The 60,948-nt window shown below is 39.4% G+C and overlaps 2 protein-coding genes, 3 long non-coding RNA genes and 1 pseudogene across 5 annotated transcripts; 2 read left to right on the plus strand and 4 right to left on the minus strand.

Moving 5' to 3' along the window:
* Positions 1 to 17,667: 17,667 nt before the first annotated feature.
* LOC122040099 (CBS domain-containing protein CBSX3, mitochondrial-like) lies at positions 17,668 to 19,289 on the minus strand. The gene is made up of 4 exons (XM_042599461.1): positions 19,260 to 19,289; positions 19,136 to 19,168; positions 17,994 to 18,253; positions 17,668 to 17,906 (listed from the first exon to the last, which is right to left on the minus strand). Exons 3-4 carry the CDS (start codon positions 18,246 to 18,248, stop codon positions 17,727 to 17,729), a joined length of 435 nt encoding a protein of 144 aa, XP_042455395.1. The 5' UTR covers positions 18,249 to 18,253; positions 19,136 to 19,168; positions 19,260 to 19,289; the 3' UTR covers positions 17,668 to 17,726.
* A 2,511-nt stretch (positions 19,290 to 21,800) lies between these two features.
* LOC122044048 lies at positions 21,801 to 24,330 on the plus strand (annotated as a pseudogene).
* Positions 24,331 to 25,098: 768 nt separating this feature from the next.
* Positions 25,099 to 27,049, minus strand: LOC122044049 (RNA polymerase II C-terminal domain phosphatase-like 3). Its single transcript, XM_042604594.1, has 5 exons — positions 26,834 to 27,049; positions 26,578 to 26,724; positions 25,497 to 25,753; positions 25,298 to 25,400; positions 25,099 to 25,194 (listed from the first exon to the last, which is right to left on the minus strand). Exons 1-5 carry the CDS (start codon positions 27,047 to 27,049, stop codon positions 25,099 to 25,101), a joined length of 819 nt encoding a protein of 272 aa, XP_042460528.1.
* An 11,050-nt stretch (positions 27,050 to 38,099) lies between these two features.
* LOC122042471 lies at positions 38,100 to 44,611 on the minus strand. The gene is made up of 4 exons (XR_006129259.1): positions 44,266 to 44,611; positions 39,415 to 39,483; positions 39,213 to 39,340; positions 38,100 to 38,411 (listed from the first exon to the last, which is right to left on the minus strand). It is a non-coding gene; the product is annotated as an uncharacterized LOC122042471 (long non-coding RNA).
* Positions 44,612 to 44,916: 305 nt separating this feature from the next.
* On the plus strand, positions 44,917 to 46,789 carry LOC122042473. Its single transcript, XR_006129260.1, has 2 exons — positions 44,917 to 45,167; positions 46,007 to 46,789. It is a non-coding gene; the product is annotated as an uncharacterized LOC122042473 (long non-coding RNA).
* An 841-nt stretch (positions 46,790 to 47,630) lies between these two features.
* LOC122042474 lies at positions 47,631 to 50,128 on the minus strand. Its single transcript, XR_006129261.1, has 2 exons — positions 49,623 to 50,128; positions 47,631 to 48,608 (listed from the first exon to the last, which is right to left on the minus strand). It is a non-coding gene; the product is annotated as an uncharacterized LOC122042474 (long non-coding RNA).
* Positions 50,129 to 60,948: the final 10,820 nt, after the last annotated feature.

The raw sequence follows: 60,948 nt of genomic DNA on the forward strand, positions 1-60,948 counted from the left end.
AGGGGTTCCAGGAAACCCGACGACTAACTGAAGGAGAGATTACCGTTTACATGGGCAATGCTACTAAGGTGGCAGCTATTGTAGTGGGAGACGTCTACTTATCTTTTAATAGGAATAGAAATTTGGTTTTAAGAAATTGTCTTTATGTACCCAGTTTTAGAAAGAATTTAATTTCAGTTTCTAAGCTGTTTTTGGATGAATATTCAGTTTCCTTTAGTAATGATGTGGTTATTAAGAGAAATAAAGTGATTATCTGTTCTAGTGCATTGGTTGACAATTTATATACTTTAAATCCAATTTCTCCCACAAAGTAAAATATGGAAATTAATAACACATCTTCTAACTCAAATAAGAGAAAAGAACCTTCGGAAATGAACCAAGCATATCTTTGGCATCTAAGGCTTGGTCATATTAACTTAAGTAGGATTCAAAGGCTTATAGCCGATGGACTCTTGGGTTCATTAGAGTTGGAAAATTTTTCAACCTGTGAATCTTGCTTGGAAGGTAAAATGACCAAGAGACTTTTTAAGGCCAAGGGGTATAGAGCCAAAGAAGTGTTAGAATTGGTTCATTCTGATTTGTGTGGTCCTATGTCTATCCAGGCGAGAGGTGGTTTTGAATATTTTGTCTCTTTTATAGATGATTATTCAAGATACGGATACATTTACCTAATGTGCCGCAAGTCCGAGTGCTTTGATAAGTTCAAAGAGTACAAGGCTGATGTGGAGAAACGACTAGGTAAAAGTATCAAGACACTACGGTCTGATCGTGGTGGCGAATACCTCTTAGGAGAGTTTAGGAATTACTTATCAGAGGTCGGGATTCAATCCTAATTGTCTGCACCTGGTACACCCCAACAGAATGGTGTGACAGAACGAAGGAATAGGACTCTTATGGAGATGGTTAGATCGATGATGAGTTATTCAGAATTACCAAATTCATTTTGGGGATACGCTCTGGAAACGACAACGCACATTCTGAACTTAGTACCTTCTAAATCAGTTTCTTCTACTCCCACAGAATTGTGGAATGGGCGAAAACCCAGTCTAAGACATATTCAGATTTGGGGTAGTCCAGCACATGTGCTGAAACCAGATGCTGATAAGTTATAATCTCGTACAGAAGTTCGCGTGTTTGTGGGTTATCCCAGAGGAACGAAAGGTGGTTTATTTTATAGTCCTAAAGACCAGAAGGTCATTGTTAGCACCAATGCCCAGTTTTTAGAAAAAGACTATATAATGGATCACAAGCCCAGTAGCAAAGTTGTTTTAGAAGAACTTAGAGAGGACACATCTACTTTAGTACCAACAATACAAGATGAAGTACCACAAGAGACTGCAACACGTGTTACACCTGATACACAACCACAGACGGTGCCTCGTCGTAGTGGGAGAGTTGTGAGGGAACCTGAGAGATTCATGTGTTTTGGGAGAGTCTTCGGACTTGATCCCGGGTAAACATGAACCTGATCCCCGAACATATGACGAAGCACTCCAAGATATAGATGCAGCATCTTGGCAAAAGGCAATGAATTCTGAAATAGAGTCTATGTACTATAATAAGGTCTAGGAGCTTGTAGAACCACTCGATGGTGTAAAAGCCGTTGGATGCAAGTGGATCTACAAAAGGAAAAGAGGGACAGACGGGAAGGTAGAAACCTTCAAAGCTAGGCTTGTTGCGAAAGGGTACACTCAGAAAGAGGGAATCGATTATAAGGAGACCTTTTCACCAGTAGCCATGCTTCAGTCTATCCGGATACTCTTATCCATTGCTACTCATATAGATTATGAGATTTGGCAAATGGATGTCAAGACAGCTTTCCTTAATGGAAGTCTTGAAGAGAACATCCATATAAAGCAACTAGAAGGGTTCATTGAAAAAGTCAAAGAGCATCTAGTGTGCAAGCTCAATCGGTCCATTTATGGACTGAAGCAAGCTTCAAGGTCTTGGAACATCCGGTTTAATGAAGTAATCCAGTCATATGGATTTATTCAGTGTCTGGATGAGTCTTGTGTATACAAGAAGTGTAACGGAAACGTGGTGGTATTTCTTGTACTATACGTAGATGATATTTTGTTAATTGGCAACAATGTCAAGGTATTATCGGACGTAAGGGTATGGTTGTCCAAACAATTTGATATGAAGGATTTAGGAGATTGTGCACACATTATTTGGATCAAAGTTATAAGGGATCGCAAGAAAAGAATGTTGTGTCTGTCCCAAGCTTCATATATAGATACAATTCTTGCTCATTTTAGCATGCAAGATTCCAAGAAAGGTTTCTTACCTTTTAGGCATGGAGTAGCTCTATCTAAAGAGATGTCTCCGAAGACATCAAAAGAGATAGAGGACATGAAAGCAGTTCCTTATGCCTCGGTTGTAGGAAGCCTTATGTATGCAATGCTGTGTATGAGACCTAATATCTGTTTTGTCGTGGGCATGGTTAGCAGATATCAGTGTAACCCTGGACAAGGACATTGGACTGCAGTAAAGCATATATTAAAGTACCTGAGAAAGACTAGAGATTATATGCTAGTTTACCAAGCAGACAATTTGCTCCCTGTGTATTACACGGATTCAGATTTCCAATCAGATAGGGACAACAGTAAGTCTACATCAGGCTATGTGTTTACTTTAGGAGGTGGAGCCATTGCATGGAGGAGTGTTAAGCAGAAATGCATTTCGGACTCAACCATGGAAGCTGAGTATGTAGCAGCCTCTGAGGCAGCTAAAGAAGCAGTATGGCTCAGGAACTTTCTAATGGACTTAGATGTGATTCCTGGTTTGCCCAAAATCATCACAATTTATTGTGATAATAGTGTTGGTCCCTTTGGAGGCCGGCAAGAGGGGAGGGGTGAATTGCCCTACAAATTAAAACACGAACCTTTCTCGGATTTCAACTATATAATGAACACTTGTAATAAATAAATAAAAGAGACTAAGTAAAGAAAAACAGACACCAGAGTTTTACTTGGTTTGCAATCAGGGGATTGCTAATCCAAGGAATGTAAGCGCACTATCTGATTCTCCTCTGAGCGGAGTAGCCTCTTACAGCGTTGAACGTACAAGAAGAAAAGTAAAGCACACAGAAGTTGATTACAAGTTCGTCGTTCTGATTAATTGATTTTCTTCTGGACCAAGGCTATATTTATAGCCTTGGTCGGGGCGCCTGGAAGGGTTCCGGGCGCCCTGGGGGGATAAAACTTTATCCCCAACGCTTGGACCGAGGCTATATTTATAGCCTTGGTCGGGGGGTCTGGATGCGTTCTCGGCGCCTAGAAGGGGATAAAACTTTATCCCTTTCGCATATATCGTGTTTGATTGCGATCTGGATAAAATCCAGGTCCGGGCCCTCTGCTCCGGTTCAGCTCGCCTCGGTCCGGGTCTTCCGCTCCGGCTCCACTAGCTTGGGTGATCTCGGCCATCCGGAATAGGGCTCACTCGAACCCATGTTCCGGTCTTCTCGAGCAACCTTCTCTTCCGACTTCTCGTCCCTCGAACGTCGCGCACGTTCTTCTCGTCCACCGGTGTACTCTTCCGCGGACACCTCGTCCCTCGGACGCACCGAGCCCGTCGGCTCTCTCCCGTGCCGTCCTTCTTGCTAGCCGCGTCTTCCGCTCGAGTTCCTGTGTTCCTAAGTTCCTGCACACTTAGACACAAGGGTTAAACAACGCAGGACCTAACTTAACTTGTTTGATCACATCAAAACACCTCGGGGTTCCAACAATCTCCCCCTTTTTGATGTGAGCAACTCAAGTTAAGCTAGGGAAAAACAGATGCAATAAAAACAATTTATTTGTAATTAAGTCCAAAGATATTTCATAAAAAAAGTTTATATACCTCCCCCTAGACTTAACATTCTTCTCCCCCTTTGATCACATTAAAAATAGGGGCTCTTTGAACAAGTCTAAAAAAAAATTTAAGTGAATTTTCATAAAACTTTCTAAGGCAATTAATATTAATTTCTAAGGTAATGTTTCAAAAGAGAATATTTAGTAAAAAAAATTCTAAGTCAATATTCAGAAAATTTTAACGTGAATTTTTATAAAATATTTCTAAGGCAATTTTCAAAGGAAAATGTCTAAGACAGTATTCATAGAAAAATTCCTAAGTTAAAAAAAAATATCTAAGTTAATTTAAAAAGATTTAAGTCAATTTCCAAAAAGAATTTCTAAGTCAATTTTCAGAAAATTTCTAAGTCAATAATTTTCAGAAATTTTCTAAGTCAATTAAAAAAATTTAATTTCAAAAAAAATTATTATAAATTATATAAATTGAATAACTCTTTTAAAGCATTAGGTAAATTAAATTAATGCTTTTTCAGTTAGTCAATTAAACTTTTCATTTCGATACTTGGCTTCCAGGTCGTGGCGAGGCACTAGGCCTTCTTGGTTATTGGAGCAACAACCACTTCCTTAGACAAAGCCTCATAATGAAATTAGTCGTTTAATTTCCTTGCTGAAAATGCTAAGTTAAATTAAACAGGTTTTTGGAACCCAGTAGAGGTTCCTACCTACAGGGTTAACCAAGTATTTCCTAGGTACATAGATTTTTGATATATTTCTAATTTGACTTTGATGAAATCTATAATACCAATTTAAACCTCTATAATTTCTAAAAGTAGAAATATTTGAACTTTTATATTTTTTCAATCTTTCTATTTCTTCTTTTAGTTTTTCATTGTGAATTTTCAATTTATCAAAATCCTCTATTAGACATGATTTTGCTAAAATTCCTTTTGTTTCCAAAATTTCATTTTTTAATTTGGCATTTTCTTTTTCTAATTTATACATGGATTTAGTCATTGCCTTAATGCCAGAGTAAAGTTGATCAGGGGGTAAGAGGCATACCTCACTTACCATGTCAGACTTAAAGCCTGAATCTCCCCCTGCTTCGCTGCCTTCATCCGAGGTCGCTCCCTCTTCATCGTTGCTCGATTCTGATATACTTTGTCCATCGTAGCTTGCCATCAGTGCTATCCCGGCGTATTCTTGAGCTTCTGATTCAGATGAAGAAGTGTCATCCCAAGTTGCTTTTAGGTTGTGTTTCTTGGGAGACTTCCTTTTGTCCTTTTTGAGTTCTGGGCAGTCTTCTCTTATGTGTCCCTCCTTCTGACACTGGTAGCATCGCACCTTTCTTCCTCCTTTTTGATTCTTTTTATTCTGCATTTTAAATTTATTAGACCTAAAGAATTTTTTAAAATTTCTTACCATGTGCGCTTCTTGATCGTCTTCGGAGTCTGACTCGAGTTCATCCTTCTGAGTTGTGTTCAGCGCTATAGTCTGGGTTGTATCCTTTGTCGTTCCTGCACATCTAGTTTCGTGTAATTCAAGAGTAGAAAAACATTCCTCTAATGTACTTACCTCCAGGTCCTTTGAGATGTAGTAGGCGTCGATGATTGACGTCCACTCTGGAGTTCTGGGAAAGGCGTTGAGTGCGTAGCGTAAGGCGTCCCGATTTGTTACCGTTTCACCGAGGCTCTCGAGACCAGTAACTAGTTCTTTTACCTTTGCATGTAGACCGGCTACTTTCTCACCTTTCTCCAAGAGGATGTTCATTAGTTTGTTTCGGAGGATGTCCCTTCTAGCGAGCTTCACTTCGGATGTGCCTTCGTGGAGTTCTAGAAACTTCTTCCAAAGTTCTTTAGCTGATGAGTAGCTTCCGATGCGGTTTACTTCCTGAGGCGGTAATACGCTTAGCAGGTGATGTTCCGCACGGCTGTTTGCTACGAACTCATTCCGCTCTTTTTTTGTCCAATTGCTTTCTTCTTTTTCTTCACCGTTCTGATTTGTTGGAGCTACAAAACCGTATTTCATAATAAAATAAATTTCAATCTCGGTTTTTAGAAATACCTCCATACGACGCTTCCAGTCTGTGAAGTTCCCCTCAAATTTTGGTGGAACGATGCTTGGTCCGGCCATCTTTGTTGCTTCGATCGGCGGTTAGTCCTCGCGTCCTTGCTTCGATACCACTTGTTGGTCCCTTCGAGGGCAAGAGGGAGGGTGAATTGCCCTACAAATTAAAACACGAAACTTTCTGATTTCAACTATATAATGAACACTTGTAATAAATAAATAAAAGAGACTAAGTAAAGAAAACAGACACCAGAGTTTTACTTGGTTTGCAATCGGGGATTGCTAATCCAAGTAAAGCGCACTATCCGATTCTCCTCTGGCGGAGTAGCCTCTTACAGCGTTGAACGTACAAGAAGAAAAGTTAAGCACACGGGTTGATTACAAGTTGTCGTTCTGATTAATTGATTTGCTTCTAGACCAAGGCTATATTTATAGCCTTGGTGGCGCCCTGAAGGGTTCCGGCGCCTGGGGATAAAACCCCAACGTTCAGATCGAGTTTGACTCGATCTGGTCAAAATCTCTCCGGGCGCCGATGGTCCGGGCGCCCGGACCCCAAAAGTCAACTCTGGTTGACTTTTTCCGTCTGGTCGCTCCGCTTCGGTTCAGCTCGTCTCAGTCCGGGTCTTCTGTTCCGGCTCCACTAGCTTGGGTGATCTCGGCCATCCGGAATAGGGCTCACCCGAACTCATGTTCCGGCCTTCTCCTCGAGCAGCCTTCCTTCCCGGTTTCTCGTCCCTCGAACGCCGCGCACGTTCTTCTCGTCCACCGGTGTACTCTTCCGCGGACACCTCGTCCCTCGGACTCACCGAGCCCGTCGGCTCTCTCCCGTGACGTCCTTCTCGCTAGCCGCGTCTTCCGCTCGACTTCCTGTGTTCCTAAGTTCCTGCACACTTAGACACAAGGGTTAAACAACGCAGGACCTAACTTAACTTGTTTGATCACATCAAAACACCTCGGGGTTCCAACAAATAGCGGTGCAGTTGCAAACTCGAAGGAACCACGAGCCCATAAGGCAAGTAAACATATAGAGCGCAAGTACCACCTCATACGAGATATCGTGAAGTGAGGAGAAGTTGTCATTGCCAAGATTGCATCAGCAGATAAACTGGCAGATCCTTTCACTAAGGCCCTTCCGGCAAAAGCTTTTGATCGGCATGTGGAGGGAATGGGAATCAGATGTATGGCAGAAGATATGGCTGCTTAGTCATTAGTATAAGTGGGAGATTGTTAGAGTGTGTACTGAAAGCCTAAGCTTTTGTAAACATTTATTATGAATAAAGAATCACATTTGGTCAAATTATATACATTTGTTTGTAGTTGTTCAATTAATTTATATTGTAGATAACATATTATGTGGTGTCACATACAGAAGATGATGTTATCAGTACCTTGTAAATAATAAACAGTAGCTCACGACCAAAATGGAAAGGAACAAACCATTGGAAGGTCGTAGTGTAATTAGGGATTAGTTTATCTTAACTATATAATTACACTAGTACACTTAGAGTGTATTGAGTAGGACCATTAGAGGTCGTTTCTTTTATACTGACCAATTCCTCCTCTCGGTCCTTATCGTAGCCTCTTTTTTACAGAGTATTATACCCACCTATATCCACATTCATACCCATGGTGTAGGGGTCGGCCGAGCTAGCTTGTGGATCAAGCTATGGCCGACCAAACCATTGGTTCATGGGTGGCCGGCCCTAGCTTGAACTCAAGCTTAGGTGGCCGGTCCTATTTAATTAAAAAAGAATTTTAATTTTAAAATGTTCTTATGTGAAAGATATAATTTATTGGAGAGATTAAAAATTAAAATATCTCTTTTATAAGGTTCTACAAAAGATTAAATAAAGAGATTAAATCTCTTTCCTTATTTGTAGATTGGAAAGATATTTTATTTTTCTTCTTTATAAATTATTCACATGTTGAAAAATTAAAATTATAGAAATTTATTTTTATCAACCATGAAGGGATTTTAAAGGGAAATTTTATTTTTTAAAAATTTTCGAAGACAAATAAGGAATTTTTAATTGTTGATTGAAAATTGTCTTGTTTGCTCTCCATGAGGTGGTCGGCCATGACATGTTTAATTGGGAAATTTTATTTTATTTTTCTTAATTAATTCATGTCAAGGAAAGTTAAGGAAATTTTATTGTAATTAAATTTCCTTATTTGCCAAAGCTAAGGATTATAACAGAGGGGGTTATGGGAGCCTTCAAGGTGAACAACCTCTATTATTTTCTCCCTCTTTTCTTCCTTGGTGTGGTCGGCCTCATCCTTTCTCTTCTCTCCATCCTTGTGGCCGAAACTTCCTTTGCTCTTGGAGATTAAGTGGTGGCCGGTTTCTAGCTTGGAGAAGAAGGAGAGAAAGCTTTCATCCCTTGGAGCTTGGTTGGTTGAATCTCTTCATCCTTGGAGGTGCTCTTGTTGTGGCCGAACCTTGCAAGGAGGAGGAGAAGGTGCTTTGGTGGTTTCTCATCTCGGAAGATTGTTGCCCACACAACATCCGAGGTTAGAAGAGGAATACGGTAGAAGACCTAGAGGTTTTTGCTTGCAAAAGAAAAGGTATACTAGTATTTAATTTCCCCATCATACTAGTTTTATCTTCATGTAAAAATACCAAATACAAGAGGCATGCGATTCTAGTATTTCGAATTTGTTTTCGATGTTGTGTTCTTTTATTTTTCTTTTCCTTGTGATTTGATTGTTCTTTTCGGTTGACCTAAAGTTATTTAAGGAAATTAAATATTAGTTTTCCTTAAAAGGCTTTGTCTAGGCGGTGATGGTTGTTCCCATATCCAAGAAGGTCATGTGCCTCACCATGCAGTCCTGGAAGCCAATTTTGGAAATTAATATTTAATGGAATTAATAACCTAGGTGATTTGGATCGAACGTGTTAAATTCCGCAGGAGATCCAAGTCTAAACTAAAAGAACAAATAGATTAAACTTTGGACCAAACGTGTTAAGTTCCGCATGCGATCCAAGTTTAATTTAAAAGAACACATGGTAGCTAGGAAAAGGTTCAGACCTTTGTACAAAAATTTTTGTACAGTGGAACCATTAGGTTTTCCGAGTAGCAACCAACAAGAATTGCATTCACCCACTAAATGTTCTTGATATCTCTGCCTTCTCACCTTGATCACTCTGCCTTTCTTCTGTGATCCATCTGCCTTTTAACTTTGATCACTCTGCTTTTTTCTATGATTTCTCTGCCTTCTCATTTTGATCACTCTGCCTTCTTTTTGTGATCTTACTCCTTTTTGTGATCACTATACTTTCTTTCTGATTTTACTTTATCTAATTGATCAAATCTCTTTTCTCATTTTATTCTTACCTTTCTATTGGGTTTTCAAGTTCTTAGCACCCAAAAACTGAGATTAGCTTAGACAGTTATTAAATCTGCTTAGTAAGTTAGTACTCAACTACCAGTCTTCGTGGTTCGATATCTTTTTATTACTTGATGATATTTCCGTGCATTTACGGAATTGCACACATCATATTTCTTTTTTTTGGAAAAAAAAATGAAAATGGGGCTCATTTCGGTCATTTTGGAAATGTTAGGGAGATATTTTGAAAATGGTTGAAACTCGAAAAATGATTGAAATTTGGGTAAATCAACTCGGATTTCAAGTTAATCTTCCCGAATTTTTTAGTACGTCACAAACAAAGAATTTTATTGATTGGATTAATGAAGTGAAGAAAATCTTCAACTATAAGCAAATTCTGAATCAAATGAAGGGTGAAATTGATTGTCTTCCAACTCAGATGTTTAGCATCATCGTGGTGGGAGCACTTGTAGCGCTTACGAGATAGGCAGGGCAAGGCTAAGACCAAGGATTGGGAGAAGATGAAAAGTCAATTTCTTCCCTCCAATTATATTCAAAGTTTATTCACAGATAATTATTATGTTGCTGAGGATGTCAATCATGGATTGGATAGCCAAAAGAAGAAAGATTGTCCTCTAAATATGAAAACAAACAATGTGATATATTTCCTAATTTTTTTGATAACAAGGAAAATAGAAAATTAGCTCAAAAAGACAATTTTGACAAGTCAAAACAAAATTATAAAGCTTAGGCTCCTGCGAGATGGGGTCCAAGGAGCGCGATGGCTAGACATGGCAGAATGCCACCAAGATTGACTTGGAGGCCAAAGCATACTCATGTGGTAAAAGATGATCATGCTCGTCCCCAGCGCCCCCGCCAGTCTGCCTCAAGACCAACACGAAAGAGATAAATCACGATAATTGAGTGGAAAGTTGAGAGGGGGTTAAAGAACAAGCATACTCGATGCTGAAGGAGGGGGAGTGTAGCAAGGTGGCGGCCAAGTGAGAGGCAGAGGTTGCAGCCGTCAATGCACAACTCACCGTGAAGAAGTCGGAGTGGTTACGCCAGGCCAAGGTGGCTAACGTTGAGACCACCAAGACCATCTCCATCAGGAACTTTAACCTACAGCTCAAGGTGGAGAAGCAGGAGATTGGGAAAGAGGGGCTCAAGAAGAAGCTTGTCAAGGAGGAGGAAGGTTGGGACATGCCCGAGGTTGGAGATGAGGTTGAAGTGCTCTGCACTGGGACGTTGCTCAATGGAACTAAGTTTGATTCCATCCACGATTGAGGTACACCCTCCAAGTTCAAGCTCGGGCAATGTCAAGTAACAAAGGGATGGGATCAAGGAATTAAAACCACGAGGAAGGGAGAAATTGCCCTGGTTAATATCCCACCTGAATATGCATATGGCTCCACTAAATCAAAGCAGGAACTAGTTGTGGTTCCTCCTAATAGCACTACCTATTTTAAAGAGGAAATGATGTCTTTTGTCAAGGACAAGGAATCACTATCTATGATTAGTGGGCTATCAAAGATGGACATGCTGGATGATGCACGAGAGTTGTTTGACAAAATGCACCAAGGGAACACTGTTTCCTAGAACACAATGATAGCGGAGGAAGAGACCGCAAAACCTAAATCTCAAAATATTGTTATCGAGATGTCACAATCTCTCTAAGGAGGTGATACTTCCTTAGTACATGCTTGGATCGTTGGTGAGACCTTGGCTCCTTTGCCTGTGCTATGGCCGCATTATTGTCACAATATAGTACAATTGGATCAATAATGATAGGAAACACTTCAAGCTCCGCTATGAAATTCTTGATCCACACTGCTTCTTTTGTTGCCTTTTAAGCTGCTATGTACTCGGGCTCAGCTATTGAATCTGCAACTGTCTCCTGCTTGGAACTCCTCCAGCAAACAGCTGCACCATTCAATCAAAACACATATCCTTGCTGCGATTTCAGATCACCCTGATCTGTCTGAAAACTTGCATCAGTATATCCTCTGACGACTAATTCCTCGTCTCCTCCAAAAACTAAGAACATGTTCTTTGTTCTTCTAAGATACTTGAGGATAGTCTTTACCGCAGTCCAATGACCCTCTCTAGGATCTAACTGATATCTACTCGTCATGCTTAATGCACACGAGACATCTAGTCGAGTACAGATCATAGCATACATTATTAACCCTATAGCCGAAACATAAGGTATCTTGTCCATTCTACTTCTTTCCTCTTGTGTGCATGGACACATAGCCTTGGAAAGATGAACACCATGTGACACTGGTAAATATCCTCTCTTGGAGTCCTGTATACCGAATCTATTCAGCATTTTATCAATGTATACACCTTAACTCAACCCTAGTAACTTACTTTGTCTATCTCAATATATTCTAATACCTAAGACATAGGTTGCATCTCCAAGATCTTTCATTGAGAAACACTCTCCCAATCAAGTCTTGGTAGATTCTAGGCTAGGGATGTCATTGCCTATAAGAAGTATATCATCAACATACAACACTAGGAACATAATCTTGCTCCCTCTAACCTTCTTGTAAACGCATGATTCTTCTGGATTTTTGACGAAAGAAAATTCTTTAATGGCTTCGTCAAATCGTAGATTCCAACTCCGAGATGCTTGCTTTAGTCCATAAATGGACTTCTTGAGCCTACATAACTTATTGGCATTCTCATATTTATAAAATCGGGAGATTGTACCATATATACTTCCTCCTGTAATCTTCCATTTAGGAGCAGTTTTAACATCCATTTGTCAAATCTCGTAGTCCTTGTAAGCTGCTATAGCTAGCAAAATTCTAATGGACTTAAGCATTGTAACGGACGAAAATGTTTCATCATAGTCAATTCCTTGATGTTGATTAAAACCTTTTGCCACAAGCCTAGCTTTATTGGTACTTATGTTCCCATTCATGTCAATCTTTTTCTTGAAGATCCATTTGCACCCTATGGGTTTTACCCCAACTGGCACATCAACCAACTCCCAAACTTGGTTGGTGTACATGGAGTCCATTTCAGATTTCATGGCTTCCAGCCATTTCTCAGAATCATTTGAAGCAATTGCTTCCTCGTAAGTCGACGGTTCATCATCTTTGATGAGTAACACTTCCTCATCTTGGGTTACCAGCCAAGCATATCTGTTTGTCTCCTGATGTATTCTTGTAGACTTACGTTGATCTCTCATTTCTTGAGCAGTCTCGGATGAAGGAGACACTTGTACTTGTGGCATTGTCTCATTATCCAACTATTCATCTTCTAACTTGTTTGTAGAGTCTATAATTACTTCAAGACTTACTTTACTCCCACTACTTTCTTTAGAAATAAATTCCTTTTCCAAGAAAGTAGCATATCGCGTAACAATAACTTTGTGCTCACTTGGGAGATAAAAATAAATCCCATTATAGCTTTGGGATAACCTACAAATGTACATTTTATGGATCTTGCTGCAAGTTTATTAGAATTTTCATTCTTCACATAAGCATCACAACCCCATATCTTAAGATAAGACAAATTTGGTTTCTTTTCAAACCATAATTCATAAGGAGTCTTATCTACAGTCTTGGTTGGAACTTGGTTAAGTGTGTGTGCTATTGTTTCTAAGGCATAGCCCCAAAATGACATTGGAAGACTTGCATGACTCATCATTGATCTTACTATATCCATGAGTGTGTGATTTTTCCTTTCTGAAACACCACTCCACTCCGGCATTCTAGGAGGTGTAAGTTGAGAAATTATCCCACGCCCTTTTAGGTAATCAATGAACTCTTGGCTTAGATACTCGCCGCCTCGATCACTTTGAAGGGCCTTAATCTTCTTACCACGTTGATTTTCTATCTCATTCTTAAACTCCTTAAACTTGTCTAGAGTTTCAGACTTATGTCTCATTAAATAGATATATCCATATCTACTTAAATCATTAGTAAAAGTCATGAAGTAGGTATACGCTCCTCTAGTCTGAACTTGCAATGGCCCACAAACATCACTATATATGAGTTCTAGTGGTTCCTTTGCCCGTTCACCTATCTTGGTGAATGACTTCTTGGTCATTTTGCCTTGTAAACATGCTTCACATGTATCTATGGGCTCTAATTCAAAAGAGTCCAAATACCCATTACTGAGTAATCTAGTGATGTGTTTCTGGGTTATATGACCAAGTCTACAGTGCCAGAGATATGTTAAGTTTGAGTTATGTAATTTCTGTTTCTTACTTTCAATATAATAAATCAGTTCATCTAAGTTAAGAACATAAAGACCATTATTCAATGAACCATTCCCATAGAATATATTATTCAAATAAAAGGAAATAACTTGTCCTTGAATTGAAATACAAATCCCTTGGTGTCTAAACTTGACACCGAAATGATATTCTTTGAGAAACTAGGAACAAAATAATACTTTTCTAAATTCAAAACAAGCCCACTAGGCAAATTTTTTGAATAGGTTCTTACAGCTAATGCAGTAACTCTCGCTCCATTAGCTACTCGTAGGTTCATTTTACCTTTGGACAACCGTCTACAGTCACTTAGACCCTGCATGTTCAATGTGAGAACTACTTCCAGAATCTATGACCCATGATGAAGAAACAGAAAGATTGCATTATATCATAAAGATACCTGAAGCATCCGCTCCATTGGCATTCTTCTTCATGAAAATATAGTAGTTTTTCTTCCAGTGACCTTTCTTGCCACAATGGAAGCACATGGCCTCCTTCTCATCAGATTGGGGTACTTGCATCCCTTTCTTAAGCTTCTTCTGAGCTTGATATCTAGGATTCTTCACTGCATTAGCCTTGGGATTAAACTTCCCAATGCTAGGACGCTTGTTGGTCTTTCTGACCATCATTGCATGTAGTGAAGGATTTACCTTCATATCCTTCTAAGCAGTTTTTAGCATTACTATCAGATCAGTCAAACTATTGTCCATGGTTGAAAGAAATGGCATGTGAGGTGGGCATTGAAGTTGTAGTACAAGAGAAACATGTTGTTCGAAGAAAGAAGTAATTTGGTGAAAGTAACCGTTAATTTAGAAGTGACATAGTCAGCCGTAGAATTATTTCAAATCAACTATTTTCTCTTTATAATCAATCAAGCTCATGCTTCTACAAAAACTCAATTTAAACGGTTTCAAAAATATGAAGAAACATCTAAATTTTTGTTCAATCGGGAGAAGTTACGATGTGTAGATGATGAAGTCTTGTTAAGGTTTTGAAAGAATCTTGGAAATTCTCAAGAAAAGCAAAATCGACAATTGATGTAGTGAATTACATGAATAAAATGGATGGATGTTTTCTAAATAATGCTAATTGCTTATAAAATCTTGTTGACTATCCAATTATAGTAGCAAGTGCATAACGAAATTTCTCAAAGTTAGAGCTTATTAAAACTTTTCTTTGATCAACTATGACACCAGAAAGATTGAAATGATTAGTTATATTATCAATTGAAAAAGAAATTCTTGAACAACTTAATTATATAGACTTGATTATTTTTTTTAGTTCTAAAATTATAATACATTATTTTTTAGCGATGATTTTGGACATGTTTATCTTATTATTTAATTATAATAGAAATATTTTGACTCTTGCATATTGTTTATTTTTTTATATTGTCTTTAATATATTGATTTAATTTTAAAAATTGTTATGGAACTAAAAGAATACGAATGAACATTATGATTTAGGAGTCTTTTTTTTTTTAGTTAGACTTAAGCCAAAAAAATAATCAAGATAGGTTTTGTGATAGTATCGTACTCTCCTCACTAATGGAAGCAAAGAAATCTCAAGTTACCCAACTCTATGGGATGACTCCCCATATATAATAATATATCCGATTTTATTATCAACTCATCATTAATAATGTGAATTAATAGGTTCTACATAAAGAAACTCATATCTAATAATACAAACTCGCAATTAACATTAATCATATCCCTTAATAGATGTGTCTCTAATAACAAATCCATTTGTTACAAAATAACATACCCCCTAGTCGATGGGTAAACTTTCTATGTCTGAATCTATAACTAACAGTCAATTATTTGTAAACACCAGTCAATTGATATTAGTAGTCAAATACACTAATCGATCTAGAAACTTTCTATACATAATCTCGGACACATTAGTCGAATGCTATTGTATAATAATTGATTGACTGAGCCTGTCAAGTGCCTCAATCGATTTAAAAAAACTATACATAATTTTATACACAATAGTCAACTATTATTATATGGCAATCGACTAATAATAACAGCCAAGTGTCACAATTCACTACAACAAAAACATTAAAAGACAACGGTTAAAAATCGTTGTCGTAGGCCCTTTAAAACCGTTGTAATTGGCAGTGTTGTTAAAAGTGAGGGCTACAACAACGGTTTAAAACCGTTGTCGTAGAATGAAACGACAACAGTTTTGCAACGGTTTAAAACCGTTGTCTTTGAATGAAAAGACAACGGTTTAAAACCGTTGTTTAGAGCACTTTTAATAACGCTACTGTCAGTTACAACAGTTTTTAGGGCTACGACAATGGTTTTTAACCGTTGTCTTTTAGGGTGATAGACAACAATAATAACGATTTTAAATCGTTGTCTTTTAAACTATTGTCTTTTAATACCAATATATCATATTTCAATATAAATATATAATAAAAGCTTATAATCACAAAAGAAAGAATATTCCTCATATCAATGTCATTCAAAATGTTACTTATACAAGAATTATAATCATAAAAGAAGAAACATGTCTCATATTCAAATAAAATTTATCCCAATACAAATAAACAAATAAACTCCATTTACAACTGTTTCATGTGGGGCAACTCCCTGAACGTTTGTGGGCTCATTTATGGACTCTCTTCCCTCAACGTGTCGTTGAGTAAGGCCAACTCCCTGAGCTGTTGCTTCTTGTAGTAGTCCATTGACTCGTCCTGCAAGATTTGGAGTTTGAATAGTGACTATGTTTCGATAATAACATTCGCGTCGACATCTTGTAGAACAATGAGGATGCAACCTAGGTGAAAGTTTTTGTTGCCACAGGCTTCAGAAGATCTTCAAGGGTGGCAACAACTTGGTTTAAGCGAACATCAATTATGTCTGGTGTAAATTCTGCCTCCAATAGTATGTGCAGTGGTTCGTTTAAGTGTTCATATCCAGATTTATCCCATAAGCTTTCTTCCTGTTCAAAAAAAGGAGGGAAAACTTGAGTATTAAGACAAGAAATAATGCACCTTAGCTTTTGAGTTGATAATAACAATCCATTAATTAGGACATATTATAGGATGCTAATATCGAAAATTACATAAGTTCTAAAATGCACGATTAACTTAATGTCGGTGTAACTTGTACAAAGAACAGCATACTCTAGCATAAACAAGAGAAGAGAAACTCATATCACATTCAGAAACATGGATTATTTTGCCTTCAAACATAAAGACAAAGATCTATTTTTTTATGTAGGTAGGCCTTAAAAAGTTAATAGTGACGATAATATATCAAGGTTTGGGAGATTGGAATATACTCATTTTTCATTAAGATAAATATTACATGATATCCACATACCATTATAGAATCCTTCACTGAAGCTCGACCTCATATATAAACCCTGCATTGAGTTGAAGCTTTAACTCTTTTTAAGGAGTTCCCATGTGGTCCTAGTAAACAGCCAACAAAGTTGTACTGAAACGCATGAAACCAGCAGTTTAATACATGTTGAGAGATTAACTAGTTGAATTGATTTAGACAATCTATCGATAAAATCTTGCTAAAGAGACCTGTCATCAGTTGCATTGCCTGCAGAACCTTGGTATCTGGAGTCACTGTGATCAGTTTATTCTGGTTATAGGAAAAGAATCGGCATCAGATTGGAAGCAAAATAACAAAATCTTGAAATAATACTTCTACTCAATTCAATATTTTCAGACATTGTCTGTATAACTTGAGATTGAAATTTATCTCTGCAGTCATGATGTCACCAACTTTAGTTGACTTGGAAGGTCTTCCCTGTACAATCATTTTCCGGAGATAATCTGAAGAAGAAGGAATCGTTAAGAACACAAGTAATTTGCACGGCAAGTATAATTGCATAAAAGAACCATTATCAAAACTGGTTCTTAGTTTTCAAAAAACATATTGAACAGAGGTGAAGACCAAATTTATCTTCTAATCAACTGCTCTTGTAGGATGTTAAAATTGTCTTAAACTTATTTCCAAAATGTCTTGAAGAGGTGAAGAACAAATCTGCTGCTTACAGAGAACTGGCACACACATTGGACCATCACACAATTGATTTGCATCAAGTAAATGATTATGTTTGAGACAATGTGATTATCAAAATGTCATGAAAATAACTTTCAGGATAATTAGATAATTTTTAACGTAATTGAAATTTAAAACTTCACATTGGCGTACACTCAGTTGTAAAAAGATTGCCATAAAAATTGAAGCTGCTGAAGAACATATGAAAATCATCTACCCAGTTGAATCTACTGGAGCAGCCATAGAATTGAGAAATTTACCAACTAATTGGAAAATATCTTATGATTTCACATAAATGTTTAGCTTTATCCATGCACCCATGAGCACATTTAATACCATTTCACAGCCAACAAAAACAAACATGGACAACCAATTACCTCTCTCAGTAACAATTCTAGCAATTGCCTTCTCTTCTTCGGGACTCACCACCACTAAAGCTCCAACATTGTGTTGTGTCATCTAGAAACAGTAGAGCATAAGCCATCAGTTAAAACTATTTAAAGTTGGATGGTAATCCCAAACAAGATTGACACAATGGCCATTTACAGATTTGACAGCATCATAAACAGTGTCATCAGTTGTGCACCATAGCCAGGAACCATCAGCATTCTTCCCCTTAGCTGTAAGAACATCCCGGATAGTCGTGCTTTCAAAACCATGCTCTTCCAACTGTGTAGGCGAAACTGACTCAAAACGTGAAAACACAGTAGGTAACATCGATGGGTTCACACGCATGTGTTGGAGAACACCTCGCTTAAGGGCATTCCCGTGCAAACGGAGTGCTTGAATTGCTCCCTGCATGTTTCCTGTCATCAACAATGGAGTCATTAAACTACTTGTCTGATAAAACCAATACATATAATCACTAAGCATCAACAAGTAGATTTGCCTTAAATAAATGGTTCTCAATTGTTAATAGACTGACATAATATACAATCCACAGCATCACAGAAAACCCTCAACAAATTGTGCATGGAATCCATTTGTTCTAACCAGTTATCCAAAAAAAACTCTGAATTGTTAGAACAAAGAATCAATTTGTATTTATATTATTAACACTCCTTTTTATCATCTCTTCATTGCGGGTGTGGTAATTGACTTGATTAAGACCGACCTCTCAACACATGAATTGATTGGTGAATTTGAACTCTGACCTCATGAGTGTCATTTATTGGAATTGACTATGTCTTATTAGGAAGTTCCTTATGTATATTGCACGTGGAGCATGATCACTCAGTTACATTTCTGTCACTTTCCCTCTCCCTCTTCCTCCTATCTTCTTGCCCAAGTAAGCCTAGACTTAAACTAAGCACAAAAGAAGACCTATACTGCTCATTTGGCCACACAAAACTATGCAGTATCGAGCACCCTGAACAAGAACTTATAATGCGTCAGTGATCAAATACTAGTTTTCTGAATTATTGATCATTGGATCTCTGATACTTACAATCTGAATCCTAGAAAAATTGCAACTAAACTGAACATAATCTAACTCCTATCGCAAATGCTTAATTAGAGTACCAAAACCTTGTACATAAAGGCATTTATCTCGCTCAGTTGTAAATATCAGACAAATAAAAACCTAAATGTCAAGGCTTCGTTACTCCAGCCATGAAATAAAACTCCCAAGTACTTGAAATTCAAAAACCAAGTTGACTACCAGCAGCTAAGATTGTGGAATTACTAACCGGGATCGCATTGTTGATAGAAGTCCTCGAAATCTGCACAGGAGAATAACCAGGAAACAACAGAAGGTCAATGACGATAACATCGTTGAGAAAGGAAAAGAAGAAAGAAGCAGAGTGGAGTTACCGGTGGTGAGCGCCCTGATGATGGCGGCTCGCCGGCCATTGATGTCGCGGAACACCTCCTCCACCAGGCGGGAATTTTGGGCTGCCGATCCACGGTCCATCTCGGTGATCGAGGGGGCTCCTAATTGGTCACGGAGCTAAAAATGTAGCCAAGAGAGAGAAGGGCGTCAAGCTTCGTGAGCGAGGGGCAACTCGATCAAAAAGGGAAAATCAGATCTTTCTTTCAGATCTGAGTTTTACCGCCATCCATACCTAAAACCTCAGATCTACAAGAGGGAAAGAAGAAGGAGACTCACGAAGCTGGTCCTTGATGACGCCGACAACGGAGTAGGGGAGGGGGTTGATCGGGGAAGCAGATGGCGGCGGAAGGAGTCGCAGATTGTTGATGAAGGCCCCGAAGGGATCAAGGTTTGGTTTCAGCACCATGTCGCGCAGCCGTATGAGGAGAAAGATCGTATGAGGGGAGAGGTTTAGGGTTCGGGTAGGTTAAGGGGGGAAAAATAGAGCTCCAAAAAAATTTTGGAGAGAGGGAAGCAAACCACTGCTACAACAAAAACAACGAAGGGGGAAAATGGCGAAAGAATAAAGTCAAAGATAACGATTTATTAAAACTGTTATCTTTGACCCCTAAAAAAGCGCTTAAAGACAACAGTTTTAGAAAACTGTTGTAAAAGGTGTTGTTGATTTTACAAAAAGTCGCTCAACAACAACGGTGTTTACAAAACTATTATCTTTTATTTTTTTTCAGCCGCTCAAAGACAACGGTTTTGTCAAAAACCGTTGTCTTTTACCAAATTAACAACAGTTCCTTCTAAAATCGTTGTCTTTATGGTGTTGTATTTTAACAATTTTGTTATAGTGATTGAATCAAAATATTTTTGTTTGTTATTTTAGGCACAACAATCGATTACTTCATTACAACGGTCAATTGGTAAAGATGCATTTTAATTTTTCAATCAAACTTAGCAATTATCCTACAAAATGACAAAAATTATAGAAAATCGTTATTGTTCAGTTCTTTGTGTTCTTTGCCAAAAAAAAACAATACAAGAAACTCAAAAATAGTGTTTGATACTAGGTTTTCTTGTTCTATCTTCAATGATAAAAAGATTGTTTTACAACAATAGATCTAAATCCAGCATAAAACTAAAAATTATCAAAAATCCTAATTTTATGCTATAGAGTCATGAAAATAACTTGTAGCTTGGATTGTTCTCTAATTATGAATTCTAATCCTTACAAATATTCAATTAATTAGAGGATGATAATTTTATTACAATAGGATAAGGAATTAATTTCTAATAGACACATGCGGAAAAAAATACCTCTTACACTTTAGTTATTTGATAGTCAACTATAATTTAATTCCTTTCATAAAACCTAAAAATGAACGTTAAAGAACACCGGTAAACATAATCAACTATTCCTACAATCTAACTATAACAAGTTTTAACAAAGCATATGAATTCGGAGCAGGACTTAGTTACATTAAAAATTGCACAGGAATTGAATGCAATGGACTTCACCATTGTTTCAAAAACCAAACAATTTTAATAAATGTCATCAGGTTTAGATTAATTAATTAATTAATTAAATAAATTCTATTTGGGTGGAACCAATCAGGTAATTCCAGGATCAATGAACGTAAGCCCGGTACCAACTATCAAAAATAAAAAACTAATTTTTTTTTTTTTAACATAAACTTTCTCTCTTCTCTTTCGTTCCGTTTCCTTTCCCTCTCCGAAGCAAATTCGAGTGTAACCCTTAACTCCATCAGCAAGAAAAATCGGGAGAGGCAGCGAGCGGCCGGAGAGGCAGTGACAGGCGGGCGCTCGCGAGGCAGCGAAGGGTTGCACGCTAAACAGTCGCTGACTCGCGAGAATGGTGAGTTTGGGGAACGAAGCGAGTCGGTGGAATAAGAGAAAATGAGCTCCGGCAATAGCTCTGTGCGCTTCCGCATGTGGAACATGAGCCGACAAGCCTAAGCGGAGCAGATCGCCACAGGATGGCCTGCGTGGCTGAGCAATGTGGCCGGAGAAGCCATTCATGGATGGGTGTCCCTCAAAGCTGACTCTTTTTTGAAATTAGAGAAGGTAATATCGTGTACTTTCGATTTTCAATTCAATTGTGCTGTTCCTTTCTTTTTTCTCGAAAAGGTCAATCAAATTTATCTAAAATTCAGCAGAAAAAAATTGACGAGTAAATTATTGTAAATTCTCCTCTTTTTTTTCCCTTTTCATTTCTAATTCTTTTGTAGAACCAAATTTGTATTCAGGAAATATTATCATTTGTGATTGCATTCTTCGTATGAGATGCTAACACATTGGTTTTATCAAATGATAGCGAGAAAGGATTCGTGTAATGGATAATGTGGTCTCTACAGTCATATAATTTTCTTATATCTGCCTACATTATCTTCAGCTGTCCTTTTCTGGTTCTCTTTCTTCATCTTTGTCATTATATTATTTTCTTCATCAATTGCTCTTTTATGCAAACACATCCTTTCCTTATTCCTTATTCAGCTATCATCTTATATTGCTAATTTTCCAATGTTTCTAAGATTGGACAAGGTACATATAGCAGCGTTTTTAGAGCTGGTGAGGTTAATACAGGAATAATTGTTGCCCTAAAGAAGGTGCGCTTCAACAATTTTGAGCCTGAGAGTGTTAGGTTTATGTCAAGGGAGATATAGATCCTTCACAAGCTTGATCATCCAAATATCATCAAGCTGGAAGGCTTAATTACTTCCTGATTATCATGCAGTATGTACCTTGTTTTTGAATATATGGAGCATTATCTTGCAGGGTTATCATCTTGTCTAGACCTCAAACTCACTAATCCACAGGTCATGCACATTCTTTGAAACTATTTCAAATATAAAATAAACAAAAAATATATCACAGAAGAAACTTGACCAAGGACATATTTTGTAGATCAAATGTTATATGCACCAGTTACTCTCTGAGCTCAAACATTGTCATTCACACAGTATCATTCATCGTGATATCGAATGTGCAAACCTCTTAGTTAACAATGAAGGGATTCTAGAGATCTCTGATTTCGGTTTAGCTAACACTTGGAATCCTGGTACAAACCAATCACTAACTACTTGAGTTATGACACTATGTATCGTGCACCTGAGCTACTCCTAGGATCAACAAACTAAGAGCCATTTGTAGATTTATGGAGCGTTGGATGTGTTCTTGCAGAACTTTTTCTTGGCAAGCCTCTTTTACAAGGAAGAACTAAGGTAATTATCCTAGTATTATTTGTTAATATCTGCATGTTTATTCTCACTATAATGTTGTTATTGACCGTCAGACAAGAATCCAGCCTTATTTTAATATCAATTATTGCACAATGATAATTCTAAGAGACAATACTTTAATTCATTGTGTCAATTCAGGGACATGTAAATATCAGAATTTTCACATCCTTACTGGATTAAAAAAAATAATAGATACAGACAATAACTTGCTATCCTGTTTCTGAAGCATGATTGATAACTATCTGAATATTTCATCATGCTTAGGTCCATATGCCACTATCATAACATTGAAGGGAGGTCATAAATGGTGTTATTCTTTTTTTCAGTTTTGTTAAAAGCTCACTTTTTTTTTTTTTTGCTACAAATTCTTATAATACATGTATTATATTCAGGTTGAGCAACTACATAAAATATTTAAGCTTTGTGGTTCTCCACCTGATGAATTTTGGAGGAATTCTGACCTACCTCATGCAACAGTTTTCAAGCCTCAACGACTTTATGTAAATTGCATCAATGAAACGTTTGAGTGTTTACCAGATGATGCATTAAGGTTGTTGGAAACGTTTTTATCTATTGTGCCCAATAACCGTGGCTCAGCTTCCTCTGCCCTTAGTTCTAAGGTAACACTACTGTAGGATTTAGTCTCTAGTGATTTGCATTATAATAGTATTTGTTATTATTCTACATATGAGATTTAAGATAGATACTCCACATTGCTACTATTTGCCATCCGGAAGCAACTGAAATAGATATATATATATAGTACATCTCCTATATGACAGTGTCACATCCACTTCATACCATTTTCCTATACTTAAATCTGGAAGAGGATGCCCATCTTGTTTATAAATTCTGATAAAATATGTGAATGTACTTTTAGTTAACGAAAGGTTTGTGGGTTATGGGAGAAAAAGAAATTATATCGTACCATTTGAAGTTACATGAACCTAGAGGCATCTATGGGTGGTTCCATAGGGTAGAAAGATTTGTTAGAAAATTATCTAAACTCATCATGCAAAAAGATTTAATTGCAGACTCAAAAATTATCTCCTTACCATGTGTTTCATACTGTCGCTATATTGAAGATTCTTTATTAATTTTTCTTTTAAAGAAATTATGTTCTTGTGGTTCTGATTTAGATGAGTTGAAAGAAGAAAAAAAATACTGTATTGTTATTCTTTGGATTGAACTGTTGCCCTATATATAAGACAAACATAATACCGTAAAACTAAATAACGAAGGTGGTAATAAACCTATACTACACATAATTATAACTCTACTATCCCTTAATAAGATGCATTCTGAAATGAGACATACAACCAAATTCCTAATCAATTCTATCAAGCATTGATCTTCCAACTTGCATCATATTGTTTCACTTGTTTTCTGGTGTTGCATGCACTATGAATGTTCTCTATACAATGTCAGTATTCAGGCTAATTGTTTTCTCAAACTTGTTCAGTATTTCAGGACTCGGTCATATGCATGTGAACCATCCAGCTTACCAAAATATCAGCCCAACAAAGAAATTGATTCAAAGGATGATGTTACTGTAGGTGAAGGTGTCTCAGAGAGCCTGGCTCCATGTCAAGGACTACAAATACTAATCATATTTGTTAATTTCAAAATCGAATTTTATGTTAGGACATGTGAGTTTGAGATACTCACTGACCTAGAGGGATCTTTTCATGTTACTTGTTGTGCTTCTGAAATAAGTAGGGATGCATTGTGTCACTCTTTCTGCTACTCATTTGTACTCCTTACATGACTGGTTTTGCTTAAGTTATAAAAGTTCTGTTTGGTACAGAGATGTCTATTTCTCCTTTTCACTTCAATGATGAAGGCTACTGAAATGTATTTTCCTTTCACTGGTTGGAATGAAAATCCTTATCTCAGTAAGGAACCACATTGAGATGTGGCCTCCTAATTTAGCAACAGCAGATTTTGATTTAAAACTCTCTTGATAAAAAAAGATTAAGGTCTCTCTTGTCTCACCAGATAGCATTCACATGCATGATTCCCGCAACAAAATATGCAGTTAAATACATTTAAATTATCTGAATTCATCTAATTCTATCAGGTAATTTTGTTAAATGAGCACATGTACAGGAATTATTTCATTATAGCCTATCCTTAAGAAGTTCTCTGTGCGCTATGCAATGTAGCTCAACATATCAATAATTACCAATCAAAGTTATTTCATCATTCCATTGTGTTCCCATAGTTTTCAGCGAAGAGGCACTTACCTGCCACATACGCAAGGATCGTCCTCCCTAATGCTTTTGCATTATCCACATAAGGTCTCAAAGGAGCACTCGATGTTGAGGTAGATATTGTCCCAGTAACCTTTAGGTCTCAAAGAGGTACCTGATTATTACTCATTTTTACATGAGTTCCTCAACTCGAGTGTTTCTCCAGTAACTAAAATGCAGTGGGAGTCCCCAAGAAAACTAAGGTTAGTACAATGGAATGAATAATAACTTTTCTTGGATATTTCAATTATCATTTCAAAAGTCTACAAATGTACCAAAGTAATACAATTGCAACCTAATCTAAAGTAGCAAATAGAGAGCTATGCTCTGAGAGTGCTCGCGAGTATGCTCCTGACATCGACGTGACTCTCATAGTGATGCACCAAGTGATAGTCATCATGAACTCTCTGTAGCACCTGTTCAATGAAAATAAATTTTAGAAATATTGAAGCATTTAAAATGTAAATTAATCCCTGTTAATTAGTACGAGAGCAAGTTAGAAAATAATTTATTTCTTACCGATAAGACGGATGCTAAAGCATCATCATCGTCCACGCCCGTATGAAGTGGTGAATCTCCCGCCGCCATGTATTTATGCCAAGTGTAAGGAAAATAGGCGTATCTGCACAAATTAAATTGTCAACAATTTCAATAATGAATAAAAAATATTATTCAAATAATTAAAGAAATATTACTTTATTTATTTATTTATATGTACCTCTGAATGAGAATGAGATTCCATTGATTATGCGGCCAAACTCTCACAGTATCATCCAAAATCAGCACGCTGGACTCAAAAGCAGTCACTTGATCTAAATTTTTAACCAATAGACCGCGATCATCTATGCTGGCATCCTCTCTGGAGATGATCCTGTCGAAGAATAAGGTGCCGGTGGGATCAAGTAACTCGGCCATCGCAGTCGCATATCGCTGAGTCCCCATAGTGACGATGTGCAGATCAAACAATTCTCTCGCCTGCAATTAAAAACCAAAGAAATGATTAATTCATAATCTGTATAACATGTGATAGATGAATGCAAGTCATATTAAAAAATAAGCAATTCTCTATTTAAATTATAGAAAAGACAGATGCAATTATAACTATCATTATTAAAAATTAATTAGTTCAGTAATGTTAGTGAGTAAAACATCATCCATATATAGTACATTAATAATGGTCATAGGGTCCCTTCGTGGCGGTGCGATGGTTAAGACATGGAGTGTTGCCACATGAGGTCTTGGGGTCGAAACTCGACGTGACCGAGCATAACCTCCCCCATGTCTTGGCCATTTGTACTACTGGCTAGTAGTCACCCATGATTTACCTTCTCCGTGTTGGCCTAGGGACGGGTTGGTGGGGGCGCTGGGAGCGAGCGAATCGCCTTTTGCCACATGAATAATGGTCATAGGAGAATAAACTGAATAAGTCGTTACTGGTTTGTCAAAAAAAAAAAAATGATACCAAATATTATTAGTTGTTTGCTTTAAATGACCTACAAAGATTTATACGTCATTAACTAAACTCACTTAAATTTATGTCTAAATGGAATCGTGTGGCTTGATCGAACTCCCCACCCTCCCATGCATGGTAGTAATTATATTAATATTCATCCCCTTAATGTGGATGAATTAATGTTGATTTTATTACCATCTTACTTTCTTTTAATCTTCATTTTTTAAAAATAAAAAACATCCTTATCTGTTGTTATTATAGTTATTTTCAGAAGTTAAGTATCTTTATTAGCCAATAACAATATCCTTATATTAATATTTTTATTAAAAAAAACTGTAGAAGTTACCTTATGGAGGAATTCTCTGATTCCGGGTCTTAGTTTCGTCCAACATCGAAAACTATTGACGCAGAAAAGATCACAATCATCCTTTTCTTGTTGCATTGCCAATTTTCTCCTCAGAAGTCGTTTATCGGCCGAAGCCACTTGATCAAACTGATAATGCAAAACCATCAAATGAATTTGTCAGCATTTAATATAATTATTTTTGACAAAATCAACAAATTAACAAATAAATACAGTGCAATTAGTGTAGATAGATTACCTCGACCGAGTTTAAGAGAGTGAGATCTAAATCCAAAACCAAAGACAATTTAGGCGTAGAGATCGGCAATTCTACTCTCTGCTTTTTGGCAGCATCGTCGTCTCCGGTGGACTCGTCGATGCGCTTGCGTCTGATTCCTCTGGTCTCATGCGACCCACCCAAGGCTCCATGGTCGACCCCATGAACAGAGGGTGGTTTTGCATCCGACGCAAGCATCATCATAATTAATCAGGTAATGAAGGAGGAAGAGAAATTGGAAGTGGAGGGAAAGTGGCAGAGGAGAACAAGTCAACAAACAAGGGTTTCAAAATGAAGTGGCGCAAAATAACGGCGCCTGATTTAATTAATATACGAACTAACCAGGGTTGATTGATACCTGAGGGCGGTAGCAGAGTGATCTTGAAGGCCGGCTGGATGGACCAACTCAGCCCAACCCAGCCCAGCCCAACAGAGAACGGGGCAGAATGACTTTATATTTATTTGGTGTCTTATTGACATCCATATTATCATCTATGCTCTTAATTGATCTGCCTAGATTATTTGAGAGGGCTTAGGCTACGTTTGGTTGGGTGTATGCACTTCAATATTTTAGCAAAATAATTGTAACTCATTATTGTATTTCTGTTGTGTACAAATTCAGATTATGTACCAATTCTGAGAATAAGCAAAACAACCACTTTAATTCCAATGCTCTCCACCAAAGAACTCAATAAAAGACTACACACCTCCTCCCCCACATTTAAATTTTTGCTTGTCTCGAGCAATATAACTCAACAAGTGCTCAACTAGCAACTGAGTTTAACCCACAACTCTAGCAGCAAAATCTGATTTCAAAGATTATCATCACAATCAAATTCTCTAAGTCAGAAACTTCCAATAACTAGATCAGATTTCAGAGTTTCTGAAATTCCCATGTTTCAGTTTCCCCTTTTTCATTTACAGAATTATGATAACATCTTAAAGTACTACATGAATAGAATGATAGAATTTGCAGTTGATTATATTCACAGCAACACCTAAATAAAGAATGCAATCTGGTACAGCTCCACAAATCCAAACCCATGTTAGCTACCTATTCCATTAGCCTTTGCATCTACAGCTTTCGCGTTTCTGGATTCAATGAAATTGAGTTACTGAAATTCAGTTTCAAATTTTGTATAAGTCGTAGAAGGTTGGAATACCATTGTTTCTGCATCATTCAGGATTAACTTGAGTCTCATTTCAATCTTAACTACAATCGAGTCCAATTGAAAACATTAGATATAACAACTACATAAATCTCAACAGAATCAGCCACTTTATTTTCATTACCCTCACTGTTTCGAGTATTGTATCAAAAAGTTGCTATTATCTTCATTTCTTCATAATGCTTGTTCCAATAAAAATATAGCTTTAACCTCTAACTAAGTTGTCACTCACAAATAAAATGATGGTGCTTGGTGTTGTTGTAAATTTAATGATGTTCATTTAAAGAAATCCAATAGGTTGACATATTCCGTGCCAACTGGCACGGAGCAAGAGTTTCATTTGTATTAGTTAAAACTAAGTTTTGACACCATATATAGCTTCTACAAGCTCAAACCTTCATAGGGAAAGTGATTTTAGAGAAATTCAAGTACGTAGGGCCATCAATAGGTTTTGACCAAAACCCACTGATTGATCTACACATCTCTGATTGCGGTCATTTCAAGTTGTGTGAGTTTCTCGTATTCCAAGGACTTCAACGGTACTATCCATTACTAATTTAAAGATCCCTAAAGGTGATAGAACTTCACAAAATATCCTAGCCTTCTTGTGGGCCTGATATTCTAGCATATCAGGCCCAACGTTGGGCTGATATGCTAGAAGGCCACCTCCATATCAGGCCTCCACCTTCTTCAATTACTCTTAACTCATGCAATCCAAAAATTGACTAGCCTCCACCTTCTTCAAACAATCCAAATTTTTTTTTGACAAGCTAATTTTTTTTTTTTTACAATCGATCTGTGTACTTGTTGCAAAGAAGAGCTTGGAGATGGACCCTAAGCTTATTTACATAGGCCCTATGTAGGTAAGGCTTGATATGGAATCAGCCAATTTCTCCAACACTTTAGATACAAATAAAATCACTCATATCTCATGTAATCAGAAAAGAACATGTTGGGACCTTTATGCCCGCTAGAGGGGGTGAATAGTATCTCGTCGCGCGCTTGTGCTTGCTTCGTTTTGATGATGTGCAGCGGAATACAAAGACAAAACAACCAATGCTAACACCTAGGGTTTACTTGATATCCACCTCAAGATGAGGTGATTAATCCAAGGATCCACACGACACGCTCACTCCACTATGAAAACCTCCTTCTCGGTCGCAGCCGGAGGCGGAGAAGCCTCGTACAACACTCACACACAACACAACACAAACACAACAAGAAGAAACAAAAATACAACTCAACACACTCTTCCTCTTGCTTACTTGTGCTTATCGTCGCCTTTTGAACCTTGGAGAAACTCCCCAAGTGCCTTCAAGAACTAGCGTGAGCAGATCGGAGAAGCTCACTGTGAATCGCTGAAGAACGGCGCAAAAGATCGCAAGAGATCTGCTGAGAAAAAGCTCTGCCTGGGCTTTATACAGTAGCTCCAATCGATTGAATTCATCCCCAATCGATCGCCACGTCACATCCAGACAATCCCAACCGTCCATCGCCTACAACCTGCACAACGGTCACTTCCCAATCGATCGACCGATCGATTGGGACTGCCTGAATCGATCGGTCGATCGATTCAGAGCCTTTCTGTGCTCTCGCGTCTGTGTGAGAGCTTCTGCTGCTCAATCGATCGACCGATCGATTGGAAGCTCTCAATCGATCGCCTAATCGATTGGGAGGGCTTCTGTGCTCGCGATTTCCTAACCTCAATCGATCGACCGATCGATTGGGTCATCACAATAATCGCAGCACACTCCAATCGATCGGCTGATCGATTGGAGCCTGTTCAATCGATCGCCCGATCGATTGAACACCCTGAACTTGACTCAAACTCAAGTCTAGCTCCCCAAACCCAACTCTCGGCCAACTGTGACCTGTTGGGTTTGCACGCCTAACATTTGGCTACTCCCGACCAACCTCGAACTAGCCTTCTAGCCTCCTCCATCAGTCTTACGTCCCTCGGATATCTCCCCATTCTTCACGTCTTGCCTTCTGGAGCTTCCATCGGCCTCATCCTAGTTGTCGGGTTCTCCTAGCCAAATCACCCTAGGACTTGCTTTGCCAAGATCACACTTGGATTTTCCAATTGCCTGGCTCCTCACCAGAACTTTCCCTTTGCCAAGATCACACTTGGACTTTCCAGTTGCCTGGCTCCTCACCAAGACTTTCCTTTTGCCAAGTTATACTAGGACTTTCCAATTGCCTGATCTCACTTATCAGGACTTTCACCACCAAGTGTGGTCAACACTGACCTACTTGGATTTTCTCTCTTGCCAACCTTCCTGTTGGACTTACCTTTGCCTAATCTCCAATTAGGACTTTCCCAGTCAAGTTTCCTATCAACCTTGAAATACTTGACTTCTCTCTTGCCTAACCTCCAGTTAGGACTTTCCCATTGCCTAAACTCCAGTTAGGACTTTCTCATTGCCTAAACTCCAGTTAGGACTTACCCGGTCAAGTCTTCGGTCAACACTGACCCACTTGACCTGTCTTCTCATCAACCTAGTCAATCCCTTGACCATCTCCACAATCGGACGATTGCTCCAGCAATCTCCATATATTACGAGCGATTGCCCTAGCAATCTCCATATATTGTCAAACATTAAAACTCAAATCCCGACTCAAACTTGACCCAACTCAAGCTTAGTCAAACTGGTCAAACCTGACATAGGGAAATTGCCCCAACAGAACATACTCCACCACCTTTCAACACAAACTCACAATTCTACAAAAGACATCACCATATAGAAAAACCAAACAGAATGCCCATTCCACATCAATATATCCAATCTTTGGCTATTTCCAATTGCTCTATTTTCCAGTCCTAGTAAACTAAAAATAAGATATTAGACCAGTCTTTGGCATCATAACACAATTCTTTGATTATAATATAATCAAATAAAAAAAAAATTTTGATGACTAATTCTCGTTGACTGAAAGCTTCTCTGACACTGGAGTAAAGGGAAGAGACTAAATCAAAACTAAAGTCAAGGCAAATCTTCTCTAACACTGGCACAACATGTTAGCCAAATGACAGTATGCATTTGCAACAGTATGAATTCTGAAAAAAAAAAGTAGTGAATTCTGAAAAAGAAGAAGAAACATCAAAGCAATTCTAATGTAGATAGAGGGAGAGGGTTGACAAACTATTGAAGTTATTGAAAATATTAATAAAATGTTTATCCAATTATATATAATGAGCAGTCAAGGCATTAAATATGCAATTACCCAGTTTAAATGATAACATGACAAACACCTCAATACAAGAAATGCACTAAACCAATAAAACATACAAACAAAGGAAATAAATGAATATCAACTATAGATAATTTTAACATTCTAGCGCATGTTGTTAGAACCTGCAATAATAAAGATAATTTATTAATTTCATTTACTCAATAAATAATAAATCATTATAATTTAGCAAATTAAACTTTGATTATAACAGCTATAGATCCCAAATCAAGTTCATATGTGTCGTCAAGACTGATATGATTATTATCTTCAATTAATTATTATCTTCAATTAATGTGATAATTGACATATTGTCATATACAATATATAATAAAATAAATGTGTTTGCAAGAAAAAATATAATAAAAAAACAAAATAGAATCGACACATACCCTTGTTGTAAATTGGGACAATTACGCTTATCATGTGACACTCCTCGAGGTTCGCATCCACGACAAAGCCTTGAATTTAAGGTTGATTTCTCCTTTGATGATTTTAATCTCTTTCCACATCTCTTAGTTCTTACTGTAAAAGGATTAATAATACCAAGGCTCTCATCAATGGATTTTTTTTTTTTACTTCTATCATTGTATATTGTACTAAAGGACATCTCTTTCATTTTGTTGTAGATACAATCAAATTGTTCATCCAAGAAGGTTGTCTTCTCATTACTCATAGATGCATCAAAAACTAATACTGAAGCTTTATACGATATCCTCGAGTGTCTCGACATCAAATACCTTTTTGAATTTAGATCGTAAATGACATCACTATAAGAAAAACGCTCATAGACAGCGATTTTCCATCGGTGTCTATGACAAAATCGATCGATGTCTATGAAGGCACTGTAAAAGGTCTAACATTTTAGATATCAGTTTGTAACCAATGTAATATCACTTAACGACACTGGTTTCGAAATCGATTATTAACCGATGTAGTATCACTTAACGACACCATTTTCAGCAACGGTATAAGACCGATGTAATATCTATTAATAATATTAGTTTTGCCAACGATCTTCGACTGATGTAATATCACTTAACGACAACATTTAAAAATCGATGTCATTTAAGCTAAAATTGCTGTAATAATACTTTTTTTCTTGCTATTTGTAAATTGTGATCAAGCAAGAGTATGAAATTGATCTAATTCCCAATAGTATAAAATTATGTTAATATTATAAATTCACTGAGCAAATCACAAATAAAAATGCACCAATGTATTTAAACACACCAAGTCAATATCCACCAATCTAACCAACATATAAATATTCTTCTTGCAACATAAAAAGCTAATAGATATTGTAGAGATACACATCAAGTCAATATCCATAGATTACATTCAATGAAAATACATGCATCATCCAAAGGTTTCAAAAATCGAATACATTTCCTACTCAAATGTAATCTAATATGCATTCAGCCCACTCGAACCGTACTTCATCAATTTCTACGATATAGTACTTGAGATTTGTAAACTGTAAAAACATATAAATAATATATTAGTAAAACCAAGTACTAATTATTTTGTAAAGAAATATTTTGAATGCACCAACGGATTTTAGTGCTTCATAACATTCTTCCATATTCATAAATGATAATTCTACAGATTCAAAAGGTAATAGTTGACTGAATTATGACATGAAAAGGAGGGAAATTTTCAAGACTAAAACAAAGAAATGTATGGAAATTAAATACTCAAGTCACTATCACCATTGCTAGCTCCATTACTGGTGAAAGATAAATTTACCAATAGAACTCAAATTGAAATTGATCATATAAGAAACAAACATACTAATTAGTATTAATTAATTAGTAAAAAGACATGGTATAATTAAGTGATAATGTTCACATGATAAACACCAAACCAATTTTATTCTTGCAGGCTTATTACTAGCATGCCTAAACACACATGAAAAATAATGTGACTACTATTTTACTTTAATTTGTTTACATTTAATATTCTCTCTGACTCCACGTTCCTGGTCCTGAAATATATTCATGACATTTTTTAATACTAATGAATACCGAAGTATTATACACATAGTCACATACATATATGCATTATAATAAATCTCACACACACCATCCAAATGCATAATTCTAGCAAGTACTGAATTAATAGCCAGAGCAGCTAAGTTCCTTTCAAGATTATGGACACCGACTTCTTTAATATATCTCTAAATAATTAGTTTCACAATGCCCTGCACATAAATATCAGAAATATGTAAAATTTTGTCACCAAGTCTATATGCCAGTGATAAGAAAAACCTTGTTCAAACATGAACCTTGCTCAACCATTTTGTAGTTGAAGCAAAGAAGGGAATATCACAGCTGCAAATAAATATCATTTTTTTTTTAAAAACTAAGAATTCATGTAGAATAGAACAATGTCACTCAAACTTCTGCAAGATACAAAGAGGCACTCACCATAAAACTCTCTAACAGTAACTTTTTTTTTCACAGGTTGACATGGTTATGGAGCCATCAGCATGAACCTGTACAATGTGAGTCCTTATAGGAACAACACCAGTAAAATGGTGAGGCAACTAACTTGGAAGATAAAATCGTTTTGAAATTTTGTGAAATAATGCAGCTGAATTAGAGACCTTATATATCATAATTCGTAAGAGTCCAAGCACCCCGGCCAGATTGCAATCTGTCCAAATCACTGGTAAAAGAAATAAGTGTGCGGCTAGACTATAGGACATACACATTTGAAGGCATGCACCATCATACTCTATGGGAAAGCCTGAAGCCCTGCAAATCGAAAGAAACATTAGAAGACATATGCAGTGTGAATAAGTAATACAGTTTATTTTCCTTTGTAGCATTTTATGCCCTCACACAAGAAAAAATTGGCAAATATAAAAGGATTAAGCATTATAATAGAGATAGAGCAACATAAAGGAAACTGAACATTAATCGACATGGAGAGAAAATAAGTTTGATGAGATATTGATAATATTTATGAGAAATTCAAGTTTTCTATCCATAGATAATATTGAAAACAAAATTTTATTTTGAAAAATGTCTACTCCTAGAGAGTCCTAAAAGCAATCCCACCATTCTAATATACAAGAACAACTCCAGCTCAGTTTTCTTGGTTTTAACATTATGAACTTAGAATACAGAGGAAAAAGTATTTTTTTTCGATATTTACAATAAGAAATCATCAGAAAGAATCCATCTACAATCCTCACTCTTTTAGTTTGGTATAATGACTTAAAAAACACGCTAAAAGCAAGAAATTCCACTTACAAACTTTAGGGAGAACATCAGAAACGGATAAAAGCCTCAAAATACTACTTTGATGCATAAAAAATCAAACGCACCAGTTAATCTGTAGCAAAACTAGATTTGGGGGAAAACAACAACAATATACAAAGTGCTTGCATGTTGGATGTCGGCTTCAAGAACCTTCAGCAAGTCCTTAAACAATCTCCGCATGTACCTCCAGACAGCATTTCCTCCCTCCCTAATCATCAAAAGGAAATCAAAACCTTGAGGTGGAAACCATCCTTCCCGAGTCCCAAGCCACACCCACCTCTTCCTTATACTAACTGCTATTCTTCTATCCAAAAACCCTAGTCGAAGACTGAAGACCCACCTGCATCTGATACTCCTCTCTCGCTCTCTTTTGATCACAACCAGCCTCGCCCCCAGCATGAGGCGATGCCCGAGGTTGCGTTCAGCCTCGCCGACATGGTTGGCGGCCATCGCACCTCGTCGCGTCACAGATCAGACCAATGACGGTAGGGGAAATGAGAGGGGAGAGAGAGTAGGTTATGCCTTAACAGAGCTTCATGAGCCGAAGGCGTTTGGAGTGGATCAACCGATCATCGACGTCACCAAAGAGGGAGGGGGAGCACTCGTCGTTGCCAAAAAAAAAAAATAGTTTGATGGGAGCTAGGGTGTCTGGAAATTTGCAGTTCGGATCCTCTGTCCCGAAGGTGCCTCTGTCCCGGTGTCCCGAACAGAAAACGACAAAAAAACGTGCCAAACACGTGCCTTTGCTCCTTCTCTCTCTGTCTCGTGTAAACACTCGCCGAAGCTCTCAGAAACGTAGTTCGGATCCTCTGTCCCGAATCCTCTCTGTCCCCATGTCCCACTGTCGATCGGACGATCCATATTACATCTCAAGGCATCATGACATCTTTAAGATGTGTGCAGCATCCTTGAGATGTAATCTGGACCATCCGATCGGCAGTGAGACATGGGGACAGAGAGGATTCGAGACAGAGGATCCGAACTATCAAAAATGAACGCAACTCCAAAGTTGTGCCCTAACCCAAACTCCAGTCAACCACGCTGCTTCCGCCGGCACCGTCGGACTCAATGACAACCATCTCCGTCCCCTCCCCAACTCCGACAGCCCTAAAATCTTTGCTCCCCAGCAACTCCAACCTCTTTCTTTTACTGTGCTTTGCCCTAAAACCTTTCCTCCCCAAACCTTCGGCGACTCCAGCAACCCGCGACGCGACGCCCCTTACATCTCCGCCATCTCGGCGACTCCAACAGCCATCTCGGCGACTCCAGCACCTTTCCTCCCTAGCAACTCTAACCCCTTTCTTTTACTGTGCTTTGCCCTAAAACCTTTCCTCCCCAAACCTTCGGCGACTCCAGCAACCCGCGACGCCCCTTACATCTCCGCCATATCGGCGACTCCATTAGCCCGCGACACCCCTTACATCTGTGCCATCTTGGCGACTCCAGCAACCATCTCGGCGACTCCAGTAGCTTCGGCTTCCCCTCCCTTCGTCGACTCCAGCAGGTTTGTATCTCCCTTCGTTGACAATTTTTAACCTTTTACAGCCTTGTATTAGCTATCTCTACCTCTTCACAGAGCATAATTCTACATGATTCAATTCCAATAATAGTTAGTCTAATCAAATCCTTGCCTTTTATTAATTTCTTTAGCATCAAAATGATCATGGCTCTTGCACGAGTTAATCCGAGCAAAACAATTTCTTATGCTTCTGCAACAATATTAATTTAGTAGAAGATACCGCCCAAAACACTTAATATTAGAGGAATGCAGTAGCATTTAAAGATAAAGGAATGCAGTAGCAACTCTGTGCCTTAATTGCAGGCACAGAGTAAGATGCAGATGAAGCTGGTGATTATATTTATACATTATGACAACCAATTTTCTACCTACATTATCCACAATCCTACTTTACATAAGCAGCATAATATAGAAGTTGATTGTCATTCCATTTCAGATGCTAACACATCCAACAAGATTAGCACCTAGCAAATCTCCAAGGTGTTGATTGACACATTCATAGGTGAATCGCAATAAGGACTAAAATCACATAGGCTACCTTGACAAAATTCTCTATATACTCTTGTAATGTATGATTGGTACAAATAGATCTTATTGTTATCATAAGAAATCTTGCAGTAACATGTTTGATAATGAAACATTAAAAAAAAAAATAATTTACCATAATAGTTTTTCCCTCTTTACCAAAAATTTACCTTGACAAAATCACATGTTGGGAGACAGTTTGGTGTCAATTATCATTTTGTTCGCTTTACTAAAAATGTATGATTGTTGCTACTTTCAGTGAAGTTTATCAAATTTTTCATAAAAATGTGTGATTTTTTATTACTTATCTAAATTGTTATTGTTTAATTTAATTTTATCGAATCTAACTTTTTTGAATATTAGGTGGCTATTGAATGGCATCATCAAGTAACAGCAGCATCAACCATACCAAATTTGAAAATGTACGATGCAGGGACTATGGACTAAATGCATTGGTGCTAGTCTCTAGATCAATCAAGAACCCAGGAAAATTATATTATGGATGTAAGCAGCATGGATAGTTAAAGTGGGTGAAATCTGATGCTGGACTAAATGAAGACACCAGTGATATACATTTTAGGATGTTGTCAAGAGCGGAGTCAAGGATAGGAAGGGAACACATTACTTATTTTGGACATAATATGGGAAATTGGAATGTACCGCATATGGTCTGGATATTAGTAATAGTAAACTTAACTCTTTTAGCTGTATACTTGTTTTGTTTATTAGTTGGTCTTATTAAGTAGTGCAAGTGATGTAATGTATAATTATGAATGATGTTATATTTTGTTTGCAACTCTGTAGTCCTTCCATTTGATGTTATATTTTGTGTAATTCTCGATTTGTCTACTTTTTGTTTGCTCGCTTCCCTTTTTGGAAGTTGTATTTATCTCTTTAACTTTAAACCATGAAATTTTCAGGTTTAAAATTTATGTCTTCATATGAGTGAACTGGAGTAAAGGTGATACTTTGGCTTGATTATCATATTGAAATCAACCTCACTGATTTAAGCCATTGATTTATCGATAAACTAACCCGTAACATCTGGATCTCATTAATTGAGAAAATTTCCAACAATATTATTCATGAAAAAATGATTGAGTTTATGAAATTCTAGTACAAGTATGATAAAAGGCATTAATGTTTTAGTATTGCATAGATGCATCACTTTGTTCTCTGAGATGCACTAGTTTAACACCTTAGTTCACAACAATAGAGAGCCTCTACTCTTTTAGCTCAGGGTCAAAATTTTCGAGATCCATAAAAACAAAGCAATATATCAGATGCCTGATCTTGTATAGCAACACAACTATATATATCACCACAAACCATAACAATGCAAATTGGGTTCATAACATTTCCAAGCTCTAACGGAGCATAATGGCATCGCAAGCAAAGTTGTTAAAAGTATAAACCAAGTACTACCATGGGGACACAAGATAATCAAGAGAGGACCATTCTGGATTACACCAGTCTACTTATTGTCACACAATATGTTTACTATAGTTACAAAAATTGACAGAGAAAGATGTCATTAAAATATACATGATAATCAAGTAATATCAGTGAGAGATCAAAATTACATGATCAAAATATACATGACCACATAAGCTATTTGTTCACAATTCGATTGATTACCATTACATGATCAGAATACAACACAGAAGCTATTTGTTCACAAAAATATGGTAACCACAAAAGTTCCACAAAATATTTAGCACAAAATATTTGTTTGCATTCCATTGTAACTTGATGCCGACGATGCCTATATTGACATCAATCACTCTTTGTGGTGTTCTTTAGTTGATGTGCATTCCATTGTAGTAACGTCCACACCATTGAAGCACCTGGAGAGAAAAAAAAAACAAGGAAAGCCATGTAACTCTACTAAAAATGGAAGATGCTACTAAAAATCTTATCAAATAACATATATATAATAAGAAAATATCAAATATCAAATATCATATATCAAATTTGGTATGGTCTCTTATAACTGTAACATTTCTTGAGCAATTTTGGTGATGTTTAACTGGATGGATTGTCATAAATTGGTTCCCACATACTGGTCACTAAGGATCAATTTGTGCAATGTTCTTGACTATTCAAGACCAATATTCCACTGATCGAGTAGAGAATCTGACCAAAAGACATTAATGTTCCACTGCTCAACTAGCTCTAGCTTGGGTTCTGCATCAAGGAGATGATGTGGTTCCTATCCCAGGTACACAATTGTTCGGAAAATCATGATACAATGAAAAGTTATCTGAAGTTTATATCATATAATGAGATGAAGATCAATTATTAGTAAAACACAAGCTTAATAAAACCAAGTGTCACGGTTAATTCATGTTGATCCACATTGGTAGATCATAAGTTCCTGGACAATTTCTGAAGTTTATATTTCGATTGTTAGTAAACACGTTTAGTAATCAAATATCACTGTTAATTCATGTCAAAACACATTATGTTACACACAATCATTATGCTTTCCTACTTATTCACCTCCATGCTTGTATCAACCTTGAAAGCCTTGGTGACAGTACAGAATCTCAGTTTGAACATACATTTAGCATACTGATACAACAAATTTAATCTTATGAAAAATGGTTAAAAAAACAACAAAGGTGTAAACATGGTTGATTTCTTACCATCCTTCCCTATTACTTGTCTGAAAATAATCATTATCAGAGTGAACCTGAGACAGTTGTGTTGACAAAAGTGGTGGAAATTGAGTTTCGGCCATACTCAAACCTTCAACACAGCTATAATTTGTAGGCTAAAACAATAAAATATAGTTTTAGATAGTGATAACATAATTATTTTAGTTAACATAATAAAGTAATCATTAACTTGATTGATCATCCGTTGACATTCTACACTTGGCATGCTCGATATACTTTCATAATGCTCTTCTACATCCTGTTATACAAAAAAAATAGAATGATTTCATTCTATATACTTTCTCAAATATAACGACAAAAAATAAACAACACTTTAGTAAGAATGAGGATGAAACCTTAACAACACTTTAGTAAAAAAAATTGGGATCATCAAACTGCATTTTCTGCAAAAACTCCAATACACCTCCTGTATCACCAACTCTCATATTTCTTGTTCTTTTGGATCGCAAGTAGTTTTTGTAATCTTCAGGAATAAAACCTAAATTCTCTCTCCCACCTACTTGTCTCACCATAAGATCATGAGATGCTTTTGGAGGGATTCCCACATCACTCGCCATCTCAATCTGTATCGCCGCAGAAGAAGATATATTCCTATGACATCTGTAGAGATGAGTTTTGTTTGGACTTGAAAGATAATGATTATGCTCTTTAACAAATTGCTCCATAGTCAAGTTGCCATTATTTCGACAACTAATCTTCATTTTAGCCTCACAACCAAATCTTGTTTCAGGACGACTTGATTTCACATAAACATCTCGTTTGTCTTTTCCCCTTTTACCTTGTGCACTACAACAAAAAATTCTGTCAACTAATTTACCTGATTTATCATTGTGGCTTTTGCTCCTTCTTACGCTAAATCCAACTTGTTTAGCATATTTCAAATAAAATTCATAAGCTTTCTCTTCTGTCTTAAATTCCATACCTATTTTTGGTATCAATTCTTCTGTGATAGATTGGTCAGAACTCATCAATAACATGGTAGAGTCCATATCCTCATTAATAACATCAAACTCATCATCCTGACAGTCTTTGTTTACATCAAAACTCAACCTACGACAACTTGTAGATTCAACTAATGACAAGTCCATGATAATTACAAATAGGTCTGAAAAAAACAATCAAGAAATGTATATTCATAATATTAGGTGCAAAAAGAACTAATATAGTACCATGTTTAATCAATTTAACGAGCTCTAAACCTCTAAAGCGCTTAGGTAGCATTAAAAGATAAAGGAATGCAGCATATTAAAATTTTCCACAAATATATAGATCAAAATGGAATGCACAAGTATGATAAACCATACCACAAATATATATATCAAAATTTGAGGACTGCAGGTTCCAATTTCTTATGTTTTATTTTCACCCAAATCAAACTACAGAAACAGAGATATTTGCTGGAGAAGGGGAGGAAGAATGGTAAAGGGGAGGAAGAAAAATATACCAAGCTGGATGAAGATGAAGCTGTCGGCGACCGTCAAGTTCGGGAGGAGAAGCTGGATGAAGCTGCCGGCGACCGTCAAGCATACCAAGCTGGATGAAAATGAAGCTGTCGGCGACCGTCAAGTATACCAAGCTGGATGAAGATGAAGCTACCGTCGAGTTCGGGAGATCAAGCTGGAGTTGCTGGACCCTCAAAGGGAGGGGAAGCCGGAGCTACTGGAGTGGCCGAGATGGCTGCTGGAGTCGACGACGCCGCTGCTGGAGTCGACGACGCCAAAGGTTTGGGGAGGAAAGATTTTAGGGCAAAGCACAGTAATCTTATGGGGCGTCGCGGGTTTTGGGAGAGCAAAGCACAGAGAAGGTGTCAACGGCGCCGGCGGAAGCAGCGGGGTTGGCTGGAGTTTGGGTTAGGGCACAGCTTTGGAGTTGCGTTCGTTTCTGAGAGCTTCGGCGAGTGTTTACACGGGACAGAGAGAGAAGGAGCAAAGGCACATGTTTGGCACGTTTTTTTGTCGTTTTCTATTCGGGACACCGGGACAGAGGCACCTTCGGGACAGAGGATCCGAACTGGGAAATTTGTGTGTTCACTTTTAATAGCCTTTTTTTTACTGTACGGTTTCATCGATAGGACAAGGAAACGTTCATAGACATCAGATTTTAAAAAGCGCTGTTAAAATTGATGTTTATTACCGAAAAAAGGACACTCATAGACATCGGCTAAAAAAATCGGTGTCTATGAGCACAAATATGCACTTATAGACACCATTTTTTGAAAAAAAAACGGTTTAAAATACTCAAAGGCACCGAAAATTGCTTAAAACAGTTGTTGTTCCACCGGAATCTATGAGCATTTTTCTTGTAATGCATTTTGCTCCCCTAAAGCATATATTGCTCCAACTTTTTCATCTCGTGTCCATTTTTAAGTATATATGTATCAGGCAAAAGAAACACTTAGTTGATATGAAAAAAAAAAGCTAACATATGTCTGCATGGAATGCCCTCAAACTCAAATTTCATGCTGCTACACGATATGTACTCCCTTTGTTTGTCATGCGTGAGCACTCTTGATTTTGAGGAAGAAGAACTTTGAAATTTCATCACATGATAAACCGTTGAGCCAACTCCTGTAAATGTCTGTTGCACATAATAACTATGACTCTCGTTCATTTCACTTTGAAACTCTAACCATTTCTTTTTTGTTACAGCTTAACCATTTGAGTTTTCATTGGCCAGGTTGTCTTAACCTTAGGATGCTCATTCATATCAATATAGTCCGCAACTAACTCATTATGTCTTTGGTGTCTCAGTGCTCTATTAAAATGTGTGATAAAATTCATTAATGAGTTCTTATTTGAGACATATTTCTTGAAAAATGCATGTGAGCCTTTAGATCTTTAACTACTTGACATTTCTACAAAAAATACATGACTAAAATATGTTGGCACCATCTGTGTTGCAATTCATACATCAAGGACAATCAATCATTTTTCTCTAAGTTAGCGCACTTGATAGTCTCTTCCCATGACTTCTCAGACTCAACAGGTGTTGTAGAATTTCCAATAACATTCTTTATGCTGTGATAGTGATTTCAAAAAGTCAAAGGGTCTAATTTATCTGGGAATTTGTTCAATATATGTTACAAACAATATCGATGCACTGTTTGAGAGAAAACCTGTGCAATAGCTTTTGTCATAGCAAGATCCTGATCAATGATGATAATATTTGGTGCACCTTTAGGCATGACTTTTAAAAACTTTGCAAGCAACCAAACAAAAAACTCAATTCTCTCACCACTAAGAAACACGCAACCAAAAAGAATTATCTGATAATGATGATTAACTCCTACAAATAGTGTCAAAATCAAGCCATATCTGTTGGTGTTATATGTTGTATCACATACAATTACATCACCAAATACATTGTATGTCCTTCTTAGTACATGATCAGCCCAAAACTACCTACTAAATCTATTATCTGAATCAGTCTCGTAATTAAAGAAAAAAGCTAAATTCTTCTCTTGCTCAGATATAAAAAAACTCGATCAGTATTTCAGCATCAATACCCCTTTATTTATCTCTTAGATTTCTCTTAAGTTTCTAATATCTTTTTTTATGCAACCTATCCACTCATCTCTAATAAACGTATTTGTTGACAAGTTGGTACATTGACCTCTGAAAACTGTTTTGTCAATGCTTTCTTGGCTAGTGAAATACTACGATGTGAGTGTAGCATATGCACCTTTGATGAAGTCGGGAGCGGATGATTATGGATTTCTATGAAGTTACAGACAACCCAATTAGGTCCTATCTATTTCTTGACAAATGTAATATTTGACTTGCAACTCATTCTAACTGCACCACGTGCTCTTTCCCTTGTTAGTTGATCAGGGTTTGGTTGTTTATTGTTCCGCATTAGATTTGTATATCCTTCTTTAAAGCATATAATTTGTTTCCATGTCACTTCATTTGTCATCTTGTTTTTCCTTCTTGTGCTATTCCTTGAACTAAATCCGGTTTCTCGTGCATATTGGTTATATAACCCATATGCATCCTCTAGTGATGGGAATTCCATTCCAATTTTAGCTTTCAATCATCTGCAACTTGGGGAATGAATTCCTGATCATCAACTCTATTTTCATCCATTTTTGGGCGCCTTCGCATTATATCTGATAACAGATAAATAGATAAATAAACAACAACTATTCCAATTAACTAGACAAAGACATTAAGCATTAACATTTTTATAAAGCAGAATAACAAAATAAAATTCACAAAAACTAAATAGATCAGTCAAGATTTTCTTATTGGAAAGGCTTGGTTGTGTCATTGTTGTTGTTAATTCAATATCGATTGAAAATAGAACCCCATTTTGAATATGAAACCCAAAGAGGGCCTAATACGAAACCCATTGTGAATATCATTAAGTTTCATTGATGAGCGCAAAATCATGCCATTGTGAATATGAAACTCAAAGAGGGTCGAGGGCCTGATATCATGATATCTCATGATATCAGGCCCTAAGTGACTCTTGCAAATATAGTTTTCTTGGTGGATGCATCTTCTTCGATGGAGCTTGAAGTGATTGTGGTTCTTGCAAATCTAGTTTGTGAGAAGATTATCATCGTAATTATAGGTTCGATGAATGACTTTCCACGTTGGTTGAGATCAGAAATAGGGAGGAGAAGGAATGGACTGAGAAGATCATTGTCCAATAGGCTCATGGAGATTGAACCCTACTCTTCTATGGATTCTAAGCATATAGCTAGCATTAGATCTGGAAATAATCCTAAGATGTTGAGATATTCTATTTTATAAAAATGAGAAGTCTTATAATAAATTTCTCCTTTTATATAGTAATGTAATCGAGAAACAATCCTAAGATGTTGCTCAATACACCTTAAGGTAGACAATATCAGGGCCACATGAAATAAAAAATAAGTAAAAAATAACAAGTTAAGGAAAACTTCATCAAGACTAGTGAGTAATAAATTTTGGGAAATTAATTATAACAGTCTTGCAAAGATCTTGATTGAAGATCGAAAGAAGCTAGTCATGTAAAGATTCAGATTGCAAAGTACCTCGTTTCCACCGGCAACTGATTAGGGATGGAAGGGCACCTGTGAGACTTCGTGACGGCGAGGAACCCAGGCGCGGGGAGACAAAAGCTAGGGCTCTCGTCAGTTGAGACGTAGGCGACAGCGAGGAAGGCGCGGCAAGGGAGGGAGACCCGATGCAGCGCTCGCAGGCGAGAGGGCAGGTGCTGTGGGCTGAGAAAGCTCAGGGCGACGGAGATCTTCTCGCGGTGAAGGCGTTCGTAGGCGAGAGGGAGGTGCGGCTACGAGAAGGTGTTGTTGTTCACAGCTAGGGCTTTTTGAAAGAGGAAGGAGTCGTGGCGTTTTTGAATTTTGACGTGTTTACACTCTCTCTCACGCGTTCCACATCATCCTTGGGGTCACCTCTATCGCACCAAACCACAGAAAAGCACCGTAGGGTAGTATTTGTGTATATATATATATATATATATATATATATATATATAAAAGGCAATTCAAGAGACTTGACCCAAAATAATACCATCCAATGAGAAAAAAAATGTCCAACCTGGAAACCAGAGAGCCGTTGTAAGGGAAGGAGTTGCTTCAATGTGAGTGAAACCAAAAAGTAACATATTTTCTACGCTTTTACTGATACTCAAATTTCTGCCTACCTATTTTTACGGTCTAGTGGTTCCCATTAACTGCTGTGGGACATGAAAGTTGGGTGTGGGAAGAACGACAGGCAGTCACAAGTTCTGCTCTAAAATCCCTACGCCACCACCCGCAGCGTGAAATCTGATCCAATCCTCCCCTCATCGCCTCCTATTAATACCCACGAGTCGATCTTCCCTTCGGTAATCCTCTCATCCATGCAATTCCTTAGTGTTCTAGTTTGATTTTGCTTTCTCTAATCGAGATGTCCGCCTACTCCGGCCAATATCACGGTACCCTTCTTTACTTGTTGACTTCGCTATGCAGTTCTAAAGTTAAGATTTTTGTTTCTTTTCATTGAACCACTGCGCTAATTAGTTGGTTTTGTTGTTGAATTTCAAATTATTCGATGATCTGAATTCGTTTGATTTTGAAATATAGAATGAACTGGTTAAAGTTCCTCTTTCGTTTTGTTTATTTTCGGCGCTTCTGATTCGTGCTTCCAGTTTATCTGTGGTGTTTGGGGATCGTTACTAGTGCCCTGGCACTGGATTTGCCAAAGGTGGAAACGTTGTTGGGGTTTGCTTGCCGATTTCCTTAGATCTATTCTGTCTTGTGATTTTTGTGTTTTTTTGCCCGTGGTTGAATTCTTCTACTACTACGGATCTGTTACAATTGGGAGAACCCTGGTCGAAATAATGAGTTTTATTATGCCTTCTATTGTATCTTATCCTGAATATAACTCGGTGTGAGATTCCATTTCTCAGTGCCTAAATAAACTCTGAATGGATATTCTCGAACTATGTGAAGTTTGCTTTACTATAACTAAACTGATGACATTCTGTTCAAATCTTTCAGTATTGTGTGAACTCTAACTGTTGTTAGTGACAGTCTGTTCCTCCACTGTTCCAAAGTTCACTGTTGGATTTGCATGAAAGAAAGTGAATTGCCCTGCTTGTGGGTTTAGTGAATGAATTTTTTGTTGAATACTGCTACTGGTTTTATCATATTTACTCTATACTCTTTTTCTTAGCAGAAATTTTTAACCTTTTTTCATGCTTCATGCTTTGATTGTTCTTGTCTCATGCTGCATCCATTTAATTGTTTATAGTTGTATGCCTTCACTTTGTAGATGAGCTTATTGCCAATGCTGCTTATAGAAGTACTGTGTTTATCTCGAACAGACAATTTTGACAAGTCAAAACAAAATGATCAAGCTTCTGTTCCTGCGAGATGGAGTCAAAGGAGGGCGACGGCTGGACGTGGCAGAATGCCACCAAGATTGACATAGAGATCAAAGCATACTTATGTGGCAAAAGATAATTACGCTTGCTCCCCACGCCGCCCACCTGCCCACCCCAGGACCAATACGAAAGAGGTAAATCATGGTAACTAAGCGGCAAGTGGAAGAGGGGGCCAAGGTCCAGACCGAAGTGAAGTTGTTCTAGGCCGAGCAAGATGCAGAAGTTGTAACTGCCGATGCACAACTCACCGTGAAGAAGTCGGAGTGGTTACGCCAAGCCAAGGTAGCCGACGTTGAGGCCGCCAAGACTGTCGCCATTAGGAACTTCGACCTGGATCTCAAGCTGGAGAAGAAGGAGATCGGGAAAGAGGGCCTCAAGAAGAAGCTTGTCAAGGAGGAGGAAGGCTGGGACATGCCTGAGGTTGGAGACGAGGTTGAAGTGCACTACACTGGGACACTGCTTGATGGGACTAAGTTTGATTCCAACTACAATCGAGGTACACCCTCCAAGTCCAAGCTCGGCCAAGGTCAAGTAATAAAGGAATGAGATGTTGCCCTAGTTACTATCCCACCTGAATATGCATATGGCTCCACTGAATCAAAGCAGGAACTAGCTGTGGTTCCTCCTAATAACACTGCCTATTTTAAAGAGGAGATGATGTCCTTCGTCAAGGACAAGGACTCACTATCTATGATTAGCAGGTTGTCAAAGATGGGGCAGAGATCCTCTGGACCGCTTGCCCTGGTCCTCTCCTGGACTAGGGCAGGCTGATTGGTGGGAGGTCATGGCCCCCACTTGTTTAACAGGTGGGGGTCATTGCCTCCCACCAATACAAATGCTGGTCCAGCATTTATGGACCAGAGGATCCAATCCCTCAAAGCTGGACATGTCGGATGATTCACAAGAGTTGTTTGACAGAATGCACCAAGGAAACTCTATTTCCTAGAACACAATGATAACGGAGGAATAGACCACAAAACCTAAATCTTGAAATGTTGTTGTGAGGAACTAGTGAGGCTTGATAAATCGAATTTTTATCATGAAATAGGTACAAATAATATACCCAAATTCCTTTCTATGCTAATGCAGTATAGGCAACTCGGATCGTATTTCACAAAGAATGTAACTAGTGAATTCAAATCTTAGGATAGAATTTATTCAGAACTAGGGTTGAGATTTTCAAATGCTAAAGCTAAGAGAAAAGAATGAACTAATGCAATGGACAGAAGTCAAAATTCACTAAACTACAAATATGGAAGAGATGATGGCAAACACAAAGTAATGCAACTAATGAAACCGAGAATTGCTAAACTACATTGCAAAATAATTCAGGAAAGTATAAAGCAAGGAAACTAAAGATCATACAATTGATAGAACTTCCAAAATAAACTATACTGAGAATTGAAATCAACTCATAAAGTTTAAGAGAAAGAAACTAAACTAGCCTAATCTACTATTGAACGAGAATCAAATGAGAACAGCAACATAACCAACTATCAAATGCAAATCAACTAAACTAAGAATGAATTTGCATTCAAATGGGAGTGTATAAGAGAGCATGGCCTCATCACATTGATCACATGAAAGGAAGCAACATACAACCATAAATGAAACCTTAATACTGATGATGCTTACAAATCAAACCCTAGCTCGTTCTAATCGGAGTGGTTGTAAAGAGAATTAGAGGAAGTTGATCAGAGATATCGCTACACTGAAATGAAAATGGGGTGATGATCTGAATAGGTTGATGTAGAATTCAGAAGGTGATGGAAAAGCCCTATCACCCTCATAACTCCGATGATCATCTCAGCTAAGATCTATGATGATGAATGCCGACGATGGATGATTGGTTGGAGAAAATGATCAGAGCTCGATGATGGCACTAGATGAAGTAGATAAGCCCCTTTCTTCTTTACCACAAAGGAGGAGTGTGGATAGATGAGAAAGGAGAAAACCCTTGACCTCATTGTGGCTTGCAGTGGCGGTTGGTAGGTGTCTCCTTGCTTCGCGCCCGTGTCTCTGTTCTCCGTCAAATGTCGCAGCCCCAAATTGTGAAGGTGATGGAACGCCAATGGAACACCGGAGCTGGATGGAATGGATAGGGAAGGAAAAGTCCTTAACACCCAAGTGGATGGTTGATGAAGCTCCAGTGGCCAACGATCGGCGGAGGAACAAGGTGAAGTTGTTCACGTGCCCTCTGCTCCCTCTTCAAAATTAATGATCCAAACCTTTGATCCAAATTTCAATCAACGACGGGTAACCCTCAAATCTAATCCAATGGTGATGATGAGTTCAGATGTTAATCCAAAGACTTAGATCTAGATCAAGGTGATGATCTATTCTCTTTGACTTGGATGGACCAGATAGTGATATATGGCTCACATCTCCTCAAATTTTGAAAGAAGAGTCCAGATTAAACTGGATTGGTTCTCTTCCTTTAGCCCTAGCTTTGACTCCAAATGTGATCCGAGTGCATGTTCCCTTGGTTGCCTACAAGAAGATCACATTCAAATAGTTAGCCATAATTCCACAAATATAAGATAAATCATATCCAAGCTCAAAATGAATCCAAACTAGTAAAATATAATATACATGCAAATTTAATACCCGAGAAGATCAAAAAGAATGAGTTATCAAGACTCCGCAAAGAGGCTGCTGCTCTCTCCGAGTAACCTGAATGAGGAGACGATGAAGACGACGATAATAGTGGAGAGAAGCTAGTAAAAATAGTTGAAAGTACAGCAGCTATGGACGTTGTCTTGCCATTACTGGAGAAGGTATGTACGACAATTACAGTTGACAAAGGTATCAGGTTCTGTCTCAATTATATTGAAGTTGTTCCACGGACTGAGGCAGAGGAAGAGAAGTTGAAGAGGTTGTTCGCAAAGTGTAAAATTGATGAAGTAATGTGCCAAAATGTACTAACTCAATTAGATCGACAATATTGTAACTACTCAGATTATCTTGCATTGCAGCTGATTCAATCTGTCACAAATGCAACAATTAGTAACGCAAGAAAGGAGATCAGGTCTTTAGTGAATGGCCAGGAGATCAGGTCTTTAGTGAATGGCCTCCTGTCCGAGAGCTCAATTTACCAAAACAATCCAGTGGCGTTTAGCAAGGAGAGGAAAGAAACAAAGCTTCTGATTGAAAGGGTCTATAGGCAAGTTGAAAACCTTAATTGGTTGATTGAAATTATAATAGACAAGGCGATGGCAGAAGATTTTGTGGGTGATCCGGTCCGGAAACTGAGTCAGACGGACCGTCGGGTGAGGTAGATGGAATGTTGACCGAGTCGCAGCGTCTCGGAGGGGGGGTGTGCTGAGAGGGCTTCCGTGTTGACCAAGTCTTCAAAAGTCCTCTGGTCAACGCTACATGCAGCCAGCGACCAGGTTGACCCGGCCCCCGATACCCCGATGCTCGAGGCAGATCCAACGAATATATGAGTACAAGACTAAGCCATAAAATAATAAAACATGCATAGAATATGAACGGAGGGTATACCCTGGCCCAGGAGGCGCCCTCGGATGGGACGCGGCTCGAGTTGTCGCGACCCGGAAGAGTGGATGACTTCGATCAGGATGGAGAGCTGGATCTGACGACGAGAAGCTGAACGATGCACTGATCCGGAAGACGAGCTGCAGATCGGGATATAATATCGGTACGCAGACCGGGACACGAGATCGGTACGCAGACCGCGATAAGACACCGGTACGCAGACCGGGATAAGACACCGGTACGCAGACCAGGAACTCATATCGGTGCGCATGCCGGGAACTAATATCGGCACGCAGGTTGGGAACTAACGACAGGAGCGGAATACTGTCAAATCAGTGACACTCAACAATAACCAAGGCACAAAGGCTAAAACACCACAACACATGAAGATGGAACGAGATAACGGCACGAAGGCCGACACACAGCGAAACGAAATTGGAGCCGAGACGAAATCGATGTAAGGACGGTCGGCACGTGGACTGTTGGGCGCGTGGGGGCTGCTGGTTAGGGAAGGCACAGCCCCGATGACTGCCGGCGGGAGAAGCTGCTGCGTATGGACCGGGAGAGAGGAGATGGTTCTGTCCCGGCCTCGGCAGCAGCGTGCATGAGAGCGATAAAAGGGGTGGCGGTCTGCCGGCGGCGGCGCAGCAAGGAGGAGCCAGCAGTGGCGCAGCGAGGAGGAGACGACAATGGCGCAGCGAGGAGGAGAGGAAAGGCAGTGGTCTGCCTGGCAACGGCGCAGCGAGGACGAGCCGGAGGAAAGCAGTGGTCTGCCCGGCGACAAAGAGCACGAGTTACGGCGTCGTGAGATATGCTCGGTGGTGACGTCGTGAGGAGAATCCGGAGGAAGAAAGGTTGGCCGTGGGTCGATCCATTGACAGCGTCGCAAGGAGAAGAGGGAGAGGAGAAGAGGCGGCGATCGACGTCGACGTTGACGTCGGCGAGGAATCCGAGAGAGGAGAAAGAAGCCGCTGTTGGCGGCGGCGTCCATTCCACCAAGAAGCCCCCCCCCCGACCGAACAATGCACCTTCTCTCCTTTAATGCCCTATACAGTGCAAAGACAATAATGCCCCTCCCTCCCCTCTAAATCACTCTTTTACCCCAAAACCATATCCACATCACAAGCCTCCCACTCAAGTCTAGTCGAAGGAGGCGCAAGTTCGACTGACTAGACCAAGCTCAAAACAAAATCGCTACCGCACGGGGAATCAGCTCATTAGGCTTGTCTTATCACGTCGAACGAGTAGCTGTGGCGACGCAGAATACCCGGTAGAGCTACGAAAAGAATAAGCGTCAACCGAGCGACAAAAGACATATCGAGCGAGTGTCGAAAGAGCAATCTGGCGAATGTCGAGAGATATCGAGCAGACGGTCGAGAGATGCTGAGTAAAATGATCGAGCGACAATCAGGCGACCGAAAAGTGTCGACTGAGTGATCAAGAATGTCGAGCGAGTGGTGTCGAGCGTGCGATCGAGTGACAATAAATCATGACCGATCCCTAGAGAGAAAGATGGGTGAGCAAAGCCGTGAGCGCGATCGAGAAAAGGACTGCCCGAGCCGTGAGCGCGACTGAGAAAAGTACGGACCGAGCGTCAATAGATCGCGACCGGGCCATAGAGGGAATGATCGACGAGCAGAGCCGTGAGCACGACCGAGAGAATGCTAACCGAGCGATAGTGAATCGCGAACAGGCGATAATGAATCACGACCTGGTAATAAAAAGCGTGATTGAGCGAGTGTCGACAGAGCGAGTTTCGACCGAGCGATAATGCATCGCGACCTGGTAATAAAAAGCGTGATCGAGCGAGTGTTGACCGAGCGATAGTGAATTGTAACCAAGCAATAAAGAGAATGATGGACGCGCAAAGTCGTGAGAGCAACTGAGCGTCAATAAATCACGACCAGGCAATCGAACAATGTCGACCAGGAAACAGAGAGAATGCCTATTGGACAAAATAAAAACGAGCGAGCGATGTCGAGTACACAACCGAGAAAGCCAGTAAGCGATATGTTGGTCGGCGTAAAACGAGTAGTCGAGTGGTACCAGCGAGCGATCGAGCAAACGGCCAAACAACCGCAATGGGCGAAACGTGAATGGCGAGTGTCGGGCAACGCGGCAAGTGGAGCGGTGAGCGCCGATCGGGCAACAGTGATGAGCGAAACGCGAATGATGAGCATTGAGCAGAGCGTGCGAGTGAAGCGGTGAGTGCCGACCGAGCAACAGCGGTGAGCGAAAACGTGAGCTGAGAGTGTCGGGCAAAGCGGCAAGTGAATCAAGTGTGATGCGGGTCAGGCGGAGCTGTAAGTGAGCGGTGAGCATGATGAGTGTCGGGCATAGCGGCAAGTGAGTAGAGTGATGAGTGCCGACCGAAAGCTCATTGGGCGTGAGAGCATGCTCACTTATAACTCGCACTAGGGCGAGAGTTTGGGATGATCGACCGGGAAGGTCGTTGGGCGTGAGAGCCTTGCTCACTTATAACTCACACTGGGGCGAGAGCCTGGGACAGCCGACCGAGCAACTCGGTCGTTAGGCGTGAGAGCCTTGCTCACTTATAACTCGCACTGGGGCGAGAGTCTGGGATACTCCGGTCCGAGACTGGTGGCGATGGCGCTGGTTCGAGACCAGTAGTGATACTCCGGTCCGAGACCGGTGGTGATGGCGCTGGTCCGAGACCAGTAATGATACTCCGGTCTGAGACCGGTGGCGATGGCGCTGGTCCGAGTCCAGTAATGATACTCCGGTCTGAGACCGGTGGCGATGGCGTTGGTCTGAGACCAGTAATGATACTCCGGTCCGAGATCGGTGGCGATGGCGTTGGTCCGAGACCAGTAATGATACTCTGGTCCGAGACCGGTGGCGATAACTCAACCCCGAATAGGGGAGATAAGAAATTCAATAAGCTGGTCTGAGACCAGTGACAATCGCTCGACCCCAAACAAGGGAGATATGAAATCCAATAAGCTGGTCCAAGACCAGTGAAAACCGCTCAACCCCGAACGGGGGAGGATAAGCCTTGAAGCCCATAGAAGCGGAGCCTGTAGCAATATAAGGGAATAAAGCATTTATCATACCTGATCACGAAGTGGTGTCACCTGACTGAGGATCTGTCTCGATCCCTCAACTCCCAAATACCCATGGAATGAGGGGAGAGGATGATAATATGAGCCCTGACCATCAGAGGGAGTGAAGTCCATAGCCACACAAGGGAGCAGAGTCCGTAACAATAGGAACAGAGCACCGTGACTGTAGGGAGCAGAACCTGTAGGCGGAAGATGCTGCAAAACAGGTGAAGACAGAGCATATACTAATGATAGAGTAAAGTGTCTATAGCAGTAAGAGGGGACTGAGCCCCATGATGAAGGGTGCAGAGTCTGTAGTAGTAAGAGGATGCAGAGCCTTATGGTGAAGGGTGCAGAGCCTATAACACACCTGATCGAGGAGCTGGGTCCTGATCCCTGATTGGAGAGTAAGGCTCCTAGCCTGTAATTAAAGAGCGAGGCCCCTAATATATGAGCGGAGAGTTGGGCCCCTAGTGTAAGAGTGAGGAGTTGGGCCCCTAGTGTCCGATCAAAAATCAAAGACTCTAGTCTTTGATCAAGGAACTAGGAACTTACTCTGTTATCAGGGAGCTTTAGCAGCTCCTATAACCGTATAAAAGAGAGAGCAGAGCTGGTAATCGTACCTGGTCGGAGAGTCGTGCCAACCCGCTAAGGGATTGTCTCGGCCCCTTGACTCCCAAATACCCGTGGAGTCAGGGAAAAAATATAACGAAAAAACTAACCTGTCAGCCAGCTGAAGCTCCACTTGATCCCTCGACTCCCGAATACCGGTGGAGTGAAGACAGAAGATAATATGTGCGTCGAGATCCTCCGGGATTGTGATAAAGGAAGAGAGTCTCCCGACGTCGTCCATCTTCACGTCTGGAACAGGTGCATGTGTTTCCACAGACAGCGCCAAATTGATCTGGTCCGAAAGCTGAGTCAGACGGACCGTCAGGTGAGGTAGATGGAATGTTGACCAAGTCGCGGCGTCCCGGAGGGTGGGTGTGCTGAGAGGGCTTTCGTGTTGACCAAGTCTTCAAAAGTCCTCTGGTCAACGCTACCTGCAGCCAGTGACCGGGTTGACTCGGCCCCCGATACCCCAATGCTCGAGACAGATCCAACGAATATATGAGTACAAGACTAAGCCATAAAATAATAAAACATGCATAGAATATGAACGAAGGGCATACCCTAGCCCAGGGGGCGCCCTCGGATGGGACACGGCTCGAGTTGTCGGGACCCGGAAGAGTGGATGATTTCGATCAGGATGGAGAGCTGGATCTGACGACGAGAAGCTGAACGATGCACTGACCCGGAAGACGAGCTGCAGATCGGGATATAATACTGGTACGCAGACCGGGACACGAGATCGGTACGCAGACCGGGATAAGACACCGGTACGTAAACCGGGATAAGACACCGGTACGCATACCAGGAACTCATATCGGCGCGCAGGCCGGGAACTAATATCGGCACGCAGGCCGGGAACTAACGATAGGAGCGGAATACGGTCAAATCAGTGACACTCAACAATAACCAAGGCACAAAGGCTAAAACACCACAACACATGAAGATGGAACGAGATAACGGCACGAAGGCTGACACACAGCGAAACGAAATCGGAGCCGAGACGAAATCAACGTAAGGACGGCCGACACGTGGACTGTTGAGCGCGTGGGGGGCTGCTGGTTAGGGAAGGCACAGCACACGGAGGCGTGAAGAGTCGGAAGCGGCGTCGGCGAGCAGGACCGCAGTGCCCGATGACTGCCGGCGGGAGAAGTTGCTACGTATGGACCGGGAGAGAGGATATGGTTCTGTCCCGGCCTCGGCAGCGGCGTGCATGAAAGCGAGAAAAGGGGTTTCGGTCTGCCGGCGGCGGCGCAGCAAGGAGTCAGCAGTGGCGCAGCGAGGAGGAGATGGCAGTGGCGCAGCGAGGAGGAGAGGAAAGGCAGTGGTCTGCCTAGCGACGGCGCAGCGAGGACGAGCCGGAGGAAAGCAGTGGTCTGCCCGGCGACAGAGAGCGCGGGTTACGGCGTCGTGAGATCTGCCCGGCGGTGATATCGTGAGGAAAATCCGGAGGAAGAAAGGTTGGCCGTGGGTCGATCCATTGGCAGCGTCGCAAGGAGAAGAGGTGGCGGTCGGCGTCGACGCCGGCGAGGAATCCGAGAGAGGAGAAAGAAGCCGCTATTGACGGCGGCGTCCATTCCACCGAGAAGCCCCTCCCCCCGAACAGTGCACCTTCTCCCCTTTAATGCCCTATACAGTGCAAAGACAATAATACTCCTCCCTCCCCTCTTAATCACTCTTTTACCCCAAAATCATATCCACATCAGTGGGCTTATGGGCAAACAAGAGAAACTATTCAGCTGAATCAGAGAATGTTGTCATCTCAAAGCAATTCGGTGCATTGAAATCCATACTCAAAAGTGATTGAAGGGTAACCTCAAGAATCAGTATCCACGTGAAGAGCTCGACAAGCAGATTGTAAAATTTGGGAAACAGAAAGAATCAAAGAAGCGGACTTCAGCTGCTGCTCTGAAGATCGCCGGTGTCGCGTTGCACTCAAAAGTTCAGAACCAGCAGAAACCAAATAAGCGCCCACGACCATTCACTACCACATTGACACACAAGGGAGTTGGTAAATCAGATATATCTTGGAGCTAAGAAATTTTCAAAACCTTATCAACTTCGTGTTGCTGCCTGGTGACTTGACATAAAATCAATTAAGTCTGTTGCTAATTACGATATTGTCAGAGATATGAACATGCATGTCCAGCACATTAGTCGAACATGCCATGTTGGGGATAAAGATGGGACTGCATACACTCTTATCACACAAAAAGAAGTACCCATCTATCCACAACAAACAATTGCCGATTTGGTACCAGATGATCTCCCTCCTAGTCTCTCCTCTGCATGCTTTCGACTTCAGTTTCAAACAATAGCACAATCTATGAAGTAAATGGAAGACCTTTTAAGAAACATACATGCTTCTTGGTTTTCAAATTTGAGACATACAACTGCACAGTTGAATATTATAGATCTCCATTTCTGGTGCCCCAAGGTCATCCCCCTGTAGGTGCACCCAAATATGTGAAGACTACTCTCAGACTGGACTTCTTGGATTGGACTATAATGATCAGGAGAATTTGTAGCAAAGTCCTGAAAGGCTAAAAGAACTCGTTAGGCAACTTTGCACAACACTGATAACATGTATAGATAGATTTTTCTATGTGCTTTAATGATTAATGTTTATTCATTATATATACATATTCTGATGAAGTCTTCAAGTTAGACAAAGGTTACTATCATAAGGAAACCATTGGAGCTTCAAAGAGAATGAGCAGAACGGGTGTCAATTGTTCTGACTTTTGTACTACTTGCTTCTTAACATTCATATACTTGTAGATCATCCTTTATTGCTGTGTTTTCGAGTTATTGCAAATGCCATCCAAATTGATAAAAATCTTATTACTCAGGGGTTGCTATTTCCAAGTGGGCGAGATGAGTGACGGCAGAGTAATTACATCATTCCAATCAAAGGTATATCGTCAATTACCAATCAAAGTTATTTGATCATTTCACTGTATTCCCAGAGTCTCCAACGAAGAGGTACTTACCTGCCACATACGCAAGGATCATCCTCCCTAATGCTTTTGCATTATCCACATAAGGTCTCAAAGGAGCACTCGATGTTGAGGTAGATATTATCCCAGTAACCTCTGGGTCTCAAAGGGATACCTAATTGGTATTTCCCCACTAACCACGGGGTCTCAAAAGGGTACCTGATTATTACTCATTTTTACATGAGTTCCTCGACTCAAGTGTTTCTCCAATAACCAAAATGCAGCGGGAGTCCCCAAGGAAACTAAGGTATTAGTCCAGTGGAATGAATAATAATTTTTCTTGGATATTTCAACTTTAATTTTAAAAGTTTACAAATGTACCAAAGTAATACAATTGCAACCTAATCTAGAATAGCAAATAAAAAGCTATGCTCTGAGAGTGCTCGCCAGTATGCTCCTGACATCAACATGACTCACATACTGATGCACCAAGTGGTAGTCGTCATGAACTCTCTCTAGCACCTGCTCAATGAAAATAAATTTTAGAAATATTGAAGCATTTAAAATTCAAATTAACTCTTCTTAATTAGTACAAGAGTAGGTTAGAAAATAATTTATTTCTTACCGATAAGACAGATGCTAAAGCATCATCATCATCCACACCAGTATGGAGTGGCGAATCTCCTGCCATCATGTATTTACGCCGAGTGTAAGGAAAATAGACGTATCTGTACAAATTAATTGTCAACAAATTATGAATAAAAATATTATTCAATTAATTAAAGAAATATTACTTTATTTATTTAAATGTACCTCTGAATGAGAATGAGATTCCATTGATTATGCGGCCAAACTCTCACAGTATCATCCAAAATTAACACGCTGGACTCAAAAGCAGTCACTTGATCTAAATTTTTAACTAATAGACCGTGATCATCTATGTTGGCATCCTCTCTGGAGATGATCCTGCCGAAGAATAAGGTATCGGTGGGATCAAGTAACTCAGTCATCGCAGTCGCATATCGCTGAGTCCCCATAGTGACGACGTGCAGATCAAACAATTCTCTCGCCTGCAATTAAAAACCAAAGAAATGATTAATTCATAATCTGTATAACATGTAATAAATGAATGCGAGCCACATTAAAAAAAAAAAAGCAGTTCTCTATTTAAATTATAGAAAAGGCATATGCAATTATAACTATCAATGTTATTAAAAATTAATTAGTTCAGTAATGTTAGTGAGTAAAACATCATCCATATATAGGATATGAATAATGGTCACAGGAGAATAAACTGAACAAGTCTTTACTAGTTTGACAAAAAAAAATGATACCCAATATTGTTAGTTGTTTTTTTGTTGTTTGCTATAAATGGCTCGTAAAGATTCATATGTGATTAATTAAACTCACTTAAATTTTTATCTAAATGGAATCGTGAGGTCTGATCGAACTCCCCACCCTCCCATGCATGGTAGATGGTAATTATATTAATATTCATCCCCTTCATGTGGATGACTTAATGTTGATTTTATTGACTTCTTACTTTCCTTTAATCTTCATTTCTTCATTTTTTTTTTTTAAACATTCTTATAGGTTGTTATTATGGTTATTTTCAGAAGTTAAGTATCTTTATCGGCCAATAACAATATCCTTATATTAATATTTAAAAAAACCCGTAGAAGATACCTTGTGGAGGAATTCTCTGATTCTGGGTCTGAATTTCGTCCAACATCGAAGACGATCGACACAGAAAAGATCACAATCTTCCTTCTCCTGCTGCATCCTTAGTTTTCTTCTCAGAAGTCGTCTATCGGTCGAAGCCACTCGATCAAACTGATGATGCAAAACCATCAAATGAATTTGTTAGCATTTAATATAATTATTTTGACAAAATCAACAAATTAACAAATAAATACAATGCAAGTAGTGCAAATAGATTACATTGACCGAGTTTAAGAGAGTGAGATCCAAATCCAAAACCAAGGACAGTTTAGGCATAGAAATCGGCAATTCTACTATGCTTTTTGGCAGCGTCGTCTCTGGCGGACTCATCGTGCGTTTGATTCCCTTTGTCTCATGCGACTCACCTAGGACTCCAGTACTGTCGAGCCCATGAACAAAGGGTGGTTTTGCATCTGACGCAAGCATCATCATAATTAATCAGGTAGCGAAGGAGGAGGAGAAATTGGAAGGGGAGGGAAAGTGGAAGAGGAGAACGAACAAGGGCTTGAAAACGAATTGGCGCAAAATAACGGCGCCTGATTTAATTAATATAAGAACTAACAAGGGTTGATTGATACCTGGAGGCTGTAGCAGAGCGATCTTGAAGGCCGGCTGGATGGACCAACTCAGCCCAGCCCAGCCCAACAGAGAACGGGGCAGTTGAATGACTTTATATTTAGTTGTTCTCTTTGACATACATATTATAATCTATGCTCTTAATTGATCTGCCTAGATTATTTGAGAGGGCTTAGTGTATCCCATAGGGGTCAATGATGAAGGCAACTTGCCTTACACTTGTCACCAAAGTCTCCAATATCGACCTATTGGCCCGTCTAAAGGTCAAAAATTTCGTACGACTTGACTCTCAAAAAATGAAAATACTTGATATGTCTATACAATAAAAATGATTTAATTGTTTGTCACATATCTCTGGTGAGTTTTATCTATTTGGAAAAAAAAATGATTAATCATACTGAGTAACATCGAGTTTAGGATGATCGTTAGCGCTCGCAGCAAACAGCCCAGAAGTCCAGCATCCTTTAATTGCATGTCCATTGGAGTTTTATCCACTTGATCATATAAGGAGGCAGGAAATTGCTGTTGAATAAGTGTGAATGGAGAAGAGGAGGAAGAGAAGAGGCTCTATTGTGCATAGGACTTTAGTCCCACATTGAGAGTTTCTTGACATCTTTGTTGGTTTATATTGATTCACATACATTGAGGATATGAACAAATGCATGGGGAGAGACTCTCTCTCACGCGTGGGTGCGCAGGGGGTGCAAATCCAGGACTCGGATTGCACTGAACCAAGTTGACTCGTGCACGAGCGCGACCTGCGCACACAAATGCCGGACCGGTCAGGGCAAAATTTGCCCAAGCGGAACAACCAACATTTTGCCACATATATCTTTTTGCTGCTTGTGTAACGGATGCATTAAAGAAAAATTAATGTAGAATCAAAACGGTTAAGTGAGCTGCTTGTGTAACAGATGCATTAAAGAAAGATTAATGCAGAATTAAAACGGTCAAGTGAAAAGCTGTCGTTGAGTAATGATCATTAATTGATCATGACTGTTGTCCTTTGGTCTTGAGCTCCTATATAAGGAGGCTGCGCCCACAAGGAAAAGGTTACGCAGATAACACAGCGAAAGCAAGCAGAAGCTCTCCTCCTCATTCCCTACTCCGTCGTGCAACTCCTGCTTGGCAGATTGCCCGCGATAGCATTCGGGTACCACTCAGTTCGCCGTGACCATCGGTGCTTGGTGGAGTTTACGATCAGACCGTTGTATCTTGGGAAACAGACCACCCAACTAAGCCTCGACGTACAACCGGAGGTGGGGGCGAATCTGTTTCAAGGAAACTGTGACTCGCAGGCCTCAGTCATCCTCCCTGACCTGCCGATCCGACCTCCACTCGACCGACCAACCTAGTCGGCCGATCGACCGACCCGAACAGCTGATCCGACCTTCACTCGATCGACCGACCCGGCCAACCAACCAACCCGGCCGACCGACCGACCGACTGATCGGCCGACCGACTGATCGGCCGACCGACTGATCGGCCGACCGACCGACTGATCGGCCGACCGACCGACCCGACCTGCCGATCCGACCTCCACTCAACCGACTGACCCGGCTGATCGGTCGACCGATCGACCGACCGACCGACCAACCTCATCTCGGCAACACAGACTAGTGGCTCAGTCGATCTTCTTGCTCGACAATTCTTCGACTCGGAGCAGAAATCAACCCCTGTTGGCAGCCTGAGATTATCTGCTCTGGTCATCTCTACTGTAAATTGAATTTAATTCAGTACAATTTAAATTCAACTAATATCTCGTAAAATCTCCGACAACATATTGTATTGTCATAACAATTGCTTCTCCTCTATTCTTTCATGACTCAATGGCTACTTGTGGATGCCTTTCGGATTCAATGTCCCAGCCACTCAACCTTATCATATACAACTTCGTTGGAAACATAATTGAATTGGACTTACAAACACCATAGATTGTCAAATTTAACAAATGCTTTTATACATAGTTGGTTATAATGACTTTAAATCCTCTTGTAACTAAACCACCGCTCTTGGACAAATCAAGTATTCTACATCAAGGTGGGTGGTACTTAGATTTCGATCTTTTTGTCCTTTGCTCATTTATTTACTTGCACCCACATTAATACAATGGTCAACATTCTTATATAAAAGGAGTAAAATTCCTATAGGTGTTTTATCTTGTGATCCTACCACTAAATATAATTAATTTTTTAGGGACTTATAAATAGAGAAATGAAGGAGATACTTTAGTACAATAATAAAATTATTACCGTGTGATTTAGAGACCACGAGTTCGAAAATAAAAAATAACCTCATACAAACCATGTAGGGCTGTAAACGAGCCGAGCCGAGCCGAGCTTTGGGGTGTTCAAGCTTGTTTGATAAGGTAACCGAGCCGAGCCGAGCCGAGCTTAAAATGAACCAAGCTTTTGAAATGAGTGT

Source organism: Zingiber officinale, chromosome 2A (genome assembly GCF_018446385.1).
Source record: "Zingiber officinale cultivar Zhangliang chromosome 2A, Zo_v1.1, whole genome shotgun sequence".
Classification (NCBI taxonomy): Eukaryota; Viridiplantae; Streptophyta; class Magnoliopsida; order Zingiberales; family Zingiberaceae; genus Zingiber; species Zingiber officinale.

Excerpts from the sequence above, each read along its gene's own strand:
- LOC122040099 (XM_042599461.1), bottom strand. The coding sequence starts at position 18,248 with ATGCAGGGAGCAATTCAAGCACTCCGTTTGCACGGGAATGCCCTTAAG. Across the intron at positions 17,907-17,993 it reads TTTATGATGCTGTCAAATCT|ATGACACAACACAATGTTGG; the intron begins GTAAATGGCCAT and ends TACTGTTTCTAG.
- LOC122044049 (XM_042604594.1), bottom strand. The coding sequence starts at position 27,049 with ATGCTTGCGTCGGATGCAAAACCACCCTCTGTTCATGGGGTCGACCAT. Across the intron at positions 26,725-26,833 it reads CTCTCTTAAACTCGGTCGAG|TTTGATCAAGTGGCTTCGGC; the intron begins GTAATCTATCTA and ends TTGCATTATCAG. Across the intron at positions 25,754-26,577 it reads TCAGAGAATTCCTCCATAAG|GCGAGAGAATTGTTTGATCT; the intron begins GTAACTTCTACA and ends TTTTAATTGCAG.